At 42.1% G+C, this 72089-nt stretch overlaps 2 protein-coding genes and 2 long non-coding RNA genes across 9 annotated transcripts in view; 2 read left to right on the top strand and 2 right to left on the bottom strand.

The window, feature by feature from the left end:
- The window catches only part of nkx3.3 (NK3 homeobox 3), a 3541-nt gene extending 498 nt beyond the window's left edge, over positions 1-3043 (bottom strand). Inside the window, exons 1-2 of the mRNA XM_048551380.2 lie at positions 2357-3043; positions 1-681 (exon numbers count right to left, since the gene is read on the bottom strand). The exon at positions 1-681 is cut by the window's left edge and continues 498 nt beyond it. Coding sequence (XP_048407337.1) covers positions 215-681; positions 2357-2708 — 819 coding nt within the window. The 5' untranslated portion in view covers positions 2709-3043 and the 3' untranslated portion in view covers positions 1-214. The remainder of the gene's footprint in view (positions 682-2356) is intronic.
- Positions 3044-50694: 47651 nt separating this feature from the next.
- Positions 50695-63241, bottom strand: nkx2.3 (NK2 homeobox 3). 5 transcript variants are annotated; one of them, XM_048551490.2, is made up of 4 exons: positions 62930-63241; positions 59020-59141; positions 54305-54731; positions 50695-53081 (listed from the first exon to the last, which is right to left on the bottom strand). In XM_048551490.2, the coding sequence occupies exons 3-4, from the start codon at positions 54633-54635 to the stop codon at positions 52447-52449; spliced, it is 966 nt and encodes a 321-aa protein (XP_048407447.1). In that variant the 5' UTR covers positions 54636-54731; positions 59020-59141; positions 62930-63241; the 3' UTR covers positions 50695-52446. The 5 variants fall into 5 exon arrangements, with proteins under 5 accessions (XP_048407447.1, XP_048407446.1, XP_048407445.1 ...); XM_048551489.2 differs by lacking the exon at positions 62930-63241 and adding an exon at positions 60587-60732; XM_048551488.2 differs by lacking the exon at positions 59020-59141.
- LOC125462019 (uncharacterized) lies at positions 55101-60415 on the top strand. 2 transcript variants are annotated; one of them, XR_007249588.2, is made up of 3 exons: positions 55101-55237; positions 58298-58704; positions 59727-60415. It is a non-coding gene; the product is annotated as an uncharacterized LOC125462019 (long non-coding RNA). The 2 variants fall into 2 exon arrangements; XR_007249587.2 differs by lacking the exon at positions 55101-55237 and adding an exon at positions 55446-56214.
- Positions 63242-63368: 127 nt separating the features above from the next.
- Positions 63369-66848, top strand: LOC125462018 (uncharacterized). The gene is made up of 5 exons (XR_007249586.2): positions 63369-63516; positions 64529-64671; positions 65453-65575; positions 65987-66161; positions 66773-66848. It is a non-coding gene; the product is annotated as an uncharacterized LOC125462018 (long non-coding RNA).
- The last annotated feature ends 5241 nt before the right edge of the window (positions 66849-72089 follow it).

The following is a 72089-nucleotide window of genomic DNA, read 5'->3' as shown; positions in this document are numbered from 1 at the left end:
AATTATTCGCACAAAAGCACCCTTGGCATTATTTTTTTTGTCCCAAGTACTGAAGAAAACATCGAGTATCCTTTGGGCTTATGTCAGAGCGGTGTCTCTTGGTAGGTACCTGTTTGCAGACCAACTGCAAGGATTAATCTTGTGATCAGAGATAGAGATTTTTTTGTGTTGTTTTCAGTTCTCCGGCCATCCCGAGCACCCGCTGCTTGACTATTCAGTGAGTTCCTCCACACAGTGGGATGAGGTTCGGAGGCCAGGTTGGTAGGCAGTACATGTAGGGATAGTATTGATAAGCCTGGTATAACGAGAGTAAATGTGGACTCGCTAACTCGTCCGGGACGTATTGCCTTTGATTATCCCTCACCAAAACCCTCACGGCTACTTTTTTAGCCGCCGTGGGCGCCGAATTAACGACCAACTCCGCCGCCATCTGTCGCTTCTTGGTCTTGTACCTTCTGTTCTGGAACCAGATTTTGACCTGGGTTTCTGTGAGCTTGAGGGCGGCCGCCAGATCTGCCCTCTCCGGGCCTGAAAGATACCGCTGATGGTTAAATCTTCTCTCCAATTCAAAGACCTGAGCGTGGGAGAAGGCGGCGCGGGAGCGTTTTTTACCGGACCTGCTCGGCTGGTCCGCTTTGTCGTGTTTCTCCTCATCATCAGTAGCCGCTTGGCGGTCTGCATCTGGAATCAAAATTGCACAAGAGCGTGGTGAAAACATTGATCGGGGGAGGCATAGGAACCCGATCTAGTTAGGCTGGACTTTTAAAACAAACAAAAGAACTGCGAATGTTGGAAATCATAAACAAAAACAGGAATAGCTGGGAAAGCTCAGCAGGTCTGGCAACGCCTGTGGAGAGAAGTCGCTCTCTGTGACCCGTCCTTAAGTACTGAGGAATCACTGGAGGGTCACTGGACTCGAAACGCGGACTCTTGATTTCTCTCCACAGACGCTGCCGGGCCTGCTGAGCTTTTCCAGCAATATCTGTTTTTGATACAGTCTTGACCGGCTGCGCCCACTTGATTCGCATTTCTCTTCTGGCGACATTTTGACCAATTGCATCTCCGTCCTACAGAAAACCCAAATTATAAAACTACAAAACGCACATTTAAACGGATAAATACACTTTTCGAGAACAACACCTGTCCCACTCCACCTCATATAAATTCATTCAGGAATGGTAAATCAATGAGCAGAATTCTGAGAGTTTATCTTTTGCAAGCTACAGTTCGAATCGAGATAGGCAATTCCACCCTGGGTTAGGTATCTCCCCGAGGGAGCGGAATCCTGAAGTGGAGGCCGCTCGCTGTATTCTACAGTGTTGAACGATTTAAAGACAGTTTAATCTCCGGCTAATTCTCCGGGACGGTAAAGCGGTTCTGTACTCAGCCTCTCAGCGCCGCCACTACCGGATTTCAGTTCAGCCTTACCGCCCCGAACCCTCTTTCACAATCGGCGATTAACTCATATCGCATTCATCCCGCAAAAATAGGGATCCAGCCCGCCTATAACTCTACAAAAGTCTGGGGTTTGATTTTTAGTTTTACTTTTTAGTACAAGTTCTGTCTACTTCTGCTTTCGGAAGGTGCAGAAATGCGCGGTGCTGCAATATTGACAAGTATCACTTTGGGAAAATATGCCTTTTTTACACATTTAGACTCCTATTTACGGAATACTAAAATGACTTAAAGTTCACTGAATTACGTCTGACAGTCCCTGGCTTCATGTTTTAAGTGTAGAAAGGAGAAGTGTTGGGATTTAAGGTTCAGAAGCAGGAGCAAACCATTGATTTTGATGTAAAATCTCGGGAGGAAATTAGCAGTATTTTAAAACCTCAGTCATTTTTCGGTGATTGCTGGCACTTTGTGCAAAAACACATCTAAATTATCTTTCCAATAGTCGCATCTACTTCGTCAAGCGCGGGTCTCTAAGGATAGTGGTCACAAGATTGAATTTCATGGTCATTGCTGCAATTTTAAAATAATCAAGTTTTTAAAAGTGTAGATTGACTTGACAATTACCCGCGAGCGAGGGAACCAGGGGTTTTGTGTTGTGTCGTCCGTTTCATGAATTAACGCTCGCCAGGAGGAATTTAAAATACCGACAACGAGCTTTTTTTTAAAAAAGAAGCGAAAAAAAGTGCAATTAAGAAACGGCAAAGAGAATACACCCAACACATCCGAGACAGACTCGAAGAAATTGTGCCTATTTCACTGTAAGAACAGTTTAGTAATTGATTTCGATCAGCCGAGTGTCATTTCTGATACTGTGATTTCTGTCGCGCATTTTTCCGAATTTGATTCTAAACGCGGCGTTTCTGGGTGTTAGAACTGTCCCTCTTAAGGAGACACTGTTTACCTCTATCGAATTTCTCGGCTCCGTTCTCCCAGCTGTTCGCTTCTCCCGACTCCTCATTCAGCGACTCCGTGTCAAGATGTCCCCGTTCGTTACTCCTGGGCACCGGCTCTCCTTCGGTAGTTTGCAGCCGGTGCTGGTCCTGCACCGGGCCGCTGGTTAAAGTCTCTTTCCCCCGGTCCTGGTCGATTCTGAGAACGATCAGGGGAGCCGGTCTCTCCCCCTCGCCTTTACTCGGGGCGCAGGGCGGGTGGCCTTCGATTTTCAGCGTGCTCTGAGTCAGGCGAGCGTCAGATCCCCGGGTGAGAATGTCGTGGATGGTAAAAGGAGTCAAAGAGCCGCCTTGAACTGTCATTTTTATTTATTATTGCAGGGTGTGTGTGTGGTTGTTGTGTGAATGCAGACGAATTCAAGCCCCGTTTCTCCCCACTTTAGTGAGAACTCTTTCCAGGATTACAGCGCCCTCGTTGTCCTGCTTCTTTTGCCCAGCTCACCACGAGCAGCGAAGTTCCGCACATCCGCCTAGTTTTGTTTTCCTGATTCTGAAAGAAATATCTCGACCGCCTCAGTCTACCTCCTGGTGTCAGGCACTCAATGCGAGAGAGGGAAGGCAGGAATGGCCGAGTATGGTGTGCTTTAGGGGGAGATGGAGGTGTTGGTGGGTTCGTGGGGGGGGGGGGTGCGGTTTAATGCTAGAAATCACTGAAATCTTCGCTCTGCCAGGCGAGGGATTGCATTTTCTGCAACTTTATTTACATCGTTTATTGACAGACGGGGTTGGGTGATCGTGATTGGACCCTTAGTGGCACACCGCCCCGCCCCCCCACCTCACTAACTCCGCTGCGATTGGTCCATTGGTATAGATTGACAGGAGGTGGAGCACGGTCCCGTTTGAACACAATCCGCACATCCTTTCACCCGAAAGTCGAGACCCCATGCTGTGTAGTGCAAGCCCGATTATCATTGTGAATTTCTGCACCTCATTTATTCAGGGAAGGAAATCTGCCATCCTTACCCTACATGTGACTCCAAGCACACAGCAACGTGGTTGGCTCTTAAGTGTCCTCGGCAGTGAGCCCACCAAGCCGCTCACATTAAGAGTAACATAGAAACATAGACTATAGAGGCAGCAGTTGGTCGTTCGACCTATTCGCCATTCAATACCATCATGCCTGATTATCCAGCTTAGTACTCCAAATCCCACCCTCTTCCCATATCCCTTAAATTCCTTTAGCCAGAACAGACATATCTAAGAGAGAGAGATAATGGGAACTGCAGATGCTGGAGATTCCAAGATAATAAAATGTGAGGCTGGATGAACACAGCAGGCCAAGCAGCATCTCAGGAGCACAAAAGCTGACGTTTCGGGCCTAGACCCTTCATCAGAGACATATCTACCCCCTTCTTGAGAACAATGTCCCACTTTCTGTGGTAGTAATTTCCACTCTCACCACTCTCTGGGAGAAGAAATTTCTCCTCATCAGTCTTAATAGGTTCACACCTTGTTCTTATAATCCCTGGTTCTGGATTCCCCTACCATCGGGAATGTCCTCCTGCATCGAGCCTGGCTAGAACTGTCAGAATGTTATACGTGTCTATGAAATTCGCTCATCATTCTCCCGAACTCCAATGAACACAATCCTCGCCGACTAATACATCAGTATGGTAATTAGGGATCGACAGGAGACACTAAATAAAAACCGAAAGAACTGCGGATGCTGTAAATCAGAAACAAAAAACAGAAATTGCTGGAAAAGCTCAGCAGACCTGGTAGCATCTGTGCAGAGAAAACAGTTAATTTTTCGGGACCGGTGTCCTTTCCACAGAACCTCCGGACAGAAAGTAGAGTGAACTTTCAGAAGAAAGGTTGCTGGACTCCAAACATTAGTGCTTCACTAACACTGCCAAGGCCCGCTGAGTTTCTCCAGCAATTTCTGTTTATATTTGCAATTACTTCGGAACGACAGGTTGGAAATAGATTATATATATATAGCGGCATTAAAATAAACGTATTTTGGACTTTATTTCACTGCAGCTTCAATAAAGACTAGAATTTGGCTTTTTATGTTCACCCTTTTTTCACAGCTTCACTAGAATGTTGAAAACCGTCGGGGATTGTTAAGTGTTTCTTTTGGCTTGAGCGTTGAGCACCGAAACCAGCCGCAAACAGGAAAGTGAGTCTGAGACCACGCCTAGGCTAGCCCCGATCCAATCTAATGGCCTCATCCTCGGTCCTGCATTCCCAAAATCCGCTACTTACGCTAGGTAAATTCAGATGGCGAGCTCAGCAGACTGTTCAATGAGCTCATCATCTGATCGAACTTTACAGGATAGTCTGAGGCCTGGATAGTGTGAACATTGGAGAAGATGTTTCCATTAGTGGGAGAGACTAGGACCCAAAAACACAGCCTGGAGTGAAGGGATGGCCTTTTCAGAACGGAGATGAGGAGGAATTTCTTCAGCCAGAGGGTGGTTAATCTGTGAGCTCATTGCCACAAAAGGCTTTAGGCTACTGGATGCATTTAATATAGAGAGAGGTTCTTGTTTGGTAACGGGGGCAAGAGTTACAAGGAAAAGGCAGGAAAATGGAAGCGACAAACATATGGGCCATTATCAAATTGTGGAACAGACTCAATGGGCCGAATGGCCTAATGTTGCTTCTATATCTTATGCTCTTATGATTTTATAGACGAATATAGCAGCAAAACAGTATTTATAGAGTTACTATTTCTCAAATGACTTCACGTTATTGAGTAAAAACCAAAAGAACTGTGGATGCTGTAAATCAGGCGGAAAAAAACTTTGTTTTTGTCACATTATTGAGTGGTTATTCTTGATAATGTAAAGCTCAAAGTGTTGTCTCTGTTCTAAAACAAAATTAATGTTGCCAAATTTTTAAATTAAATGTAAGGCTGTGGGTAAGAATTGGTCAAATAAAAAAAACAAATGAACTGTGGATGCTGTAAATCAGGAACAAAAACAAAAGTTGCTGATAAAACTCAGCAGGTCTGGCAGCATCTGTGAAGACAAAAATCAGAGTTTATGCTTTGGGCCCGAAGATCCTTCCTCAGAACTCTGATTTTTTTTTCTTCACAGCTGCTGCCAGACCTGCTGAGCTTTTCCAGCAACTTCTGTTTTTCTTGGAAACAACTGGTCACTGTCCATAAGGCTCCTATCCACAGTTATTCAGCTGCCTGACAACCCAGGGTTTGGCAGGATGAGACCCACTAACCAAACTGAGTTTGCAACACATCATCTACACAGTGCGGAGATGGAGGAACACAGCAAGTCAGGCAGTATCAGAGGAGCGGGAAAGTCAACATTTCTGGTCAGGACCCTTCATCAGAACTTACAAACCAGAGGGACTCTGTCTTTAAGATAACAAAGTGTGGGGCTGGATGAACACAGCAGGCCAGGCAGCATCTCAGGAGCACAAAAGCTGACGTTTTGGGCCTAGACCCTTCATCAGAAAAGGACTCTGTCTTTACCTTTGTTGGGGGAAGGGTTTTGACAGCTGAAATGTGGGAAATGCAAGCGATGCAGTTAAGGGCATTTTTGATCACTGGAGGGCTATGCTGCAGTGCTTGAAATAGGAAGACACCTGGGATGTCTGGGAGTAGAACATTCCATCTTGGGAGGATATGCGGCAGAGGTGGAAGAATTGGGAGAATGGGATCATATTCTTGCAGGAGGGGTAGGTGAGAGGAGGTGTAGTTCAGGTAGCTATGGGAGTCGATGGCTTGAAATAGATGTTGGTGCTGAGGCAGTTACCAGAGGTGGAGACGAAGAGGTCCAGGAAGGGAAGGGAGGTATTGGAGATGTTCCAGGTGAATTTGAGGTTGGGGTGAAAGGTAAAGTTGATGAACTGTTCAAGCTCCTCTTGGGACCATGAGGCAGAGCTGAAACAGTCATCACTGTAATAGCGGAAGAGGTGGGGGATGGTACTTGTGTAGCAGCAGAAGGGGGACTGTTCCATGTATCCTATAAAGAGGCAGGCATAGCTTGGACCCATACAGGTTCCCATAGCCACGCCCTTAGTTTGTAGGAAGTGAGAGGAGTTAAACAACAAGTTATTCAGGGAAAGGACAAGTCTGTTAAGCGGATGAGGGTGTTGGTGAAGGGGGACTGGTTGGGCCTGCAGGAGATGAAGAAGCAGAGGGCTTTTAGGGCTTTTGCATGTGGGATACAAGTGTACAGGGATTGCACGTCCATAGTGAAGATGAGGTTTTGAGGGCCAGGGAATGCATCACGTAGCACGTGTATCAATGCATGCTTTCTCTAACGCAGAGTCTTGGTCAAACACTGTCACAGGTCAAAGCAACTAGGGGAAGAATAAGTTAGCTGGGCCAAAAGTTCTTGCAATGAGGCAATGCATGAAATGTGGTATCTTGGGGATGGATCCTAACTCGCTCCCATTAGGAAAGGCCATGTTTTTCTCAAGAAATCTCCAAGATTCTCCATAGGGTCTGCGCTATCCAAACCTTGCGGGGGATGAAACCTGCCTTTGTGCATTCTATCCAATCTCAGTGAAAGGCAGCAAGCTACATAAGACTTAAACCTCAACTGGATGTTTCAGTTTTCTGGTCTTTCAGAACATCAGTGCGAAGCTACTCTCATTTAAAACACTTGGAATTCCGCTAATCTTTGTATATGAAACATGCTGTATCAAATTATAAACTGTGTAATGTAGGAACCAGGAGCAGAAGTAGGCTATTTGGCCTTCAATCCTGCTCAAGCATCCAATAGGGATATGGCTGACCCCATCCCAATGTCATTTTCCTGTTTTTCCCCTTTGATGCCTTTAAAAATCTTTTTAAAAACTACCTCTCTTGAATGTATCCAGTGATTTAGCCCCCACAGCCTTCTGAGGTAGGGAATTCCACACGTTCATAGCCCTTAGAGCTAAGAAATCTTTTCTCATCTTAGTTCTCTGGTAAGCATGTCCATTCTTAGGTAGGGAGACCAAACTTGTAGGTGTGGTCTCACCAAGGCTCTATTTAACTACAGTAAGACACCCCTACTTCTAAACTCAAATTTTCTTGCAATGAAGGCCAGTGTAACATATGCCTTCCAATTGCTTGCTGTGGCTACCTGCCGACTTTTATTGACTGATGTACACCCAGGTCCCCCACCACTTCAATATCTCTCCTGTTCTGTTTTCACACTGAAATACATAACTTGAGATTTAGCTTGGTTGCATTGCATCTACTATGTATTTGCCCACTCACTCAACTTGTCTTAATCACCTTGAAACCTCCTTGCCTCCGTTATGGACCTGACCAAGCCCCTCAAAATATAGTAAGAAAATAGCTTAGACCCTAGCTTTTTCTTGTTTTAAAGGTAACTGTAAGGTGTTGCATTTCAGATGCATTTCAATCAGTCACTTTTAACAAAACTCAATTTGTTTTTACACTATGGTTAAATATAGACAAAATAAAAATTAAATAATTGGCTTAACTGTAACTCTATCAAAATGCTTAACAAAATTATATAGATTAATTATTCCCAATTAACTGTTCCAATATAATAACATGCCATCAACATACCCTTGGTAAAGGCAAATTCAGTAAATTAGATTGTCTCACAAGCAATTCTAGCAGCAGGAAGAGAACCCCAGGTTTTTGCTGTAACAGAGACAGGAATAAGAGCTTCTAGATACCACTTCAAGACCCCAGCAATTGCTGTAAGCTAAAACTAAAAGTCCTGGTTCTGTGGGAGCTTGACCCATGCATTCAGACTGCTTCTATTGTTCCAACTTTTAAAGAAAGGCCTCACAAGCTGTTTAATTTATTAGCTTTGAGCAGACTGCTCAATACCTCGTCTCAACCTTCATTAAAAAAAAGGACAAAATACACCTCTTAAAGCCTCGAACCAGGCGGTGGTATGCCTGAAGCATAGAGATACCTTTAGGCCTGGAACACCTTTCAGAGACCCTGCAGAAGGCCTGGAGCTATGTTTGAAGACCCCTTATGCAGAAGATGTGCTTTTCATTCTTTTCGTAACTCAAAATGGTGTTGGATTGTGATAACAAAACACTTTTCACTGTATCTTTCTAGATATATGTGACAATAAATAACTTATAAATAACATTGTCACACCTCCTCCACTCAGCTCACAATTCCACCCAGTTTTGTGCCATCAGCAACTTGGAAATGTCGTATTTAGTTCCCTCATCCAGGTCATTTAAATATATCGTGAATAGCAGGACCACAGCATTGATCCTTGTAGTACTCCACTAGTTACTCGCTGTGACTTAGAAAAAAGGTGGTGGAGGCTGGTATAATTACAACATTTATAAAGCATCTGGATGGGTCTATGAAAAGGAAGAGTTTAGAAGCATATGAGCCAAATACTGGCAAATGTGACTAGATTTATCTAGGATACTTGGTCGCATGGACAACTTGGACTGAAGGGTCTGTTTCCATGCTGTACATCTCTATTCCCAATCCTGTTTCCTGTATGTCAACTAATTCTCAGTTCATGTTAAGATATTACCACTATCCTTTGTTCTTTAATGTTGTCCACTAACCTCTTCTGATGGACTTGATCAAAAGCCTCCTGAAAATCCAAATGTATCACATTTACTGGTTCTCCCTTATCTATTTTACAAGTTATGTCTTCAAAAAACTCTGGTAGGTCTGTTAAGCATGATTTGCCTTTCATTAATCCATTAACCTCTACAATCTATCCAAACCCATACATTTGTCAGTTTGGCCATGTGCAGGTGAGGTGGTGATATAATGGTCAGTGTCCAGAACTTCAGGCTAACATTCTATGAATGGGTTCAAATCCCATTGGAGCACATGGTGAAACTTTGATTTCAATGAAATCTTGAATTAAAAGCCAGTCTATGAATGCCTTGTGGAGAAGGAAATCTGCCATCCTTACTGAGTCTGGCCTACATGTGATTCCAGGCTGACAGCAATGTGGCTATCTCTTAACCAGTGATTTTAACCACTAATTTCAAAGGTCATTAAGGATAAACAACAAATGCTGGCTTTACAGTAACATCATACAAGAATGAAGGAGGAAAGGGAATGAATAATGTTTGTTTGAATCTTTTCATTTCAAATGCTCTTAATGGAGCCTTGGTATTCTTTGGTTGTTTAAGAATAATGAGGCTTAAGTTAAAGCATTAGAAGAAAAGGACAGAAATGCATAAAGTATGTCATAGATAGCCAAAGTACATATTAACAGGGTTTTGTCAGATCTGTTGTTTAAGAGGAACTCACTTCAGGCAGTGTGGACAAGGTAACTTCCATATTTTGGGCACACAATTGTAACTGGAGGATACGATCAGGAAGAGAGGTCATGCAAGATGCAACACTGGAAAACGTACACAAGAAAGAGCAAAGATGACAGAGGAAGAGAGTATCAAAGCATTTGGTGGCACCTTAATGGGACAGTGGAGGGGAGAACTCAGTAGAGAAAAATAGTGTGGACAAAGCTGAAAGACAAGGCAGGGCTGTGCTATTCAATAAATGTCACAGATCTGACATTCTGAGATGGTCCCCATTGTGCCAGGACTTTTTATTCAATTTATCCAGTTTCTACATGTAGTGCAGGGAACAGACCATTCCATCTCGGACACAACGGAATGGAGATGGCTATTCTAGTAAGTGCACATGCTGGTAAACTTTGCCTCTGGTGAAATGAAGACAAAATCAGGTGAAGAATTGGTCCAAAGTTGAAGGACCTCCAGTATGTTGCAGATTTTTTGATCATTTTCCTTTTCTTGCTGAACAGAGACCTAGGAGTGCAGGTGCATAATTCGTTGGAAGTAGAGCCATAGGTACACAGGGTGATGAAGACGGCATTTGGCATGCTTGTCTTCATTGGCCAAAACACTGAGCATACAAGTTGGGATGTCATTTTGTGGCTGTACAGCTAACTGACGAGGCCACATTTAGAATTCTGCATACAATTCCAGTCGCCCTTCTATAGGAAAATTTAAGACTGTGTAGAAAAGATTTACAAGGATATTTCTGAAGCTGGGGGGTTGGAATTTAAGGGACAGGCGGAATAATCTGGGGCTTTTCTCCCTGGAGCATTGGAGGCTGAGGGATGACCTTACAGAGGTTTACAAAATCATGAGGCGCATGGATAGGTGCTGTATAAGTTTATGACTCTATGCCTTATCGTTTCCAACATTGATAATTTTCATTCACTTTCTCCTAAGGTTTCCCACAAACAAACAAGCAACTGAGCCAAAACTTTGCAAATTCCCTTCATAAAATGACTACCATTCACAACAAGTGGAAATAATGACAATTCAAAATGCTGAAATGAATACTTAATGTTTGCTGACCAACATTTAATGCATTGACGAGATAATCATAAAGGTAAAATTGCCCTTAAAATGTCAGCTTGACTCACTGCTCGTGCCTTAAAGTCCCAGGTCTTTAAATTAAAAAGAGACTTTGATACAGTACTTTGGAGGTGTAATCTTTCTGTTGAGATTATTGAGGAAAATGTTTTTTCATTAACATAAAACAAGAGTTAGGAAAGCTCTTCAGGTATTTTGGTTAATATTTATATCCCAGTCAAACCACAAAGATGATTAATGGGACTTTTATCTCATTACTATTAGCAGGGGTATGCTGCAAACAACTTGGCTGCTGTACTTGCCTTCATAGCAGCAGCGAAAGAAATTAATCAACTCTGATTATTTTGGCATACTCTGTGGATATGAAAATCACTCTCTTCACATGAATTAAATCTTTAAAATGAATTGGCGAACATGTCTATTAAACAAAATGTGAAGCAAAACTACAAAGCCAAACACTCAACTATATCACCTAAAAAAACAAAAGGCAGCAGAAACGTCGAAACCATCATGCTCCCCTCTAAATCACACACCATCCTGACTTGGAAATATGTTGCTTCCTCACTGTCACTGGATCAAAATCCTGGAACCACTTTCCTAACCATGTGCAGGTGTACCTGCTGGACTGCAGTGTCTTAGGCATAGAGTCATACAGCATGGAAACAGAGCCTTCACTCTAACTTGCCCACATCGACCAGACATCCTATTCTGACCTAGTCCCATAAGCCAGCATTTGGTCCATATCCCTCTAAACCCTTCCTGTTCATATACCCATCCAGATGGCTTTTAAATGTTGAAATTATATTTGCCTCCACTTCCTCTGGCAGCTCATTCCACACCAGCTCCAGCCTCTGTGTGAAAAGATTACCCTTCACATCCTTTTTAAATCTTTCCCCTCTCATCTTAAACCAATGTGGTCTAGTTTTAGACACACCCACTCTAGGAGAAAAGACCTTGGCAATTTGTCCTATCCATGCCCTTCATGATTTTAAAAACCTCTATAAAGTCACCGCGCAGTCTCCAATGCTCCAGGGAAGAAAGTCCCAGCCCATTCAGTTTCTCCCTATAACTTAAACCCTTCAACCCTGGCAACAATCTTGTATATGCTTCCTGCTACCTCTCAAATTTAATAACATCCATCTAGGCAGGGTGACCAGAATTACACACAGTATTTCAAAAGTGGCCGCAATTATGTCCTGTATAGCCACAACATGATGTCCCAAATCCTATACTCAGTGTTCCGACCAGCGAAGGTAAATGTGCCAATTACTTTCTTCACCCCTCTGTTTACCTGCGACTCCACTTTCAAGGAACTATGCACCTGCATCCTAGGTCTCCTTGATCAGCAATTTTCCTGGAGGCCCTACCATTAATTTTACAGGTCCTCTCCTGGTTTGCCTTGCCAAAGTGTAACACTTCATATTTATCTAAATTAAAGTCCATCTGCCACTCCTTAACCCATTGGCCCATCTGATCAAAGTCTCATTGTACTCTGTGAAAATATTCTTCACTGTCCATTACACTAACTGTTTTGGTGTTATCTGTAAACTTACTAGCCATACCTCCTATATTCACATCCAAATCATTTATATAAATGATGAAAAGCAGTGGACACAGCACCAATACTTATGGCACACCATTGGTCAGACTCTCCAGTCTGAAAAGCAATATTCAACCATCACCTTCTGTCTCCTTTCTTCCAGCCATTTTGTATCCAATTGGCTAGTTCCACCTGGATCCCATGTAATTGAGCCTTAGCAACCAATCCATCACGTGGAGACTTGTTGAACACTTTGCTGAAGTCTATATAGATGTTTGCCACACTGCCTTCATTAATCCCCTTCGTCATCTCTTCAAAAAGCTCAATCAAGTCAGTGAAACATGATTTCCCACGGACAAAACCATGTTGACTATTCCTAATCAATCCTTGCCTTTCCAGATGCATGTAAATTTTCTCCCTCAGAATCCCCTCCAGCAACTTACCCACCACTGATGTAAGGCTCACTGGTCTATACTTCCTGGTTTTTGCTTACAGCCTTCTTAAATAATGGCAGGACATTAGCCAATCTCCAGTCTTCAGACACGGCTGTTGATGAAATAAATATCTCAGCAAGAGGCCCAGCAATCCCTACCCACAAAGTTATGGGAAACACCTTATCAGGCCTCGGGATTTATCAACTTTTATGCATTTTAAGCACCTCCTCTTCTGTAACATGAACTTTTTAAAGACATGACTATTTATTTCCCCAGGTTCCCTAGCTTCCATGCCCTTCTGCACAGCAAATGCTGACACAAAATATTTATTTAGTATCTTGCCCATCTGTGGTTCAAGAAGACTGCTTACCATCAGTTTCTCAAGGACAGTTAAATACGGGCAATAAATGTTGGCCTAGTAAGTGATGCAAACATCCCATGAACAACTTTTTAAAAATATGTAAATACACTGAGACCTTTTCATCTGAATCAGATTTGGTCTCAAGCCCAACAAATAAATAGGAAACTCAACTAATCCTCACATTCTGCTAGCTTATTTAGGTTTTATTAACAAGTTTTTTCAACAATAACACACCACATTTTTAATTTTCAATTTTTCTTCCTGACAGTTACAGCGCTGTCTGTTGCGGTTTTTAACATGTCTCATTTGGTAAAGAGAGTCTGCAAACTTTGATTAAAATACCTGACAGAAACTGTAAAGCACTTGCTGATGCATGTCATCTTGACTCCTTAAGTATATACTGTCGTTACCAAATGAAACATATGTTTGACAAGAATTTGCAATCAACAACTATTTCAATGAGGCGAAATGAATGCTATCATATGCTTTTGAAATGTATATGATAAATTAAAGTGTACTCCTTTTCTGTATTTCAACTATAATAAAGTGTGTATCAAATTGATTCGCGTTACCTGGGTTTCTTCACAAAAGGTGTTGAATTTTCTTTAGTTGATTGCACAATGCCATTGCAGTTAAAAAGAAGTGAAATGAATGTGTTGGCACATATGTGACTTGGCTTTGTGTTGTATGCTGGCTTGCACTAAACACTTTTGCCTCAATGTGAGATGGTGTTACCTTTACATCAAAAATACTACACAGTGTATAACTGTACAGTGAAGTGACCGGATCAATGTGATGCCATGTCAGGAAGATTCAAAACTTAGTCACTAAATGGTTGGTATTGTATTGTGGCCTTAACAGAATAGACAGAGATAGTAAAATGCTGCAACATATTTGATGCAATTGTCAAATATATCAAAAGTTATGCCCACAGAATAATTGTCAGCAATATCAGACCTTTAAACTCATTTGGTAACTATAAGCTATACAATTTCATTCTTCGTTTATTGAGTGTAACCAAGGAACATGACTTCCCACAAGAATCAATAACATTACAAGTTTATTTAGCATTCAAAGACCTTTAAGCATCATTCTGTTCCTGTATGTAATCTATACAAATACACGAACAGGAAAAAAAAACCTTCTGGCATATTCAGCCCGTCAGATCTCTACCCCAGGATCCATATTCTATGAACTAGGAGGAACCTATTGATAGCAACAGATTTAAATTTTGCTGGCAGTGTGTCAATCTAGGAGCAGTGAGAAACCAATTATTATTTTTAGCAGCACTAAAAAAGAACTATCACAAAAGGAAAGAAATTGCATTGATATTGTGCCTGATGCGATCTCAACATCTTTCAAAGCTCTTTACAGTTAATAAGTACTTACATAGTATAGTCACTGTTTTAATGTAGGAAATGTGGCAGCTAACTTGTGTACAATATGGCCCCACAGGCAGCAGTTAAATAAATGACTATGTCCTATAAATTTAGATGTCAATTGAGACATAAATAATGACAAAGAAAGCTTGTCTACCCTGTCTCAAAGAGTGCTTTGAGATTCTTTACATCCATCCAAAAAGGGGGATTGTTTAACTGTCCATCAGAAGGATGGAAACTCCTACTGTACAATATAACCTCAGTACAGGATTGAAGTGCCAAACTAGATTATATTGCTTTGAAAAACAGAACCAAATTAACTAATGAAGCAAAATTAATCAGTTGGCAGCCACTTAGTGAGACACTGTAACAAAATTCAAGCCATCAAAGGAAACTTATGTGAGCAAATTTAGTTTTGTGGGGGAAATGGTGTATTCCAGACCCCAAGGTGACCACCAGCCGAGGAACATCTCAAGTATATGAGAAATCATGTGCTTCCTCTCCATGGACATCTAGGGACAGACATAACCATAGAATCAAAGCAGGCAGTCGGTAAGGGGGCGTTTGAATGCATAACTTTCTGACTCAGAACAAACAAGTTGTTTTTCATCAATTAGATGATTGCTGACTGCCTACTCCAAGAATAAAGCACGGCCAACTAATCAGTAATAATCACAGAAAATACTTGATCTACAATGAACACAAGAGTTTTATTCGATGCCTTTGATAATTTCAACAAGATGTCGATTCAGTTGCATTCACCAGATGGACGATGAAGGTGTACTCTTTTGATATAAACGTGGAATGTTTGCATGGTAAATAGGCCATGGGTCATGATCTCCTGAATGCTACACCTCCGCCACAAGGGCTCCAACATGCAGGATGTAAAGATGGTGGACACTCCAAATGACAACAGAAGGCAGTCACTGGGACTCCTGAACCACTGCTGTGGTGTTTAGGACTGCGTTTACCACCATGGCACAACCCATCATTTCACTTGATGTAAGGTGGCACCAAATTTCATCATTTCAGAACCAACATGCTTTAAATTTCATTTGAAGCATGTGATCACTTCTGCATGGTAGGAAATGTGCTAGCCAACATGTAGACAGCAATGTCTGGAAACAATAATGAGAAAAATGGCCAGAGAATCTTTATCCTTGAGGTCAGCACTTGGGGATAACTCCCTTAATGACCTTTTAAAAAGTAGCAAGGATTCTTTTAGATCGAGCTGAGAAGGTAAACAGGTCTTCAGCTATATACCTCAACTAGATGACAGTACCTCTGATAACGTAGTCTCTGACACCTTTATTCAAATAGGGAAGGAGACAAAAATATGTGACCATAGCCAGATGGCTTAATGTCTGGGAAATTATTAGAGTCTGTTATGAAAAATGTAGTGGTAAAGCATTTAAAAATACATAATATAATCAAGCAGTATCAGCAGGGCAAGGGAAAATTACGCTTGAAATATTTACTATAATTTTATGAAAAGGTAACAGGCAGGATAGGTAAAGGGGAAGCGCTGGATATAATGTAGTTGAATTCTCAGAAGGCATTTGATAAGGTACCACACTTTAGGTAACTTAGTAAGATAAGAGGCCATGGTATTAGAGATAGTATTTTAGGATAGATTTGGATCAAGATTTGGTTAACTAATAGATTGGCTAAGTAATAGAAATTAGTGGTTGGGGTAAGGGAGCATTTTTGAAAGCAGTGGGAAGGTAAGTGGCGAGAATGACACAGCGTGTTTAGAGGGATATCAGTGGGTTAACTTATTGAGCAAAAACTGGGCAGATCGAATATAATGTGGTAAATATGAGATTATGTATTTTGGCAGGAAGAATAGAAGAGGTGAATATTATTTAAATGGAGAAAGGCTGCAGAAAGCTACCACACAGAGGGCATTTGGAATCCTTGTGCATAAATCACAAAAAGCTGGCATATAAGTACAGAGGGTAATAGTAAAGACCTTTATTTCAAAGGATATAGGGAATAGGGAAAAATAGGAAAATGTTGCTAAAATTGTACAGGGCAACCATTAGGACCACACCTGGAGTACAGTGAACAGTTTTAGAATCCTTGTCTAAGGAAAGAGACCTTGTTATTGGATGTAGAAAAGATTCACTAAATTGATTCTAGGCATGGAGAGATTTTCTTATGAGGGGAGATTGGGCCTGTACTTACTGGAGTTTAAAAGAATGAGAAGCAACCTTATTGATATGACTCTTAGGGCACTTAACACGGAAAATGCAAAGAATCTGTTTCCCCTTATGTCCAATCACCACAGAAATGAGGAGGATTTTTTTCTCTCAGAAGGTGATGAATCTGTGGAATTCTTTACCACAGAGGGCTGTTGAGATCGATCATTAAGTATACTCAAGGATGAGACAGAGAATCAAGGATCATGGGGAAAAGGTGGGAAAGCGGAGCTAAGAATTAGCAGATCAGCAAAGATCTCACTGAATAATGGTGCGGAATCAATGAGCCGAATGGTCTACTTCTGCTTCTACATTTTATGCCATAGTTCTTGGGTCCAATGCGGAGTTAGCATGGAATATTTACTCAGGTCTCTGTGATCTGAACTCACTATATTCCAATGCAGAAGCAAAACTGTTACCCACTGATCCAGTTGACACCAGGTCAATCATATTGTCAAAAGAGAGAAAACAATGTGCTATTTCTATTAGGGGCACATTTATCAATTTTTTTCTCATCAAAAGCTTCCAATATTTACATTAGTCTTCTCTGTCTTATAGATGGACCTGCTGTGTAGTTGCAGCAATAGCATATGTTTAAATTATGCAGCACCTTTAATGTTCTCAGGTGTTTTACAACGGCATTTAAATACAATGGCAATTGCTGCAATACAGTAGCAATCTCTCAGGAACAAGCTCTGTCTGGAGTGGGACATTCCCTAATTGTTGCTGTGGAAGTAGAACGTCAAATACAAAAAAAATGTACATTACAGATTAAATCTCTGAACAAAGTTGCTCCTGGCTCAGAATGTCATGGACTTACAGTCCCATCCTAAATACTTGAGCACAATGGCAGTTTAGTGCAGTAAAAGGAGAGGGTTACATTGTCAGAGGCACTCATGCATAAAAAATGTGGTGTTGCAAAAGTAGATAGAATAGATCCCATGGCACTTTTCAAAAGGAGAGCTCTGGCCAGTACCCTGAACAATATTAATCCTTCAAACAGGGTCACAAAAAATAGATGATCTACTCACTATCATGGCTGTTTGTTTAACTTCACCCTGTGCAAGTGCTGGTATGTTAGTCACATTAGAACAGCGATGTCACAATTGGCAAAATATTGTGAAGGGCTTTGGAATGGCCTGAGATACAAGGCTTTATTTTCCTGCATGCTTGGAAATCAGATAGGCAGGTTCTGGAGTAGATAAGGAACCAAGCATCATATAAGAACATAAAAGAGTAGGAGTCAGACATTCAGGACCTTAGGCCTCTTCTGTCATTCAAATAAGATCATGGCTGAACTGTGGACTAATTCCATATACCTGCCTTGGCCCATATCTCTTAATAACTTTGCTTAGCAAAAGAATTATCAACCTTAGATCTAAAATTAGCAACTGATCCAGCACCCACAGCTATTTGAAGAGAGTTCCAAACTTCTACTCCCTTTGTGTGTGGAAGTGCTTCCTAATATCTCTTCTGAATCATCTGGCACTAATTTTTAGACTATACGCTCTAGTCCTAGAATTCCCAACCAATGGAAATAATTTATCTTTATCTACCCTCTCTTTTCCGGTTAATATCTTGAAGATTTCAATTAGTTCATCCCTTAACCTCTTAAATTCTAGAGAAAACATTGTATAATCTCTCTTTATAACTAACCCCTTATAACTATCCTTCCTATGGTGTGGTGATGATCTGCTCACAGTACTCCAAGGGGGCTCTCATTAAGGTTTTGTACAAAGTTTCTTATATATGTATAGTAATTTTCGATGTCTAATAAATAATTATCTTAAAAACATCTTGAAGGCGTTCACATATTTTGAAACTGTTGGGAAGAATCAATAGTCTCTTCAGTGAATAAAATGTGCAGATTACGTTCATTGCAGTTTCACAGAACCTGCATTTAACCCCTGTGCACTTCTGCCTGCCCTGATTTTAATTGGATAGACCCACATTAATAGTGTTAGAAACTGAATTCCTTTCACTTGCCTTTTTAAATAAATTGTAGTTCATGCATCTCATTATTCAAGCCCTTACATCTTACATTTAGGACTGAGATATGGGCCCTAACGAAGGAATACCTTTTGAAATTAGCCCAAGCCCAGTAGAGATGATTTTTTGTGTGTGGTGAGTGTATCTCCCAGGACTGCCTCTTGAAAGCTGGGTGGTCTCTCTCCATTTCACAACTTTTCTGACATGCTTCTCACCTCCTGCAAACAATTTATTGCCCGCCAGTCTAGACCCACCACCTCTACCAGAACTTGATTTAAGACAAGTTTATTTACTATAGCCGCAGTCCTACCGGTTTAACGGGCTAATCACTATGTGACAAATTTGAAACTCTACTGTGCTGAAAGTTTTATGAAGAAGCTTTTTCATAAACATATTTAGTTACAAGGTTTAAAAAAAGGAATCACCTGAATATACTTAAGCATCCCCACCTGAAAACAGACACTCCATTTACATTAGAAGCTGGCTTGTTACACTGTTAGGTTAGGTGACTGTTAATATCTGGAAATGTTGACATTTAAAAATAATTAGAAAGGTAATGTTGAGTACAGTGCATGAATTATTTGTTGCTGGGTATATGTGGATAGAAACAGTTCTTCAAAAAAGATCTCTCAGACAAGTTGGAAGATAGAAACCAACTTGGGTTTGTTCTTTGCTCTGAATATTATTGTGTCTAGAATTTTTTAAAAGAATGTTTTCACTCGAAATCAACACATTAGTAATAAACAGTCCTGACTGTACTGCAGAACCCCAGTTAACATGTTTACCTCATCGTAAGACCACAAGTTAGTTACTGAAGGCAGATTGCAGAAAAGTAGGCTATGGAAGGAACCATTAAAATATACACATACATAACCATTATGGAGTACATTTGCATGAGTAGAGACAGCTGAAAGAATACACACACAAGTTGCTTGCATTTGTAAATGATGTACCCATCACTGCGAGCATATTCACGCATATTGCATTTTAAATACAGAATATATGTCTCTCCCTGACTATGCGTTGTATGGTATTGTTACTGGGGTATCTCTAGATCTGTACACACATACAGATAGAGAACCCGGCCCCCCGCCACATACACACACATACGCACATGTACACACAAACTCAAACATACATACACGTAGACACAGACATACCCACAAGCGCACACATACACACAGAGACTCACTTGCGTACAAACAGACACGACCATACCTACAGGCACACACACACACACACACACACACAGACACCACGCTTGAGCGAGTATTCCGTACCTTAGTATTAGCCACCACACTGGAAGCGTCAGTAATCACATTGTGGTCATGGAAACAATTAAACTTTTACAACAACAACCTTCTGAGGAAGGGTCACCGGACCCGAAACGTTAGCTCTGTTTTCTCCTTCACAGATGCTGCCAGACCTGCTGAGCTTTTCCAGCAACTTTGTTTTTGTTCCTGATTTACAGCATCCGCAGTTCTTTTGGCTTTTAATTAAACTTTTAGATGCCCCTTAACTAAAATGGAAGGCCGCATTTCGAAAACTACTACTGTGCACCGTCAGGGCGCACCACAATTAACACACACAATTCACTGAGTCAAGGGTATTAAAATACGTATAAAAAGGGAATTCAGACATATGGAATACACTTCACTGGCAACGAAACCTCCGGCCACGAAAATGTTTCAACCATCGGGGCGTGGAGAGGGGGCTAGGGGTGGGGGGGGGGGTGGGGGGGGTGGGGGGGGGGTGTGTCCTGAAATAAAACCCTCTAAACTATTTCAAAACAAAAGCCGGCGCGGGATCACTCTGTAGCCTAAGTCCTAGGTTTACAACCGTTCATGAGCTGAGGAGCAGCCTATACCTTTACATCTGTCAGCGTTATCACTCAGTCTCTCAAACCTTCCAGCTACCTGTCTCTATTATATAGAGGGACGAAGGCTTTGCGCAGGTACAACGAAATTAGTCAAAGGAAGTGAAATCAGTTTAAAGTACTGTCGAGGATTCATTCGAGAGGTTTCTATGATAATTGTGCGATTTTTACATTTCTTCATCAAAGCAAGAAACGATTAATGAAGCTTTCGTTTTTCTTTTGAAATTTAACTCACCGCTCATTAATACGTTGCAAATGATAAAATCTCTTTTTTTTTTGCCATACTCACATCTCAGAAATGCTCCTGGAACGATATGTGATTCGGATGGTTGTTATCCTTCTTTTTCACTTGGCAAAGTTTGCAGTTGATTTCTTATCACACAGAAAAATCATATGAAAGCAAACTGCTCAAGAAGAATGGCATTTCGCTTTATCTATAGGACATTTTCGTTGTTAACATTAGAAATTAACAAGGAAATGTGGGTAACAGCGCCTCATGGTGCTCAAAACCGGTATAGCGCTTAAAACAAACCTGATCATTTCAAAGTAGCAAATACAGTTCACCTGTGCTGTGTAATGATGTAACTTCTCTTACTATGATCTCAAATCATGCCAGACAATTCTTCAGACTCCAAATTAGCACTTACTCCACAGATAGGAAGACAGGGGTCCCGCATGTGAAGCAAATCTTGTTGGGACTGTCAATGCAAACTCTACAGCCCTGAACAATTTAACCCATTCTGTGTTCTTTATTGAGGATTGTTTGTTTCCGAGGCAGTGAATGATGAATTCATGATCAAATGCAATCACCAATGTTGCTGTGGGTCTGGAGTCACATGTAGGCCAGACCAAGTAAGGATGGCGGTTCCCTTCCCTAAAGGGAATTAGTGAGCAGATGAGTTTTTCTGACAATCAGCAATGTCATGGTCATCATTAGTTTCCTAATTCCAGATATTTATTGCATTCAAATTACACCATCTATCGTGGTAGGATTCAAACCTGGCTCCCCAGAATGTTATCTGGGATTCTGGATTAACAATCCAGTGATAATAACACTCAGCCATCGTCTCACCTATATGTATAAATATACACTGTGGCTACAAGAGCAGGTCAGAGTCTAGAAAATTTGCATTGAGTGACTCACCTCCTGACTCCCTAAAGTATGTCCATCATCTACTAAGTACAAGTCAGGAGTGGGCTGGAATACTATTTACTTGATTGGATGAATCCACTCAAGAAATTTGTCACCATCCAATGCAAAGCGGCCCACTGATTAGCACCCATTTTAAAATCTTCAACATTCACTCCCACCACCAGCTACACGGTGTCAGCAGTGTGTATCGTCTCTGATATTCACGGCAGGAAATTACTAAGGCTCCTATCGCAGTACCTCCCAGATTCGCTGGTTCTACCACCTAGAAGGACAAGGGCAGCAGATTCATGAAAACACGACCTGCATTTTCCCCTCCAAGCCAACCACCATCCTGACTTCGAAATATATCGCTGTTCCTTCTCTGCTGCTGGGTCAAAATCCTGGAACTCCCTTCCTGACAGCACCATGGGTGTACGTACATTTAAATGGGTGATAGTGGTTGAAGAAGGCAGCTCGTCACCACTTTCTCCAGGGCACTTAGGGTAGGTGATGGCCTAGACTATTAATCTGGAGACCCAGGTAAAATTCTGGCTTTGAATACCGGGGTTCAAATTCTGCCACGGCAGATGGTGAAATTTGAATTCAATGACTGTCTGGAATTAAAGAATCTAATGACGACCACAAATCCATTGTCAGAAAAACCCATCTGGTTCACTAATGTCTTTTAGGGAAAGAAATCTGCCATTGTTGCTTGGTCTGGCCTACATGGGACTCCAGATCTACAGTAATGTGGCATGCTCTTAACTGCCCTCTGGGCAATTAGGGATGGACAATAAATGCTGCCCCACTTTGTGATGCCCACATCCTGTGAATGAATAAAAACAAAGTTAGGGTTGGTCTAGCCGACAACCCTCACATCCTGTCAATGAATTTTTAAAAATGCATCATGCAAAATGGGACCTGTCAGCCTAATTTAAAAATCTGACCAAATAAAAACAGGCACAGAGCATATACTATTTTCTACAGACAGATGATACCCTCAAATTATTTTCAGTGAATCTAGTACCAGTGCATGTCTCAAATCGATGGGACATTGAGGGAACATATCAACGGAAATTGGAACAGCAGTACAAGATGGTAAGCCTTATCCTGATTAGCTAATTGTTTTGGTGGCCTCCAGTAATTTTATAACTTGTTTCCATGATTTGAGCCTGCTTTGTTCTGCCCCTTCTCACTGGGTTTCCCATTGTTTCACTGTAAACAGCCGAAGAGTGTTGGTTACCTCCTGTACTAATTTTCATAGGTTGGGGGTGGTGAGAGAGAGAGATCATGTTTTTGACCTCTTGCAGGGCAAAGCTCATCCTCCTCCTGGACTTCTTTTTTATATTTACTCTCTGATTCAAATGGCTTGGATTTTTAAAAAATAAACAACCCTTCTCCCACACCAGATCAAAAACTGACCTGACTTCTGTCAGATTCTGCAGACAGTTTTAACATGAAGATCTGTGTGGGTTCTAAAATAAGAACACAGCTGAGAATCTGATTTTGGACAAATGTGTACCATCTAGGCTGCTGGGCTGATTTGACAATTCTTCAATTCAGCCCAGTAGCTTTTTGCATGGCAGAAGTGAATTGACTACCGCTACCAGGTTGTAAATCTCCTTGGAAAGTGCAGCTCTAACTTCCATCCTCTTTGAATTCTCCAGGGGGATTCACTTCCACACTTTGTATGGATCTGCAATTATATTTCTAAACCAAGCATGTTACAAATGCACAAGAATCTTGGCTGGTAACGTTATGGGCACTTCCAAGAGTGCAGGTGCTTCCATATCAGATTCTTTCTAATTGCCACAGGCGCATTCAGCATGAAGAGGCATGCTAAAAAAAAAAGTATTTGTGTTAGTCAGTGCGTCTTGCCTTTACATAACCATCAGTCAACTGAAATGTACATTTGTTCTTAAAGTGAAAGTGCACCACTTATATTTTCATTTTTGTGCTCTCTGCAGTGAATATTATCAGTGTTGAGGAGCAGGCCAAGCAGCATCTCAGGAGCACAAAAGCTGACATTTCAGGCCTAGACCCTTCATCAGAAAAAGGGGAGGGGGAGAGGGTTCTGAAATAAATAGGGAGAGAGGGGGAGGCAGATTGAAGATGGATGGAGGAGAAGATAGGTGGAGAGGAGACAGAAGTTAAAGAGGCGGGGATGGAAGCGTGGAGGCGAAGGCAGCGGAAAAATTGCTGGATGTCCAAACGTGACTGGTATTCGTTGATGTGTGGGTGAAGGGGGACAAAGGTGAGTCCACTGGGGATGATCTGGTTCCGTAGGCAGGTGCTGAGGAAGGTGATGTGGCTGTGGTACCTGGTTTGCTTCAGGACATGGTCGAGCAGTTTCAAGGCCGAAGAGATTACAAGAGAGTTGCAATGGGAGAGAGATCCCCTGAGGTTTGTCCGGAGGGTGGAGGGTAGCTTCTTCAGGTTAGGTATCCCTGGAAGAGGCTTCGCAGTGAGGTTAAAATTGTATCAGAGGAACATTTACTTGGGGTATAGTGAAGTACTGGCTGCATTACTGGGCTGATAAGACAGAGACTTGGGGTAATAATTTAGGAGACAATGAACTCACAGAACCACAAAGTAATTAATTCATTCATGGGAGGTGGGCATCACTGGCTCAGCTGGTATTTATTGCCCATCCCTGCACAGAGGGCAGTTGAGAGTCAACCACATTACTGTGTGGAGGCACTTGTAAGCCAGATCAGTAAGCATGGCAGTTTCCTTCCCTAAAGGACATGAGTGAACCAGATGTGTTTTTCCAACAATTGACCATGGATTCACAGGCATCTTACATAAGAACAAAAGAACTAGGAACAGGAGTAGGCCATTTGGCCTCTCGAGCCTGCCCCACCATTTAGTAAGATCATGGCTGATCTTTTTGAGACTCAGCTCCACTTACCCGCCCATACACCGTAACCCCTAATTCCTTTATTGTTCAAATATTTATCCAGCCTTGCTTTAAAAACATACAGCGAGTTAGCTTCAACCAGTTCACTGGGCAGGGAATTCCACAGGTACACAGCCCTTTTGGTGAAGAAATTCCTCCTGACCTCAGTCCTACATCTGCTTCCCTTTATTTGGAGGCCATGCCCTCTAGTCCTAGTTTCACCTGGCGGAAACAACCTCCCTGCCTCCACCTTATCTATTCCCCTCATAATCTTATATGTTTCTATAAGATCTCCCCTCATTCTTCTGAATTCCTATGAGTATAATCCCAGTCTACTCAGCCTCCCCTCATAATTCAAACCTCTCAACTCTGGCATCAACTGAGTGAATCTCCACTGCACCCCCTCCAGTGCTAGTATGTATCATCTTAAGTAAGGAGACCAAAACTGCACACAGTTCTCCAGGTGTGGCCTCACCAGGACCCTGTACAGCTCCCTGTTTTTAAACTCCATCCCTCGAGCAATGGCAGACAAAATTCCATTTGCCTTTTTAATTACCTGCTGCACCTGCGATCCAACCTTCAACGATTCATGCACAAGGACACCCAAGTCCCTCTGCACAGCAGCGTGCTGCAATTTTTTACCATTTAAAACATAGTCCATTTTGCTGTTATTCCGACCAAAATGGATCACCTCACACTTATCAACGTTGTACTCCATCTGCCAGACCTTTGCCCACTCACTTAGACTTTCTGTATCCCTCTGCAGACTTTCAGTGTCTTCTGCACATTTTGCTCTACCACTCAACTTGGAGTCATCTGCAAATTTTGCCACAACACACTTAGTCCCCAGCTCCAAATCATCTACGTAAATTGTAAACAATTGTGGTCCCAATGCTGATCCCTGAGGCACACCACTAGCCACTGTCCACCAACCAGAAGAATACTCTTTTACCCCTACTCTTTGCTTTCTACTGGTCAGCTAATTCTCTATCCATGCCAATACATTACCTGTAATGCCATGCAACTTTATCTTATGCAGCAGCTTTTGGTGTGCCACCTTGTCAAATGCCTTCTGGAAATCCAGATACACTACATCCACAGGTTCCCCATTGTTCACTATGCACTTAATGTCCTTAAAGAATTCCACCAAATTAATTAAACATGACCTACCCTTCATGAACCCATGCCGGATGTTCCCAATGGGAGAATTTATATCCAGACGTCTTAGATTAAACTCTTAATTCTAGATTTCTTACTATTGATTTCAAATCCCACCACCTGATATAGCAGGATTTGAACTCAGGCCCCTAGAACATTATCTGGGTCTCTAGTTTGACAGTCCAGCAATAATAGCACTAGGCCATCACCACCCAGAAGGAATACAGCCTAGGTTGAGGTCAGTAGACCCAGCCAGTCTGAGCTGGGACTTTCAAAGAGCCCACAAATCTAGTCCCACTCTCCTGCTGTTTCTCCATACCAGCATATTTTGCCATTGATTGTTAATGAATTTCTATCTACCAAGCAGTGCATGCCTTTTAGTGGAATAATGATTTACCAGGCTGGTTGTTGCGATGGCAAGATTAACGAATGTAGAGTGACTAGATCAGTCAAGACTATATTCATTGACATTGAGAAGATGAAGGGTTATCTCCTAAAAACTAATAAAATTCTGATAGGACTGGATAGGATAAACGCAGGAAGTGTGTTCCCCATGATTGGGACGTACAAAACAAAGGATCATAGTATAAGGATGTGGGCTATGCCATTTAAGACTAAGATGGGGAGAAATTTCTTCACTCAAAGAGTGGTGAGCATGTGGAATTCTCTGGCACTAAAGAGGTTGAGACAAAAACATTGAACTTTTCCAAGAAGGAGTTAAATATAGTTCTTAGGGTTAAAAGGGATTAAAGGGTATGGAGAGAAAGCAGGAGCAGAGTGCTCAGTTGGATAATCAGCCATGATTATATTGAATGGCAGAACCGGATCAATGGGAAGAATGGACTATTGTTTCTCCTCAGAGATCCGACCAAAATGCATTCCATTTTTCTGCTTTGTATTTCATTCAACATTCTACCATTGACCCTACTTTCTATGTGATTAACTACATATTGAGTAAAAAAAAAGTTGCCTTCTATTCGTCTCTGGATCTCATACTAATCACCCAAACTCTGTGGTGTCTGGTTATGGGCTCATTGGCCATTGGAAATAATTTCTGTTTATTTACTTCATCTGTCATGATTTTAAACAGCTGCTTCAAATATTGGTTTATCATACTCCATCCCAAAGAGAACTACCTCCAGGATTTTCCACAACAGTGTAATTCCTCTTCTTTGGAACCAATTGGATAAACAATTACTATACTGTCTGCAAACCATTCACATTCTTCCTTAAAGTTTTGTGCCAAACATTGGAGACAACATCCCAGCTGGGGCTGTATGCTTTTTATACACACTGACCAAAGATTCCTGGCTCTTGTACTTTATACCACTATTTATAAAGTCCTGGGTCCCATACGCTTAAGTCACTAAAATCAAGCCAAATATTATGGACACTGGAGTTCTGAAATAAGAACAGAACGTTCTGGAAAAATCCAACGAGTTGATCAGGATCTGTAGCAAAAGGAACAAAGTTAATGCTTTGAGACAAATAGCTCTCTTCCTCAGAACTGAAATGATTAATTAAACTTAAATCATTAACTGTTTCTCTCTACAGATTCGGTCGGACCTGCTGATTTTCTTCAGCACTTTCTGTTTTATTTTTTAATATTCCTTCTTCTCCATTTTGGCAATAAAAAAAACTAGTGTCAATAAAAGTGACCATAAGCAGGAACAAAAAACGTGAAAACTCAACAGGTCAGTTTTTAAAGAATTGAAAGCTGGCCTATGTTCAGTGAATAGATATATCTTTCTTGTCCCCTTCAGGCCTTTATGGCGTTTCTGGAAGAAAGAAACTCTCATTTAAATAACACCATGACCCATAGGGAAGGGTGGGGCCCACTATTCATGACAAGTGTGAAATACTGAATTTAATTATTAGGGTGTTTAATGTCTGACTGTGACCAATATATCAGATAGAAGAAACTCATACCAGGTTTCATCATTACCTAAGAAAACAGAAACTTTTTTTTATTTGAAACATATCCACTAACATGTGGCAAAATAGTTTATTAATTACTAATATGCAAACTAAAGCTATATTGCCTTTGCCCTTAAATCCAAAGATCTAACAAAAAATGACTAATTCATTCTCTGCAACAGAACAGTTCAAACTTGAATTTTCCAGTTCAAATTTCAATAAAATACATGTCGTCCTTACATTCCTGCACACTTGAAGAGATGAAACACCATTTGAAATGCATTTCATCAGAAGGTAAACATATCTACAAGAAAACATGCACAAAATTATATTCATTCACCCTCACTCATTCTTTATGCAGGTTTTGTGCAATTTCTTGCTATTATTTCTCCTTATTTCAACCTACCCCAGAATCATAACATTCTTGATTACGTCTCCGCAATTACATTATTCTTTCCAATAATATGAACAACTCTTACATTTTAAGGTTGAGTTCACTGTTGAAACAGTCTCATATTTTGTATTTTATGTTTTTCAACAAAAGCCAAGGGTTGATGGCTAGTTAATATAACTGTTTCTTCGTGGTTGTGAAGGACATGAACTGCAAAAATTTCAAAGCCAGTAACATTCCCCAAGTCACCTATTCCGCAGTAGAGTTTTTTATTCTGATACTGGTTCAAATTCTTAGAAAGACACCTCAGTGGTTTCATGTTTCCTGCTTAATTATCTTGCAATGATACTTCACCTATCTCCAGGTCATTAGTATCAGTTGCCATTTTAATAGTTTTAGTACAATCAGGGACAGACAACACTAGTTCATTTATTAGGGCTCGCTTCAGTTTCTCAAAAGTCAGATCAGCTCATACTTGTTAGCCATTCCTGCTGCCTATCTTGCCTTTGCAACTCTCTGGTCTTTAGCGTGCATTGTAATTGTTAAATATATTTGGTTTTTAAACTCTTCTAAGAGAATGATCCATCTGAGATCTTCACACGTGATTGTTATTCATTGCCTCTATCCTTAGAACCCCTACAGCATGAAAGCAGGTCATTTGGCCCGTCAAGTCCACACCAATCTTCTGAAGAGCAGCACTTCCACACCCATTACTCCACCCTGTAATCCTGAATTTCCCATGCCTAACCCACATAACCTGTACCTCCCTGGACACTATGGGCAATTTAACACAGCCAATCCACATCTTTGGACTGTGCAGAGGAAACCAGTGCACCTGGGGGGAATCCAAATAGACACAGGGAGAACGTGCAAACTCTACACAGACAGTCACCCAAGGTTGAATCAAACCTGGGTCCCTGGTACTGTGAGGCAGCAGTGCTAACCACTGAGCCATCCCATGGACTATCTACTGAACTTTGCTTCACTGTTACAAATTCAGTGTAAGTATGGCCATGCTATTTGGTTGAGTTTGAAACTTTTGCTGAAATATTTCAGGAACTAACTCACATGGACCCAGTCAAGCTGCTTGTAGAGCATCATAATCCAAAGAAACATCCTCCGACAGTGATCCATGAATCTCATGAGCGCTGCTTATCAATGCGCTTTGCATGGGCAGTGTCCAGTTTTCCTTCAGCCATTTAATTTATCTTGCTACTGTTTGAAATAACATAAAGAATGACTCAACGTCCTCTTCTGTTGTATTTGACAGGGCCTTTACAAATTGAAACACTTTCTTGCATGACTTCAGACTAAGATTTTCTGTATCAGAATATTTTCCTTCATCTGAGGATCTTTTTTAATTGTAGCCTTCTAAACCATTGTTATTTTGTCTTTCTCTGTCTCTTTCATTTTGCGATTCAACTCCCAGCTTCTTAATTCTCTTTCTTGGTCCTTTTCCTCTTGTTCTTTCTTTTCTTGATCTTCAGTCTTTTAAGTTCCATTTCCCTTTCAATCTTATCAATTTCCTTTGGCATCGCAAGTTGCTTTATTTTTTTCACAAGTTCAAGTTGGCTTGGCGCCAAATAAATTTTTGCTAACTTGTTTGACACACCATTTAATGTACTTGGTTCTGCTTGTATTTCCACCCATTCCAAATAGCATGCTGATATTTTAATTATTGCTGCCTTTTTAGCTTTTCCAGGAAATCCCACCTTTAACTCCTTTGTCAATTCAATGTTCCTGCCTTTTGTCAGGACTTGTAAATCATTTGCGAATCGATTAGATTCCCTACAGTGTGGAAACAGGCCCTTTGGCCCAACAAGTCCACACGCCCCCTTGGAGCATCCCACCCAGACCCGTCCCCCTATAACCCACACACCCCTGAACATTACGGGCAATTTAGCATGGCCAATCCACCTAGCCTTTGGACTGTGGGAGGAAACCAGAGCACCCAGAGGAACCCCATACAGACATGGGGAGAATGTGGAAACTCCACACAGAGGGTCACCCGAGGCTGGGATTGAACCTGGCTCCCTGGCGCTGTGAGGCTGCAGTGCTAACCACTGAGCCACTGTGCTGCCCTCAATGTCTCCTCAAAATGCTGGACAGTTTTCATTGCTTCCAATGGCATCTTATTTTACTGCATGAGAAGTCTGCTATCTGTCTTTTTATTCTTTACCAATTAAGCTTACTCCACATCTAATCTCAACATTGTCCATATTCAAAGAATCTGCACTGAGCAGCCAAACTTCTGTCATGACTGTGGCAAGACTGTGCTGAGAATCATGCTCCACTAGCTCAGGGGTAATCACAAATGTGAAATATGACCAGGTTGGCCACCAGGATGGTTATTGTGATCATTATCTAAGATAAAATAAATTTGCAGCAGGTATCATCAATTAACAAGAAAAAATATTATCACAAACTAACATTCAGCAGATGGATAATTAATTATGAAAATGCAAGGTTACACGATACGCACTTCATATTTAAGGAAGAACACAGTTATTGTAGAGTAATGGCACAAATAGGGTGGATAGGACAGATGAGATGAACAGTTTGGCAGGGGTATTGTAGCTGGAAACATAGGAAAAAGTGAACAAATTCTTTGAACCAAGATCCAAACCACAACAGAAAATTAGATGACCTTCTCATTTTTTTTATTTTTAGTGATGATATCATGATGTTGTTGAACACAGCAATCTTTGATTTGGCAGTTAGTCAGTTGGACCTAGGTCTTGGCTTGATTTAGAAGTTTTCCCCTTTGCAGAAAATTTCATGGTTAAATCTTTTCCAAGCATAGAAGAGAGAGAGAGGGAGAGAGAGAGAGAGAGAGAGAGAGAGAGAGAGAGAGAGAAAGAGAGAATCCTGCCTTGCTTACAGAGATTTTGCCATCTGGGGGATATGTTGCTTAGTCCTGCCAGGTCTGTGGCAATTTGGCACTTAACACCAATTTGAACGCAATTGCTCAGCAATTTCTTTTTTTCAACCCAATGATTCCCAGTGCCTGCTTATGTCACAACAGTATCAAATTCAGTATCTGAAAACAAATACATGCTCTCACATAACCAACAAATGGTTACAGAGTTGCACGTTTTCTTTGAGTTGCAGTATAAAAAAATTCATCCTTGTTTGGACATGATGGGCTGAAGGGTTCTATTCAAAGAAGGAATTTTTTGCTGCAGCTCTCCAAGACCTTATGATTCTATAGCTCTTCAACAAAACAATCTAAAATTCCATTTACCAGATACGTTTCAAATAAAATAAATGTGGAGTTTACAATAGGAACATAGGAACACTGGGCCAGGAATAGGCCATTCAGCCCTTCAAGCCAGCTCTGCCATTTTAGATCATGGCTGATCACCTACCTTAGTGGCATATGCACATGTTTTTCCTATATTCCTCAGTGACATTTGAACCAGATGTCTGCATTATCCTCATTTCAACATAAGCTGTAACCACCTTGCATGGTTCAGTAGGTTACAACAGTGACCTTAATTAAAAAGCAAGGCTTCTTGTAATGGTTGCCACAGGGATCTTCAGTGGAGAGAACAATTTCAACAGAAACCTATATAGCTAATGACATTAAGGGTTATGGAGATGGTGCGGGAAGGTGGCAGTGAGATAATCAGTCAGTAGGCTGAGACAAAAACAGAAATTGTTAGAGAATCTCAACAGATCTGACAGCATCTGCGGAAGAAAGGGACTGAATTGGCCATAAGTACTGGGAGTTATAATATCATGACATTAATTGTTGAGAGTAACATGTGGACACTGTATGATGAGTCTTGATATGAAGCAATAGCCTGGGCTTCTGTTTCAGACACAGGTTGATATTTATAGACTTTTTCATTCAATTGGTGTTTCAATTTAATAAATAGCTGACTTGTGTGAATGTTCAAGCGAGGGTGATTGTGCATGTCAGTTGTTTGCATGTTGAATGCATATGTGTGGAAACATGGTCGTGCATGTGTTTTAGCACATAGAACATTACAGCACAGAACAGCCTTCTGCCCTCAATGTTGCGCTGACCTGTGAACTAATCTAAGCCCTTCCCCCTACACTATCCCATCATTATCCATATGCTTATCCAAGGACTGTTTAAATGCCCCTAATGTGGCTGCGTTAACTACATTGGCAGGCAGGGCATTCCACGCCCTTACCACTCACTGAGTAAAGAACCTGTCTCTGACATCTGTCTTAAATCTATCACCCCTCAATTTGCAGCTATGCCCCCTCGTACAAGCTGACGTCATCACCCTAGGAAAAAGATTCTCACAGACCACCCTATCTAATCCTCTGATCATCTTGTATGCCTCTATTAAATCCCCTCTTCGCCTTCTTCTCTCCAATGAGAACAGACCCAAGTCCCTCAGCCTTTCCTCATAAGACCTTCGCTCCAGATCAGGCAACATCCTGTTATATCTCCTCTGCACCTTTTCCAATGGTTCCACATCCTTCCTGTAATGGGCCGACCAGAACTGTACGCAATATTCCAAGTGAGGCCGCACTAGCGTTTTTTTTTATTTGAATATTTTTGTGAGTCTGTATTGTGTAGAAGGAGAGAGTTTTGTGTGTGTGTGTGTGTGTGTGTGTGTGTGTGTGTGTGTGTGTGTGTGTGTGTGTGTGTGTGTGTTTGTGGAAGGTAGGGACACTACATTTATAATTGAGAATGACAAAGGTACAAGCAGGGACTTGAAGGAAGGATATCAAAAAAGGAGCATTTCAATTTAATAATGAAAATTTAGAGTGGGAACAGCAAATAACTGAGGCTGCTATAGTTACAAGATAAGCTTCATCGCTTTTCCCAATTCACACAGGGTGATGTAGCCCGATTCCAATTTCAAACCAAAGGGATTTCAACACATGGATCAAGGTCACCACAAGCTGGAATATTTACATATTTCTGTCCAGGAATTCGAGATAGCATTGTTCTCCTGTGGCAGACCCCCAGAGGGAGTGCAGAGGGGAAAAGAAATCTGATCCTGAACAGTAAATTGGGTCACTGTCCTCTGTCCTGGCAACAAGATATGTTCATATATATGATCATAATGTTGCTGTTCCTTTCTGATGCAGGAAGTTGGATCAATATAATCAGATTTGACATTGCATTGATAACTCAAGATGAAGTCACATTCTCCTAATATTCAATCAGTTGTGGAAGCATCGATCCGAAATCTATCTATCTATCTATCTATCTATCTATCTATTTATCTATCTATCTATCTATACCTATCTATCTATCTATCTTTCTATCTATCTATCTATCCATCCACAGAAGCTTGTTCACTCTTCTCTTTCATTATGCATTATTATAGACATTGTCATTGATCCAATTGTATGTTCTTGCTTCTTTAGGACAGGGAGAAATTTGACTTGCAATCCTCAGTCTGATACTTGCTTTAGATATTCTCTACAGTTAAGGATGTCCAGTAGGATAGCTGCTGGTACACTTCGGACTTGAACCTGGGATATGTCCGAATTGATCTAAGTACCAAAAACTACTAGATAAATAAACTTGAAAAAAGCTAAATTTTGCGTTGCACTCATTAGGACAATTAACAAGAAATGTTAAACACCTTGAGAGGAGAGAGTACTGATTGACTGGCAAGTAGACTCTATTTGGTAGAAATGTTTCTATAAAGAATGTTCCAGTTAATGATGGTTGACAGTTAACTGTCAAACTTTGTTTAGATTTTAAACAAGAAAGAGTGACTCTGATGGGTCAAGGTATCGGCCCTGACAACTAAACTGTAGTCAATTGTTTTGTTGAGTTGAACCAGATGCGGTGTCTGTACATGTGTTTTTTTCTCTCTCTCCGGGAAAAGAACTGGGCTCTGTGCATTAATATATACATTATTGCACATACATACATGCATACACAAGTGAACTATATTACAAGCCTGGCAGGCAACACTAAATCAGTCTGCAAAGAAATTATTCATACATTCAAGACTATGTAGCAAATATTGTCCAGCAATTGTGGAAACATGCCTAATATTGAGTACTGTGTGGTGAGCTTTGCAAGCACATGTTGCTTGGGTGCAGTGATTGTCTTTTTTTTTGAACAGCCAAAGAAATAAGCTATTTGATACAATCCATCAGTTTTTGGAATGCATGTTCTGCATACCTAGCATCACAATGCTACTGATTTAGTTATAAAGGGCTTCACATAGACAATTTAGTCAACTATTATTGGTACAAAGTAAGTATGTAAAGTATTTCATTATTAAGAATGCTACAGGGTAAATGTACACAATATCCACCTTAACAATGAACTGGCAAGATAAAATACGACTGCACAAACTCTCTTATTGATAATAAAGTAATATGCATCCCTACATTGCCTATTGCAGGAAAAAGACTCCTGTTTTTATCTTTGATTCAGACCTTCTTTTCGTCAACTGATCAAAGGTTCAAGCAAACCTATTAGCCCTGTAATCAAACTGCATTTCATTTTCCCACTCTTCCAACCCCCTGGACTTTTACTGACATTGAATGAAACATCAAGGCACAGTCTCCCTATTCAACTTGATCTTCATCAAGCTTTGAAAATTCTGGAGTTTCTAATCTTCCCAGGTTATACATTCCTAGGAACATAGGAGCAGCCCTTTGGATCTGGTCTGATGTATAATACAATCGTGACTAATCAAGTATGTCAATGCCTTTTGCTTTGCTACCCCCTAATGCTATACACCATTTTTAGATGAATGAGAGGTGATCTCATTGAAACATATAGGATTCTTAAGAGGCTTGACAGGGTAAATGCTACGAAGATTATTCTCCTCATCAGAGAGTCTAGAAACAGACAGCATAATGTTAGAATAAATGGGCATTGATTTAAGACTGAAATAAGGAGGAATTTCTTTTCTCAGATGGTTGAGAGTCTTTGGAACTCCTTGCCACAGAGAGCTATGGGGGCAGGGTGTTTGCACATATTTAAGGCTGAGATGGGTAGATTCTTGATCAGTGGGAGAGTCAAGGGTTGTGGGGAAAGGGCAGGAAAGTGGATGTGAGGAATGTCAGATCAGCCATGATGCTATTAAATGGCAGGGCAGGCTAGAGGGGCTGAATGGCCTACTCTTCTTCTTATTTTCCCTGGACTTGTTGGGATGCATTATAGGATGTTAAAGGAAGTGGCTACAGAGATAATGGACACACTGATAGTAATCTTCCAAAAATCCTTGGATTCTGGAAATTTCCTGAAGGAATGGAAAACTACAAATGTAAGACTCTTATTCAAAAAGAGAGGAAAACAAAAGGCCAGAGATAATGGGAACTGCAGATGCTGGAGAATCCGAGATAACAAAGTGTGGAGCTGAATGAACACAGCAGGCCAAGCAGCATCTCAGAAGCACAAAAGCTGACGTTACGGGCCTAGACTCTTCATCAAAGGGTCATCTCAAAAATAAAAGGCCAGCTCATTTAAAATCTATCATTGAGAAGATGTTAGAGTCTGGTACAAGGATTGTAATAGCATAGAATCCTTACAGTGTAGAAACAGGACCTTTGGCTGAACATGTCCATACTGAACCTCAGTGCATCCCACCCAGGCCCATCCCCCTAATCTACACATCCTGAACACTGTGGGCAATTTAGCTTAGCCAACCCACCTAACCTGCACATCTTTGGGAGGAAACAAGAGTGCCCAGAGGAAACCCACACAGACGATGCCCAAGGCCAGAATTGAACCTGGGCCCCTGCTGCTGTGAGGCAGCAGTGTGAACCACGGTGCCACCATGCTGCCCAACAAACAGAGCCTTTAGAAATACAAAATATGATCAAGCAGGAACAGTGTGATTTCACGAAGGGGAAATCTTAGCTGGCAGATTTATCAGAGCTCTTTGAGGAAGTAACAAGGATGAACGAGCAGATTCTCAAAAAGCATTTGAAGTGCCATGCAGAGGGTATTGGCCACGCAAGGATCTTTGGAACCCAGGTCCAGTGACTTGGAATTTTCTAGGATGGGCAGTCAGACTTGATAACATGTGATTGCTGATAGCAGTGATTCAATTGGATAACAGGCCAAAGAGCTGGGGACAGCATATTAGCAAATGCTAATGTAGATTCTAATCTCCTGGTATTGGCTACCTGACAGAATGCTGAGTGTTGAGCCAAAGGTGGGATTTTCAGGATGGCAACCTGGAGCAGATGGAGTACCACAGGGATCAGAGCTGGGTCCACAATTATTTAAAATATACTTTAATGACCTGGATGGGGAAATTAAATGTACTTTAGCCAAGTTTGTCAATGACATAAAAATGAGGTGCAAGGCAAGAGATGAGGATGTTGCAGAGATTCTGAAAAGGGACTTAGACAGGTTAAGTGAGTGGGTGAACGGAATAGAACATGGGAAAATGCAAGATTATGAACTTTGGCAGGAAGGATAGAAGAGTTGAACATTACTTCAATGGGAAAGACTGCAGAAAGCCGCAGAACAGAGGGATTTTAGTGTCGTTGTGTATGAACAACAAAACATTAGTTGCCTCAGGATAGTGTTCCCAACCACCTTCAGCTGCTTCATCAATGATATTCCAGCATAAGGTCAGACGTGGGGATGTTCGCCAATGATTGCACAATGTTCAGCACCAGTCGCGACTCCTCAGAAACGGAAGCAGTCCATGTCCCAATAGCAATGAGATCTGGTCAATATCTAGGCTTGGGCTGACAAGTGGCAAGTAATATTCACACAACACAAATGCCAGACTATGACTTTATCAATAAGAGACAATCTAAGCACTGTCCCTTGACATTCAATAGTGTTACCATCACTGAATCCCTCCTTATTAACATCCGGGCAGTTGCCATTGATCAGAAACTCAGCTGCACTTGCCATATAAATGCAATGGCTTCAAGAGCAGGCCACCATCTTGGAAATATATCATCATTCTTACTGCAGGTCAAAATTCTACAATTTTCTCCCTAAAAATTGGGAGAGGGCAAACTTTTAGGCAGGATCTAGGGAGTGTTAACTGGGAGAAGTTCTTTCAGGCAAGTCCACGTTTGATATGTGGGAATTATTTAAAGACCTGCTGATGAGAGTTCAGCACAGGCATGTTCCATTAAGGTGGAAAGACAAGGACGGCAAGGTAAGGGACCCTTGGAGAAGAGGGAGGTTGTGAATTTAGTCAAAGGGGGAAAGGAATCATCTGTAAGGTCTAGGAAGCTAAAATTTGACATCGCCCGTGAGGAATATAAAGAAAGTAGGAAAGAATGTGTTAAAATAAAAAAATACTTATTTTGTGGGATCTTGGCTCTGCTGGGTGTTCAGCATTTATTGCCCATCGCTGGTTGCCCTTGAGAAGACGGTGGTGAGCTGCCTTCTTTAACTGCTGCAGTCCATGTGCTGTGGGTTGACTCGCAATGCCATTAGGGAGGGAATTTCAGGATTTTGACCCAGCAACAGTGAAAGCACAATGATATATTTCCAAGTCAGGATGGTGAGAGGCTTGGAGGGGAGCCTGAAGGTGGTCGTGTTCTTATATATTTGATGCCCTTGTTCTGCTGAATGGACGTTGTCATGGGTTTGGAAGGGGCTGTCTGAGGATTTTCGGTAAATTTCTGCAGTGCATGCTGTAGATAGTACACACTGCTGCTACTAAGCATCAACAGTGCAGGGACTGGATGTTTGTGGATATCGTGTCAAACAAGCGGGCTGCTTTGTCCTGGATGGTGTCAAGTTTCTTGAGTGTTGTTGGGCTGCATTCATCCAAGCACATGGGGAGTATTCCATCACATGCCTGACTTGTGCCTTGTAGATGGTGGGCAGGCTTTGGGGAGTCAGGAGGTGAGTTATTCACTGCAGTATTCCTACCATCTGACCTGCTCTTACAGCCACTGTATTAATGTGGTGAGTCCAGTTGAGTTTCTGATCAGTTATAACCCTCAGGATGTTGATAACAGGGGATTCAGTGATGATAACACCAATGCATGTCAAGGGATGGTGGTTAGATTGTCTCTTATTGGTGATGGTCGTAGCCTGGTATTTGTGTGGCACAATTGTTATGTGCCACTTGTCAGCCCAAACCTTGTGGCATTTGGACACGGACTGCTTCAATGTCTGAGGAGTTGCAAATGGTTTTGGACATTGTGCAATCATCGGTGAACAGCCCCACTTCTGACCTTATGTAGAGGGAAGATCATTGATTAACCAGCTGAAGATGGTTGTGCCTGGGACAATACCCCAAGGAGCTTCTGCAGAGATGTCTTGAGACTGAAATGACTGGCCTCCAACAATCACAACCATCATCTTCTGTGTCAGGTTTGACTCTAACCACCGGACAGTTTGCCCGCGATACCTGTTGACTCCAATTTGCTAGGGCTCCTTGCTGCTACACTCTATTGAATGCAGCCTTGATGTCAAGGGCTGTCACTCTCCCCTCACCTCTGGAAATCAGCTGTTTTGTCCATGTTTGAACCAAGGCTGTAATGAGGTCAGGGGCTGAGTGGCCCTGGTGGAACCCAATTGAACGACACCGATCAGGTGCTGCTTGATAGCACCGTTACTGACACCTTCCATCACTTTACTGATGATCAACAGTAGGCGGGAATTGGTTGGGTTGGATGTGTCCTGCTTTTTATGTACAGGACATGCTTGGACAAGTTTCCACATTGTCGGGTGGATGCCAATGTTATAACTGTACTGGAACAGCTTGGCTAGGGGAGTGACAAGTTCTGGAGTGCAAGTCTTCAGTACTATTGCCAGAATGTTGTCAGGGCCCATAGCTTTTTCAGTATCAAGTGCTACTAACCATTTCCTCATATCACGTGGAGTGAATTGAATTGGCTGAAGACTGGTATCTGTAATGCTGGGGACCACGTGGGGAGACTGAGATGGATCATCCACTCGCACTGAGGCGGTGCTGCACTGTCGGAGCAGACTTTTTTTCCTGGTGAACGTCTAACCGAAGTTCAACTTGCCTTCCCAGGATCGAAGCTACACAGGGAAATGTATTGTCTACTCCTGCCCATCTCAAATATCCGATCGTTTTTATCCCTCAGAAATAACCATATCAGGTCATACTATCTCTATATCAGGTCATTATCGCGTTGGGATCTTGGGGTGCGCAAATTTGGCAGGGTTGCTTCCCACTCTAGGACACCGTGCTTCACGTAAAGCACCCGGGACGTCCTACCTTTGTGGCAGGCGATAAATAGACCGTAGATTCTCTCTGAGCTGTCGGCCCACGTCTGTGAATATGCAGACCAGGTGCTGATCGCAGGCAGGTCCCTTTACACGCTGTGGGGGTGGGGGTGGAGGTGACAGGCGAATGCAAGACTGGGCTGGAATTTGAAAGGCGGCCTCAGTTACTGCCGCAGCCCTTGGATTGTGGGTATTTTGGCCGGGGAGTCTGATTGCTTGAAACTCGGCTCCCTGTGACCTTAAAAACTTCAGAGGCACGGAGAAGGCTGTCACTGCTTTAAGAATGGCTGAGAGGCAATTTGAACCTGGCACATCCAATTTTGGAACTCTCATGTACACTTCTCTAGAATGTTTGAGTCATTTACGCCTGTTTCTTTTTTTCAACTGAGGTCTGGCTAAACAAAATAAAAGCTGGACGGGACATCTTGGCAGGATATGTGAAAAAAAAGTGAGTAAAGTATTTCTCAAGAGGCTGGTATTAGGACGGTATAGTTTAAGGGATTGTTACTGTAGTTAACAAAAGAATATTTGACAATTGCGAAACATTTCCAGGTTGGTAACACGTTGGACAGAACACCTTTTCTTAATTCTAGACAGATTAAGAAAATGAATTGGCATTTATGTAGAAAACTCCACATGAATGAGACATCTTTTGAAGTGTAAAGGTTATTGCAATGCTAGCCAACATTGGAGCTATTTTACAAATATGAGTTTTTTTTTAAATTGCCCATCAACCTCATCAGATAAATCATTGAGTCGCAGACCTGTTATGCTGTGGAAATAAACCATTCGGCCCATCGTTTTACCTGAGTGTCCCAATGAACAATTCATCTAGAGCCTTGTCTTTTTCGCTCTAACCCTGCACATTTCAGATAACTAAGCAAACAAAGACTGCGGATGCTGGAAATCAGAAGGTGCTGGAGAAATTCAGCAGGTCTGGCAGCATCTATGAAGAGAAAGCAGAGTTAACGTTTCGGGTCCAGAGGCCCTTTCTCTGAACTGCTGCTCAAGATGCTATTAGGGCCGCTGAGCTTTTCCAGCATTGCTTGCTTATGGTCCGTTTCAGATAACTGTCTAATTTCAGTTCCAATATTTCTCGATTGAGTCTGCCTCCATCTCACTATCGGAGCGTTAACCAAACAGAAGCTGCCTGCTCTGCTGAGCAGTTTTCTACACCATTTGCCTGTCTTAAATTTCAGATTTCCAGAATCCGCGATGTTTTCGCTTTTGTGTTGCTACTTTTGATGGTTTTGCCTGCGGTGTGGGAGGTGGAGTGAATGCTGGTCAGCCTACTGTACTTTGAAGATTCTTGTGGGATCTTTTCAAGTCCACCTGAGGAGATCGGGCCCCACTTTACTTTCTCCTCTGAAAGACAGAGCAACAAAAGGTGTGTCAACCTCCTGAGGCTCTTCCGTCTCTGAAATGGGAGTCAAACCCACAATCTTTTGACTCATCGTTGCGATTGCTGCAATTAAGCTTTATTAAAAGGCAAACTAGTTGAAGGTGTATTTGTAGTACGTGTGTTTTAATTTGGTATCCTTTACTAAGATAGAGTACTTTATTACATTCACCGGTAGCACACAGATGCGTTTATTGTTTACAACATACGTTAGGAAGGACCGCCATCTAGTGGCCTTATCAAGAACAGCAATTGAGTACATGTGAAGTAATCGTGATCTGGTGAATTGCTTGCAGTTTTAAGGCGAGATTTATCAATCAGATTTTCAGTTTTTCTTAAATTAAAACTAAATGAAATAATTACAAATTAAAGTTCATGTTTTTGTATGACCGGAAAAAAGAGGATCACATTTCCAAAATTAAACCAGTGCATTTGAACATTTGCAGATGATTCAGTTTGATGTAAAGCGTTTACCCCTCATTGGCTTCCAAGTGAATTCATCCCTCTGCTTCTTTGAAGTGCACGTTAACCAAACATCGAGCCTTCTTTCGTGATTTTGCAGGACAGAAAGTTCAGAGAAGGTTTACAAAGTGACAAATTCATAACCAAACCTTTTCAGTTTACAAAATTCCTTTGTTGGAAAGGCGCGTGGAGTACATTTTTTAAAAGATAGATCAAGTTTTGACGGAGGCTGGATTAAGCGTACTTTCAGCTGCCCTACACCTTTAGCCCAGGCTTGCATAACTGGAGATCATATTTAGTGTTGCACAACTAAACAAAAGCTACAAATAAAAAGTATTATCTAAGGTGGTGATGATGGAGCCAAATCCCGAAAAGACCGACAGACACCTTCCCATTTTCAGGTTAAAATGAAAAAGAAACGGTAAATTTTTTTTTGAAGTTCTAAATTCGACATGAAGTAATAGCCTTAAAATTCAAAATTTGAGAAATGTTGGGAGAAAGAGCAACAGAGACGGAGTGAAAGACGAATACTGAAAGGCAAGAGAGAGAGGCAGACTTGTAAACTTGAAAACTTAGTCAATGCACACAGAAATAGACAGGCGCACGGAGACGGTCAGATAGCTGGAGGAAAACAAATGCAAAGCTCCATACAGATGCAGATACCCAGATGAAGGGTCAGAGACAACAGCCCAGCGAGGCGGCGGAGCTGTGCAGGGATGTGGGAGGGTGACAACTGTACATCTTCAATGATTTGGCAAGAGAGGCCGCCAAGTCAAACAAAGAAATAAAAACCAAAAATAAACCCAGTAGGTTCTGGGAATCTGAAACAAAAACAGAAATTTTGCGGAGAGAGAGAGAAACTGGGTCAACATTTCGGGTTTCGGAGATAATGAGAACTGCAGATGCTGGAGAATCCGAGATAACAAAGTGTGGAGCTGGATGAACACAGCAGGCCAAGCAGCATCTCAGGAGCACAAAAGCTGACGTTTCGGGCCTAGACCCTTCATCAGAAAAGGGGGATGAAGGGTCTAGGCCCGAAACGTCAGCTTTTGTGCTTCTGAGATGCTGCTTGGCCTGTTGTGTTCATCCAGCTCCACACTTTGTTATCTAACATTCTGTGTTTAGTGACCATTCTTCAGAATAACTTATGAAACGTCGACTCTGCTTTCTCTCCACAGACCCGGGCAGACCTGCCGAGTTTCTCCATCTACTTCTGTTTGTGTTTAAGAAAGAGAAGGGATTGGAAATGAGTAGACAAAGACGGGCGACAGAATAAGAGAGAGGGAAACAGGCGAAGAGAGACGGGATAGAGGCGATGCAGAGGCTGATTAATCACAGAACGAGAGAGAACCGAACAACAGATCGGATGGGATCGCTGATGGTCCTTTCACCAGCCGCTGCAGCTTTTGGGCCCAGGTGAACAGGCGTGTCGTGTTTGCAGCCGGGAGCAGCGGGACTATGTAACCACTGTATTACAAACAGCAGCCAACCCTAGCAATGTGACTGAGGGTCAATGGCTCGCTCCCTCACCACAGGAACGCAGTTGGCTGCGTTGGAACCGGATCGCTCGCTAACCCGGTGTCCCCCGCACAGCGATGGGACAAGCAGGTTTCACCAGGGAGAGCCAATGGCCCCGCAACGTGTCGGCACATAGGGAAACAGAAACGGAGCCGATCTGATCAAACGTACTGTACTGAGAAAGTAACATGACCTTCTCCCCCCTCCCACCTCCCCCAACGCCACCCCACCCCCCCGACAACTCTCCCCCTCCCCACACTAAGCGGAGTGTGAGAACAGGGAGGGAAGGGAGGTGGGGGTTATAGTTTCATCCGGAGTGTGGGACACGTTGTGTCTGTGATAGTTTTTTTCTCTGCTTCTGAGAGCCACCGAGACAGTATGTTTTACAGCTGCTTTGTTTTCTGCGTGTGTGTGGGTGTGCTAGCGGGGTCAGTTTTATTACCATGGCAACTGACATTTTCCAGCCTCTCCTCTAACGCTGGAAAATTTCCATCTTGCGCTGTCATCGGCAGCAGCTCGCTTCCACTCCATAATTGCTTGCAGTCAGACTGTGCAGCCTAATTACTGATTACAGTTCAGTACCATCTCGATAACAAAGAAATGATTAGAAAGTGTTTGATAATTCACCGAGAGAGAAATGAAAACTATAATTTGACGGTGTGATTTTTGTGCGCAGCTGTGTTGCTACGGTGATGTACAAGCCTTGGGAGATGTTAAAATGTATACTGTATCGTCTTCAATACAATGGCATTAAAAGGTGAGCGGCTACACTCTGAAATGTGACCCAGAGTTAAGGCCTACTGTGATCCCTTCACAGACATGAGAGGCTGCCACAGAGCAAGACGTAACCTTTTCATATGGTTTACCCGCAACACAGGCACATCATTCCATACAAAGTGCACGGCATGATAGAGCAGGGCGAGGAATATAAAGGGACAGCTGCAGAGAAGGTGTACAAAAAGCAATTTGAAAATTAGATTCGAATTTGGGAGGTTCGTTCAGAAGCCTAGTAACGCGGGAAAAGCCAATCTTGAACCTGTTGAATTTCCACTCTCAGCATACACGCCTTCATGTGTACACATGGTTATACATGCAAGCATCCACAGACACATACATATAAACAAACACGCAAATATACACACAGGTAGACACAAACTTTCACATGTACATGCATATAGACACACCTTTAGACATATGCACATACATTCATACATACATTCTCACCCCCATGTATACATGTATATGTACAGACACATACATAAGTTTTACATACTTATGAGCACACATCGAAAAATATACATGCACGTGCGTGTACACGTATTTGTGCATGCTCACGCACACGCATTAAGACACATGCATATATGCACACACATATAAACACGAACACACTCACTCGTCCATATATATGTACACAAAACATGTGCACACGTCGCAAACATGCACTCGCCCATACACATGTATATTTGCACACGGCCAAAACACAAATTCATAGATGAAGGGTCTAGGCCCGAAACGTCAGCTTTTGTGCTCCTGAGATGCTGCTTGGCCTGCTGCGTTCATCCAGCCTCACATTTTATTATCTTGGAATTCTCCAGCATCTGCAGTTCCCATTATCTCTTTCATGGATACAGCCACGCGCATGCATAGCAGCATACGTAATCACGTACACACGGGGAGATCAATAGCAATGCGCTTAGGTCAGTATTTTGCACGTGTACGCGAGAGACAGAGAGGATAGGTATGGCAAGAAAAGTCTCGGTATCTCTGCTTTTTAAAATTGGCCAACATGAAGTAAGATTTGGGTTTTGTTTTCCTTTTATTCATTCACCAGATGAGGGCATCGCTGGCCAGGCAGCATTTATTGCCCATCCCTAATGTCCCAGAGGGCAGTTAAGAGTCACCCACATTGCTGTGGGACTGGAGTCACATGTAGGGTGGCATTTTCCTTTCCTAAAGGACACCACTGATCCAGATAGGGTTTCGCCATTCTGCCTGTTCATGGGTATCATTAGACTCTTAGTTCCAGATATTTTTTGAATTTAAATTCCATCACTTGCTGTGGCGGGATTCGAACCCGGGATTAGAACCAGAACATGATCTGAGTCTCTGGATTAACAGTCCACTAGGCCATCGCCTCCTCTATATGCTCTTATATTTTAGGCTCAGGGTAGAGGAAGTGTCTGTAAGTTGTCTATTTAATTGTTTTTCAGGTTTTACGAACGGAGCATTTTGTCTATATTTGTAACATGTTACCTGTTGGCGCTGCTTACACACGGACACACTGCTGGCCACTGTTGGAATGTCCTCGGTGAAGGTTAGGCATCAATGATGAATGATGCTGCTCTACTCTATTTAAATTTCTGTTCTTATCGCGACACCCGGACGAGATGGTGAAGCCGAGAGCAAGGTTGAAAAACGAAGAACAAAAGGAGAGAGAAAATCAGGAAGCAATGATTGAGTGACACAATATAACTGATATTTGCATTTGTCTGCTCTCTGGGACACTTTTCTGTTGGTTGTTAGCGATTGAGGCTGATGTGATGTGCAAAGAAATGCTGAACAATATTGCAGACGGAGATGGGAACAGCAATGCTAGTTAAGGTTGTATCAATATATGTGATTTGCTGAAGTATTTACATGCAACTTCCATTACTTTTAAAATATATATATATTCAAGAGAGACTCATTGTTCTGAGCCCACGATGAATTAGCTTTAATAAAAGTGCACTATTTTACGACGGCCAGCAATCCGTTCAAATTGCGATCAAATTGTATGTCATTATGAAACATTAAGTGCTAGAACCGATGCCATATTTGAGTTCGATCAAATCACTGACAAGACACTGTTCAGCCATATTCTCTTCTCGTTCGAATGCCCGGGATATGGGCTCTCAAAGAATTCCAACAGTGCTGTGCATCCCCGCGAGAAGTGGGGTTCAGGAGGTGTTTGTACGCGACAGTGCATTCTGCCTCTCCCGCTTCAGTGTAGGGGTCTCTGTGCCGCCCTCACAGGTACTGGGTTGTGAAATTGGCCAATATTTCACATTAGTCCACCCCCTCGCTCGTCTCGACAAGTATTTCCCCTTTTGCTCTCTGTCCCTAATTATACATAAACACTGAGTCGCCTAGTGGCCCAAGGAGGCTATTCAGCCCATCGGGGCTGTACCGTCTGTTTGATTGAGCTAGCCAATTAGTCCCGCCAATTTTCTTTTACCCCATGGCTTAGGCAATATGTTTTTTTCAACAAGAGCTCCTCCAGTTCTCTTTAGAAAGTTAATATCGAATCGGCTCCCTCCAGAGTGCATTCCAGACCACAACAGTCCACTGTGCAAAATAAAATGCCCATCTCTCCCTCTCACTCTTTGGCCAATTATCCTCAAGCTAAGCGCTTTGGTTGTCGACAAACCTGCCAGCGGAATTGGTTGCTACATCCGACCCTATTAGTATTCAGCACTCCTCTAAACTACTCCTTCACTCCTTAACCCTTTCGTCTAAGTGGTTATGGGCTTTGCTCATAGCACAAAGTGAGAGTCTGAAATCATTAACCAATAAGGCAGATTCGAGCTCAATAATGAACAGTAATGTTTGCGTACGGTTGCTCCAGTTAACCACAATTTTCCCACTTTGACATACACAACAGAATTTGATCAAAACTTGCTTTCCAGTCTTAATATGAATTGTGGCATCATTTAATTGGAGTTGCTCTGCTTCCCCCCCCCCCCACCTTAACTAACTCCCAAGACAGTATTCCTATCGCAGAGATCAATGATTGCCCTGCACCGATCCCTGTTGGAGACTAAGTGTGTGTGTGGCGTGGTGGGGTGAGGGTGGGGGAATTGTCGGGGCGGGGGAAGGTGGGATTGCTACACAGACGATACCTTGAAGCAGTGGGAATGCAGGGCTCGCTCTGCGTGTGGCTAATTAAACATGCAATTAATAAGTTAATTAAGCAGATCTCAAAGAGAGAGAAAAAAATACAGACACAGAAATATATGACACAGTAGACATTCCGCCGTAGCATTACACTGATCTGCCTACATTTAATAATATTTTACTACATAGAATACAATACCACCATTCTGGTCCCTTCACAAAATAATGGATGTGCCTCGTAGATCTTGCTAGCCTTGGGTATTCAAGCTGTCGATGCTTCTTGTTTTGCAACAAGAGGTGAAAGATTGTATTGCACACGGTGTTAGTTCAACCTGAGCTGATATGAATCTGAAACCCCTATTACAAACACTCACCAGCTCTATTGCTTAAGTGGATCCGCGAACATCGCCATTCTGTCGCCGCTTCTATTTGCTTTGATTCATCGGCGAGTCTTTCTCCCTCCCCCCTCGTGCCACTTATCCTGGTCACCGGTAGTGCAGCAGCCGGGAAAGTGGCGTTGTCCGCTGCATACACACCGTTGAAAACCCTTCTTTTTGTTTACTGCTAATTATCTGTCCATTAGATTCGCTCGCCCACAATCACAGCAATACAGCCGCCTTATCTCTGAAGGATTATCGGTTGAAGTGCCCCCTGTAAACAAAGCCGACTGCAAACACATTAACAACAGGACTGGGCCCGAATTACAGAAATTCGGGACGGCTTTTCAAAATGGGCCGCAAGACCAAACTAAGCCGCTCTGGGTTGCTATTATGCTCATGTTGAGCATGTGTGACGATGACAATCGCTGACTGTTTGAAGAGGACACAGTTCCTTAGTCGTTATCTGTAGCCACAACACGAACAAACCCAGGTAAGTCATAAAAGGTAATTCCTCAGAGACATATTCCCAGATTCCACTAGAAATGGGATTGTTAAGATATTGCTTCCCAGAGGAATAAATAAACTTGGAATATCTTGCAAGGATTTAGCTCAACGGCTCTGCCAGCAGCTGAAGGTGCCTTTCGACCTAGTCATAAAACACAGTTTAAAGCGAGGAGCAATGTTGAAATGTCCGTGACAAGTAGATCAAGGATCCAGAATGTGGACGCGGCACCCACAAAAATCATCATTTTTACTGTCCGCGGAATACATTCAGCGCTTCCATTGGAAATGTCCCCCATTTCACTTCAAGCGTATCCCCGACAGGGGAGTAGGAGCGAGAATTTTGACTGCGAGGGGGCTTTCTCCGCAGAGTCTGGAATATATTAAACGTCATCAGTTCCTCCCCACAGACCCAGACCCCAAACTCTATTCGCCCGCATTGTGCTCCATCACCAGCACCCCCACCCCCATTACCAGTCCGTCCTACTTAACCTGCAATAGGCACGACCAAACTACGCCACAAGGTTCTTCTTTTCTCTCCATCTTCGGTCCGCCTCCCCCTCTCTCCCTATTTATTCCAGTTCCCTCTCCCCATCCCCCTCTCTGATGAAGGGTCTAGGCCCGAAACAGCTTTTGTGCTCCTGAGATGCTGCTTGGCCTGCTGTGTTCATCCAGCTTCACACCTTGTTATCTCGGATTCTCCAGCATCTGCAGTTCCCGTTATCACTCCACACGGTTCTTTCTTCACCACTGCACGCTACAGAAATTCATTTTACGTCCCATGTTACAGAGAAAGCAAAGTGCGCTGTTGAAGCAGCGTCACTGACTCTGCGTCTCATTGCACATTTCCGCAGTGTTGATAACTAATCGTACGCTCACTCACTGATCCGGGGCAAATGCAACCGAGTTTGGAGTAAAGAAAATAGTCCGACCCAATTTCGATCTCGTCCCTATTTTCCCCTTTTTTTAATCACTCGTGTGATGTGGCCGCCGCTGGCTGGCCAGCACTCATTGTCCGCCCCTCCTTGCCCCTGGAGAAGGTGCGTTCTTGAACCGCTGCAGTCCATATGCCGTAGGTAGGTCCATGATAAGAAACATGATGTTTTAGGGAGACTAAAGTGTTTAAATTCTCATCTTATTCCAATCGCCAATATCAGCGCTGGGCTGTCAGATTACCCTGGTTTTTGATGGACACTACGTATCAACGGTATTTGTTGCGTGTACGAACTATATAATTTCACTTGCCATAAGATATATTTGTCATCGTGGGGGGGGGGTGCAGTGAAGATTCACCTGATTAATTCCTGGGGTTGCAGATTTGTCCATGGAAGAGAGTTTGGGCCGACTGGGCATGTATTCGCTGGAGCTTGGAAGAACAAGAGATCGCACAGAAACATATAACAGTCTGACAAAGCTGACAGAACTCACTTGTGGGACTGTCTCAGGATACGGGGTAGGCCATTTTTGGACCGGGATGTGGAATAATTTATTCAGTCTGAGGGCCATGTACCTGTGGAACTCTGTACCACAGAAAGCCCTGGAGACCACATCACTGAATATGTTCAAGCAAGAGCTAGATAGCTTTCTAGAGGGCAGAGGAGTCAAGGGGATAGGGAGGGAGCAGGAAAAAAAGCATTGAACTGCAGGGTCAGCCATCATCGCATTGAATGGTCGACGGGCTGAATGGCCTGTTCCTTCACATATTTCGAAGCTTCTGTGTATATGTGAATGTTTGTTTGCGTGTGAATATGCATTACTTTTGTGTGTGTACGTGTGCCTATAATGATCACGGGTATACGAATGGGTGGCCTTGTAAACTCCCATCTTGAAGTGAATGCGTGACAGTAATGGAGAACATTATTGTATTTCGGCATCTGTGTATTACAGTGTATACAATATTGCTGGTTGTGTACGATCGCCGATTGTATACGGCACTGTGAACGAGGATTCCGCTAAGCAGGGGACTGACATACACGAATTCTGCCCATTTTATAACCCCAGGGGAAAATAAATCGTCTCTGCGCATTTAAACTTATTGTGTTCTTTTAAAGACTAATTTTATTAGGAAAATGAGCTTTTAAATCAAATATATAAAACCGAGGTCATTTCCTGACATAATTTTGCGAATGCTATCTTCAGTCTAAAAAAAGTTTATCTTGACGAGATTTGCAAGTGCCAGCAACTTTACGGCGTTGGAAAGCCCTGGATAATTGTGATTTAAGAGCCGTGTCTGTGGGGCATTACAAGCGGTTTACGAGGATATGACATTCCCCACTTTCTCACTATCGCCTTCAATTTTATTTCATGAACAGCACGCGATAGATCCTGAGACAACAGGGATTCTCTCCCCTCCCTCAGGGGTTGGATTCAGTAAAGCAGGCATTGTATAATGGTTTGAATAAAAGTAAAGACTGTGCTATATTTATGCACAGTGTCAATTTATCATACTCTGTAAACATTACGCACCTATTGAAGTGGTTGGGTCCCTCCTATTTCTTTGCTTCTCTGTAATGTAACTGCGCTTAAAAAAAAACTTACAGCCATGTGAAATATGCCAGCACAGGTTGCTAAACTTGCAAGAATAATAAGCCTCTTTCGGCCAGGCTGCCTCCTGCTGAATCTTATGTTCACTGGCCCTTCAGACTGCAAGTTCTCCCCCCCCCCCCCCCCCACCACCCCACACCCCTCCATAATCAAGCGCCTTTCACCGCGAACAAAAAAAACGTTAAGATGGAGAGGCGGGATTGGGGCGAGAAAAAGCAAACAGAATTTGGGCATCGTTCTATTAATCAGCCTATTAAATGGGGGCATATTTACAAATGTCAATCTCGGAACTTTAGGGTTTTGTCTCTACGTGCGAAACCTCCGACACCCCACCTTTTGTTCCCGAAACTTATGAAAGCCATTGTAGGTACCTCGGAGCCTAACTCGGACATTCTTTCAATGTACTTAGTGCTTCTAATCACACCTCTCAAAAGGTTTTTTCTATATAATAACTTTCTCTTTCACGGCGCTTGGCACATGAACAATTCACGTCGAGCGTGGCAGGCGCTGGCCTTTCCACCTCTCTGTACGAGGCAATTGAGCAAAGGACACGGTCTCACAAAGGCAGCTTTTTGGGCGGTTTAACACAGCGTTTGAATAAACATTTCATTACTGTGTTTCATATCCTGATAGAATTAAGCTTCGTGCGCTGATTTCTCTCTCTCTTTCTGAAACAAAACTATTCTTTTTATTACTCCAGAAGTTGCTTCTCACCTTCAAGTCAAAACTGTCACTTAACACGGCTGCGATATGTTTGATGCTATCGCTACTTTGTTCAGAAATTTCAGGCAACGGCTTTTGGCCTGGTTAAACGCGTTTTATTCCCAACCTGGCGTCTCATTACACGAGCGCTCCAAAACGAATAAAATTCAACATATCCGAACAGCATGGCCTCTTAATAACTCGCAAGGCCATACTGTGAGTCGGAATTAGTTATCGGTTACTTTTTTTCTCCACTCCCCAGCATCGTAGATACAAATGGTTCAAGTAGAGTTACGCTTTAATCAAAACGTATTTTCTTTAAGGACTGACAGCATTTTGCTAATATCTAAACAATCACTTAAGTGGAATTACGCTAACACAGGCGTCCATCGAAAATAATAGCTTCAAAACAAGTACACCAGGGACTCAGATATGTACATATTGCACCTCAACATTTATTCATTTTTTGTGATAACTCCGCTTAGTGTATTCCAGCGTTTCTTTTTCGAATAGCAGAGTATTATACAAGCTGGGGACGGGGTAGAGGGAATCCTTCACGAACAATAAGCTTTGCTATATACATAACTTTATACACGCCACTGAAATGTTAACACTCGCAGCTATGGTACAAATTAAAGTGAAAGGTTTTCTGAGAATTGCTCGGTATGTACATGAGACATTTTTTGGCCAAAGTTCTGTTTATGTTTATTTATTTTCTGATCCACCTGAAAAGGAGTTCTAACTCACAGCTCGTGGATCCTTTGCTTTAGCAATGCTGCTAAATGTTTAAATTATGCGCAGACTTCATAAGGAAGGTGTTTGAGGCGAATCCCTGATTCTTCAAGTGTGACTTCAAAAACGGAATTCCGCTGTGAAAGGGTCGGTTCGAACTAATACTAATATTGGGGAAGGGTAGTTTGGCAGTTATGTCAATAATACCGCTACCCCAACCCACTGCAGTTTGAAAATTTAAACCTAGTGTACAACATGTACAAATTATAGGCTTTTCTTTAAAAAAAAAGACTGGTTTCAGCAAACGTGACCCATGAAGGTTCATTTAAAAAAATACTCTGTTTTCTGTTGTACTTTACCTGCTTTACAAATTGACTTAACTGGCATAGCAGCATCTCTTAGCTGCCGACTGAGGTGGTCTATTTCAATCAAACTGCTTCAGTTCATAAAGAGGAGCTCGGGAGGGGCAGAAATTGCTGGCCTTTTAAACACGAGCCCCGTCTCCCAGAATGAGTCAACACAACGTTTGTAGCAGGCCGAAAATGCAAAATACTGCGGATGCTGTCAATCGGCTATGGAATACAGATTAAGTTAAGCAACAGGCCTGGTGGGAGAGAGAGGAAGAAAGAGAGAGAGAGAGAGAAAATGAGTTTTACCAGGCGCTGCCTGACCCGCTAGTATCTCTGGTGCTTTTCGGAGTTTATGTTATATTATTCGTAGTCTTTTCTCCAAATATCTCCTCTTTTAGAATTATGAGGATTCCTGAAGCATATCCAACACTGTTTTCGTATTTTGTTTTTTCAAAAATAACTCCCAAACCTACAGACGAGATGTGAAGGTGTCTCTTTTCTCCTTTATCTCTCTCTGCTGCTCTTCCTAATACCCCTTTTGGGGTATTTACTTTTGTGCTGCCGAACAACGCAATTGTGAACAGTAGAGTCCGGAGGATGGTCTGTGCTCCATCCCTGTCGGTCTTGAAGGTAAATCGAACGAGAAAGGGTGAAATCACAAGGGTTAGGAGAGAATATACAAAACAGAGTGTAATATTTGGCAGAGACATTCCAAAGGAATCTGAAATGAATTGGGATTGTCCAAGCGGGATTCCTGAAAGGGAACCATAATAGTAATCTTTTTGTTCCTTCAAAATAACCTTTCTTTGATTTCTGAATTGACCTAAGGTAAAAAAAAATTCAGGGCCAGTGAAAACAGCCAACAGTTCTGGTCTCACATGGCACCTTACCAGGCTCGGATGCCCTGCAGAGTCCCTTGGCATGCGGGCACAGAGGATCCTTGGTGAGACTGCGTCTGTACCGTGCCGTTCACGTTACTGAGGTCCACGTTCATGAAGGCATTGGACGCCGTGGAAGGCGGCAGCGACGGGATGCTGGTGTAGGTGCAGCTATAGTTGGCGTTGTAGGCCGGGGCGCCGCCGTAGCTGCCGTACGAGCTGGGGTAGCCGTTGTAGGCGTAAGCGTTGGCGCCGACGCTGTAAGGGCTGCTGTAACTCTGGGATCCTGCTATGCACGGTTTGCCGTCCCGGACCAACACGGGGACCGCCACTCGTCTGGGAGGCGGCGGGTGATGGTGGCCCGCGATCTCCAATGATTTGTCTTGACGTTGCCGCTTGCACTTGTAGCGCCTGTTCTGGAACCAGATCTTGACCTGAGTGGAGGTCAGTTTGAGAGTGCTGGCCAGGTGCTCCCTCTCGGGGGCAGACAGGTATCTCTGCTGCTTGAACCTTCTCTCCAGTTCAAACACCTGGGCCTGGGAGAAAAGCACACGGGGTTTCCTTCTCTGCTTCTGTTTCGGCCGTTCACCATCCTCTGTCTTATTGTCCTCGCTCTCTGGGCACTTCTTAATGGAGTAGTTTTCTGCAGAAATAAGACCGAGCCATTAATGACACGGTTTGCAACAAGAAATGCAATTTCCAGCAATAACCAGATGCACACGACTCTGACCAATTCAATGAATCCCGGGGCATTGGTGTGAATATTTCTTTCGAGTCGATATTAAACCGGGCAGATTGAAGAGGCAATTGTAACAATTTTTGTGAGCGAGGGAATTCAGCCTCATGCAGCTCAATTCTTAGATTAAATTATATTGAATTTAAATTAAAGGCGAAAATATCACGCCTTTTGTCGAGCTGTTTAATTCCACAATCATGAGGCGCCAACTTCATTTACCGAAAAATTAAATAAAAGCACTATGTATGTGTGAATTCACAGTAATTTTTTTTATCGTTTGTGCCAGTTAATATCTGTTTTCAAGATCTATCTGGCCTAAATGACGGTCACCACTTGTCACCTTTTTTTAAAAAAAAGTGTCCGATTAAAGTGCTTCATTCTTCCAGATTTTTGAATGATCTCGGCAAAGTTTGTTTCAACTGAACCTGTTTGAAATGTATGAAAATACGGAAGCACAGACCAATGTACGCTATGATTTAAATACTTCTCTATCCATTTTGATAAGTAACGCTTTTGCTAATGATGGCAGTACTCACCCTGTCCACAGGCCTAAAATAGGATACATAGTTGTGGAGTTCTTTCGAACTGTTCAAACGTACTAAAACAAAACTAAGAAGACACTGCAGACTGCAAAACAACTGAAACATGGGAATTACATTAAAGGAAGTGTGAACAATTTACAGCAGGATAAATGACTCAGAGACCCCGGCACAGTTCCTAGAAATAGACTAAGTATATTTGGGTTTCTGAATTGAAATGTGGTTCCCGTGGTCTTGGTGTCAGAACCGATTATTGTAGAGCATTAAATAAAATCCATTCTTCCGGCCACCTGGAAAACTCATTTTATCTCCGGGTCACTCGAAAATTAATTTTAAAGGTATTTTTCAATGCTGTAGTGTCCCTTTCACATAATATAAATTACGCCCGGGTATAATGTTGAGCACCTGATTCGTGAAATCAGTATGAAAGATTGTCCAGCATTTTTGTGTTTGTTTACATATATACATATTTATATACGCCTTCGCAAAACATTTTTAGAAGTTAACATAAATACATTTCAATGCTGCAGATTTTGCAATATTTGACCTCCGGTTCATCTCTTTCTAGAATTTAGACGATTAGTTACTTACTCGTGCTCTCGTCTCGTAGGATCTCCTCGTCCAATTTGGTTTCACACGGGCTCCTCAGTCCTGCGTGAACGTAAAGCTCGGGGGAAAGGCTCGGATCCCCCTGACTGTCTTGTACTGACAGAGAGTTCAAAAAGGGAATTTTCTCTTCCCCGTCCGAAAAACTGGAGGCTTCCCCCGCGGCGTGCATGCACGAAGGCGGCGGCGGCGGCTGGAACTGAGACGATAAATCCTGTTGTAAATGGTGGGCCACTTGCTGGCGCGTTTGCTGCTCCAGATTCAGAATATCTTTGACCGAGAATGGCGTCGACGTGACCGGGCTTGGAAGCATCATCGGGCAAGAAGCGTGGGGGATTAATTATAAACCCGCCAGTTTAATCTCTCTTTTGCCAAGAAAAAAGGAAAATCCAGCAGCCTTTTCTTCGCCCACCTAAATTGCAACCGAAAATAAAAAGATTTCAAGCTCCCTTTAATTGCACAATTTTTTCCCTCCCTCTCTTGTAAAACTGACATGCAACTAAAGTGGATTAGGTGGGATTTCTTTTTGCTGCAGCCAATAGCTTCCAAACTGCAGAGACTTCGAGTGCAGTTTTGTTGCTGTTCGGCCACCCCTGGGGGATGCGGGTGACGTCACAGCAGTGCCCGGGGGGCGTGCCCAACACGCGTCATTGGCTCCCAGGAGCCGGAGATTCCATGGAGGCCGGTTGGGTGGGCGGGACAGGTAAGGAGCAATCTCCCATTGGTTGGCCGTGTGTCACGTGCGGCCGCCGGGGCGCGGACACGAGCCCCAGGCCGGGGGAGAAGAGCGCGTTCCCGCCAGAAGCTGAAGCTGACTGATGTCTTTCTTGTTCGGGCGCTATGCAGAAAATTAGGGCAGAAATCAATTCCAAATTAAGTATTTTTATACTCTTTGCTTTCATACGATTGATTTGAGAGGTGAACTAATGCATAAAGCAATTCATAATGAAATTTTTAGTCTTTGCTTTGATACGATTCGGCGAAAGGTGATTTAATGCAGAAAGCAATTCCAAATTATGTATTTTTTAAACCTTGCGATGGTATGATTGAAACAAAGGCTAAATTAATGCAGAAAGAAATTCTCTTTTTTAGGTTTTGAGTCGTTACGATTGATGGGATAGGTGAATTAATGCATAAGAGAACTCCAAATGATATTGTTTTTCAATCTTTGTTTCAGTACGATTGCAGAAAGCATTCCAAATTTTTAAAAGTATTTGCTTTGATGCCATTGGTGTAAGTGGTGCATTAATCTAGAAGGCAATTCCAAATTGTACTAACATAAAGAACTGTAGATGCTAAAGATCCGAACTAATAAATATAAATTGCTGGGCAAAATTAGCATGTCTGGCTGCATCTGTGACGAGAAAGCAGAGTTAACATTTTGAGTCCAGTGGCCCTTCAGAACTTTTAGTCTTTGCTTTGATGCGATTAGCGTGAGGGGTGAATTCAAGCAAAACGAATTGCAGTTTGTTTTAGTCTTTGCTTTGATATGATCGATGTGATGTAGATAGATCCGAGATAGGCAATTTTTGTTAACCGGATACGTGTTAAAAGCCGGTATCTCGAGTTAGGCCACAGATCAGCCATGATCTCATTGAAGAGCAGAACAGGATCGAGGGGCTGAATGGCCTACTCTTGTTCCTATGTTCCTGCTGGAGTTTTGTTTTTAGCTCTTACATTGATTTGATCGGTGTTTACTGCATTTCTTTTTAAAGAAAAGGAAATATAAATCATTAAACAATCTTGAGCACATCTAGCTTTCACATAACATCAACAATTGCTGGAGGAACTCTGCAGGCCTGGCAGCATCTGTGGACAGAGAGACACAGTTAACTTTTGGCGGTCCAGTGACTCTTCTTCGTAATGCAGAAACTGCGTTATGGTTTACTCAAGGGGTAAAGAAATGCAGAATGAAATTCAAAATTGTATATTTTTTAGTCTTCGAATATGATTGACGTTATGTGATGGCAGATGGGGATTCTTTTTTAAGGAAAGGGAATATAAAATTTTAAACAAAACCAACCCATATACTTTCGCACATCCAGTTTCAACATGCATGTGTTCTCACATTCGGCGATGGTCACAGTAGCATTTTTAAAATCCTTTAACTTATTTTCATTCCGACAGTTACCTAAAGTGTACTAATTGCATACACACCAGCTAAATATTACAAACCAGTATTTGAGTATACCGCAAAATAATTATTGTCGATAAATAAAGTAAGATAATCACATAATCGTGCATGTGATTATTATTTATATAGAAAAGATCGAAGATGTAAACAGTCAATCAGTTTGGTTTTTCTAACATTTATTCTCTTGAAGTGAATTTAACAGTGAAGAAACTATCTTTGTTATATTATGTAAATATGTGCATATCTGGAGATAACTGGAACCGCAAAGACACATATTTCTTCATTCCGCCAATTAAGAGATTACGGTTTCTTTAATGATAATACATCTTCAGAATGTATTATAATAAAAACTATCATTATGAAACATAATAATCAATTCCATAAAGTAAGTGCTTACAGATTATAATATAACAGTATATAAACCCCCATTTTGCTCCGAATCTGCCCATACTAACATTGTACTGTATCAGAAACTATGCAATAGAAAGTGACAGAGGGAATGTTATTTTCCCTATTGTCTGTCAGTCTACTTTTTTTTGTACATTTAACAATCCGTATTCGAATCGAGAAATAAGAAGTATATGAATTGATCATTTCTGTAACCACACTTATGCCTATACGCCTTGTTTTGATCCTTAGGCCTGGAGTGAGTTAAATAGTTCATAACTTTATGGTATACGAGTGGACAGCGACTCAAGGAACAGAGATATGATCGATAGTGATACAATGGATGGCGATACATTGGACATTGATACAAGGGACATTAACACAAGGAACCTGTACATAAAATTTTATGCGCAGTTAAATCGTCCCTCAAAAATAAGGGAATTAGCAAAATGCTTCACAAAATTAAAAAGAGACATGTGCAAATATAATAACAAAAGAATTTGCTAAATTAACTTGGGAAAATTAGCCCCTTTCCAATTTATTTTTCCGCCTCTCGGTACTTCCACCTGATCGCCTTACCAGAGATAAGGATTTCGCTCTGCCGTTTAATTTACTGAAATGTAGGATGTACAGAGTGGTCGAATCTATATAGCTGTACAGGACACATAACACTTTCTACATGCTATAACATGACACGCATGTTGGAAATTGCAACTCTGTTACGGGGTTCCATTCAAGCCAATAATATTGGGGGTTGCGGGTTTGGGGAGGAGCTGCTGAAATCGGGGGATCGCGGCCAGATGTCCTTCATTGTCCCACCTGTGGGTTATAGGCACTTTCAATCTTCAGTTCTCGGGGGTTTTAACACTGACAAAAGTGGTTTTACTGAAATTGGTAAAGATTAACAAAAAAAGGGGGGAACTTTGTCATTGGTTAAGTACAGTTACAGCGCAATCACAGATCAATAAAAGTCCCGTTTTTCAAAGACAACGGAAGTGTCACTTAAAGCACCCATTACATAACACGCTCTGTCCACTTCATTCATAACAGCCACCGTCGAGCTTCGTATAACTGTTTATATTCTACTGCCCTTGAAATCTCGAGATTAGCGTTATCTCAGCTGCAACCGCTAGTTTTGAACAGTGGCGTAGCTTAAATATAAGAAATATCAATCACCAAATAATTTTGCCACGGCCTGGTTACAATTGCTTTGATCTCCCTCCTATTATATTTAACTTCCATCTATAATGACGCAATAAACGGCATGAATATCTAAACTAAAACAAAACAGAGGCTGAATTTATTCTGGGAGGTGGAACACGCTGGTCTATTGAACTTAGCAATTTACAAGTGTTGCATTGCCGTACCTCACCTAAACTCCGAAACAACTCATCTGTATTTTTCTCTCTTTCCCTGGTTTACGTTCTTGGTTTCCGCATCTCACTTTACTTTTCAAGAGCGCTGAAATCAGACGTAGATCACTGCAGATATTGGCTGGCGAGTGGAGTACTCATTACCCTGGAATCTGATCGGCACCCTTTTCGATGTGAAAACGAACGCGCTGGGTGTCACGACCGAGATAAGTGATTTCATTAAACTAGCGCTCAGTGAAATTAATTCGAGTCGAGGGGTTTCTCTTCAGGCGAATTAACACAACATAACTACTTACTTCTCGGTTGAAACCGGCAATACCGTGTTAAATCTGCTGGGAAAATATGAGAATGAATGCATTCGTGTTGCTAGCGAATCTTAACAATCTTGCGGATCTCAGACAGCAAAATTGCAATCTTTTGCCATCGGGAGGAAGGTGATATTATAGAGGTGAACATTTTAAGGAACACAAAATCGGAAAACTTGAATAACGGTATGATTGAATCAATAATTTACCCATTACGTTCCATTTCACCAATAATTATATCCACATCATGAGTTCTTTTTGGGACAACTCCGTTATTTCTTATCTCCGCATTGTCGGCTTTGCTTTAGTTGTTTTCACTTGTGATTTGTTGTTAAACTTGAGATGCGAACTGTATCGTCTGCTTCGCGCCGACTGCAAACTCGCCAGGTGCGGGGAGTGAAATAAAAAGCCGGGTTTGCTGGATAAACTCAGCAGGCCCGACAGCATTTGCGGAGAGAGAGAGAAATAAAGTTAACGTTTCAAAAGCGAGAGTGAACTGACTTGCCGTCACGTCGGATCCGTGCCTCCTCAGCTCCAGCGCTTAAACAGAACCAAGAACTTGCAGCCTCATATTTTGGGCAAACTCCCAGCGAAACAAGATCGAACTGGCCTCGCGGTTCCTCCTAATTGAATGTCGATAACGCATGAGTGAAAATTTATTCACTTAATTTACCTCCTAAAGCTTTGCCGCCTTTTGGTTAATACGCAGCAAAGTGATATTATACTGATGAGTTTGAAATTAAAGAAGATGGGATATCTGGCTGTGATCATCGCTGCATTTTAAGGCATATATTTTTAAGAAGTGATGAAAATTTATTTCACTCGCCGTACAATTTTGCATCTAATGTCTTGCCACATAACAAAGCATGTGGCAAGACATTAGAACAGAATTTATGCTATTACATGGCCCTTCGGTTATTTACTTGGAAACGAGAGAATGGAAAGCAATCATTTGAACGTACTTGAACCTAGTTCAACTCTCATATCAAACAAGAGATATGATTTAATCATGACTTTCTGACGAGGGATGGCTGCACAGTTTCCTATTAATTTCAGGGGAAAATTACATTTCACCAACCCATATGCCTTTCTCAGATCTCCCTGTAAATTGGCAGGTAATTAAATCATTGAAATGATTGTTGGTACTTTCGCTGTCAGACTTGCAAGTTATAACACATTTAAAATGTAACTTTTGTAATTTTATACAGGACTCACGTCCCGATGCTCGATGCCTGACTAGCATCCACTATTTTGGCAATAAATGCGCATTTTGATTCCGTTGGAAGCTGCTCGCGAGCCACAAGAAAAAAAATCAGATTTTCTTCAGGATTTAAACAGAGAATGGAATAGGGAGAGTCATCCTTACATATGAAGAAGCCAGCGACCATTCAGCCCATCGCTATGTGTTGTTTCAACGATCCTTTATTATTTCCTCAATGAAATCTTCAGTTCATCCGCATTTATCTATACAATAGGGAAACGCTACCACTGCAACGCCCAACTATATTTTTACAACACCGCGTTTTTGGTTGTACCAGCTCGCCTGACGATTACTTCCATTTCCGAAGCATTTTAAATGTAAAGCGTTGGGCATTTCCAGCATTTATTTGAAAATAATATGGTAATTTGCTGACATGTTTAACCACGCATTTCAGGTTTGAACACACTTGATATTTTCATCTATTCGTTCGCACTGATGCAAATAAAACCTGCCCAATGTAAGTAGCAATCCATGTGTAGCAATTTTTACGTGATAACTTGTACCGTTTTGTCTCTGTTTCTCCGTTTAAATTAACACTTAATTGGGTGTCTCTCAATAGCGATGTCAAATTCTAATGCAGAAAAATTCTGAAATAAAAATTATCCAATATATGAGTTCGAAATTTGAGTTTATTAAAAATTATGATTATTGTCTGTGCCATTTATATAATTAAAAACACCTTTCCTCGGTACAAATTATTACCATTTCTTAGTTCACCAAACTGGAGGGCAAACTGCTAAGAAGCGTATCAATATTGTACAATCTCTATTGTCTGTACAAAGTCTATCATCTCTGGTTTATTAATACCTTATCAAGTGAAAGGCACCCATCTCTCCCAATTAAAATTCCGACAGCAAACAGCGCCGGCGGTGTCGGCCGATAGGATCTGACACTATCGGGGCGCTGACTTTCCGCTCTGCAGCAACTGTCGAATGGTCGGAGATTACCGAGACCCTCCAGATAATTTAGAGGGACGGGAGTTAAAGAGGGAGCAGTTAAGCGACCTTTAGACATCCCTTTCAAAATAAAAGATAGCGAGGGCTGCAGATAAAGCGATCGTCAAATGCGCCCAGGCATCCTGCTAAATTTATACTCCCTCTTAATAGTCTAGTGGAGAAATAGCCTTCAGAGAAACGGCAAATTTGGTGTGTTTACTAGAACCATGGTAATGGAGCTTCCGGAGGCCTAATTTAATTCTCCTGCGCTCTTGCACAAATTCTCCAGCTTCCGGCAGACAATAATATTGCGCTCTCTGTTTCTGGTGGATTTAAATGCTACCAAGGTATACATTTGTCCACGCGAAGATTCAAGAGCAGGGAATGAGCTGATGGGCTCAGTCTGAAACTTTTCCAACTGGGGTTTGACTCCAAGTCTTTAAGCACAGAGACTCTGTACTTCTATTTGAGCGCCTCGGGTTTGTTAGCAGCTCATGATTAACGGGCATCGCCTGAAATTAGTGCCTGGCTTTTGAGGTGGAAAATTAACAAACGTTCCTATTAACCGCAGTGTCGTTGAGGCTTAAAACCCAACACAGCGCTGGATCCATTGTTAATTAAAAGAAAGTATGATTGATACTTTGTGTTGACCAAAGCAATAAGGATCAGAAGAGTATGGAGCCTACACACCGATCAACCACGATTAAATTTAAGCGCTAAATAGTTTCCTTCTTTTCCTGTCTTTCCATTGCCAGACTCCCTGGTAGGATGCTAAGCGAGGAAGGATGTAGGAAATGCAACCATTTGTAAAGTAAAACGTCGACTAAAACCGGCAGGACGTCCTAAATATCATCTCTGCAATCGGCACCCAGGTGCGTTAGGAACCGCGGGACAGTAAATAAATAGACTGATCCAAGCTTGCGGTGTTAAAGGGGTCTCTCTCTCTCTCTCTCTGAAAGCTCGTGGAAGGCCATCCCTTTCAATAACTTGCCAGCCCTATTCCCCTTAAACTCATCTGTCCAAACAACATGACTGAAGATGTTTAAAATACTGGTTGTTTATACTACGGATACTTGAGCATCCGGGGCCTTTAATAGACTTTACTTCTCTCTCCCTGACTCACTCTCCTCATCCCCAACCTCCTCTCCCCCCCGCCCCCACCACCCTTTTTCAGGCTGTATAAACAAGTGCTCGCCCTGCCTCGTAATCGCCAGCGAATCATAAATCACAGGGCGGCTTTCGCTGAGAAAATGACTGCATTTCTCGTTGTCACGCGAATATAGCTGGCTGTCAAAGTCTAAACCGCGAGGGAAAGACTCTTATTCCGTTTTCATAAACTTCCGAATTCAACCCTTGGGTCTTTTGTTTGGATTTGTAGCAAGTCAAGGCATTTAGGTCTCTCCCTGTTCGCCTGCAGCCTCGGCCTCTACCTCCAACCCTCACAACCTCTTCCCCAAATCTAGGTGACGATTGTCACTCCGTCTCTTTTTTTTTGGAAGAAAAAATATCATTAACAATCATCTCTGCGTGTTTATAAAATGGCAAGCTCACCAAGAAACCTTCGCTATCTTTTTGTTTCTCTGGGCCTACCCCCATAAGCCCATCTTAAGGGCGTTAGGTACACACATGGAGAAAGAATCCCGTTTTTAAGATTATATTCATTGTGTGTACTTAAAGGAAGGCACTCGTTTCGTCGGGTCAGATTAAAACTAAAAAGTAGTCAGAATTGCATTGTAGGATGATCTTACACAAGTAAAGTCACTTTCAAATGTGTAACATTTCTAAAGAAAACTATACAATTGTAAGTGGTTTATAAGTCCAAATTGCTTTCCTGCAATTCACTCACGTCCTGGTTATTTCTGCATCCTGTCTGTTTGTTTTGGCCAGTAATACACAGGCCTTTCAGAAGCAACCTGTCGGAATACTAGCTCAGTAACCCAAATCTGATTGATATGCACCCTTAACCTTTTTGCCTAATGCCCACTCAGTATCAGAGCTATGCACACAGTAGCCTTATAGTAAAGGCGAGTGTATTCAGATGAATTAACTGCATTTTGTCTTAACCTATTTCCAGCCATTCAATCTTGTTACATAAAGTGTTCGTTCCGATTGCTACTTCCCAACTTTACACTATACTGTTTTATGTTATACAATCCGGTCGCTAAGCAATAAACATGCTTAAAAAATGTGAATAAAGCGATTTGACTCAAGATACCGTTCATTGCGGTTCAGTTTGATTTCTCTCCCAATACTGAGGCTTGTGACAGATCATTTCTTCAACAGGACAGCGCAGATTCCTTGTGTTTCCAGGCATCCCTGAGGCATTTACATGTATGCATGTTTTACCTGGCTCAGAGAGGGGAGCAACGAAGCAAAGAGAAACGCTACACCTGTCACACAGCGCGGCGCCACTGCGAAATGCTTGGATGCTACTGAGACTCCGGCAGAAGACAGCTTGATAATCCCCATCCGCTCGCCATCAACAATATCTTGTTTAGATTAAAGCTTCCACTCACTTCCCAGCACTCCCACTCCAGACTGTTAGTGCAGGCACCCAGCTTTTGTCTTTAAATGGAGAAATCGAGACTCAAGCCATTTTTTTTTTCCATGATGCAATACCTCGCTGGCAGACCACAACTTAATACATCCTAAAATAAACAAGGTTCGGAAACAAAAGAAATCTCCCACCACCAACACCAACACCACCCCCCCCCCCAACCCCCACAGCGGCTACCACCAATAAGACCATGTTCCGATTTAGAATGGTGGGGAGTAGAATGATACACATAAATGCATCAGCAGGTAAGGAAACATTTAACACGTCTGTCGGTTAAGACGAGTACACGGATAATCTATTATTCATTAAGAAAGAGTGTCGGAACGTTAACTCTCTCTGCTGTGGTGTCGTGCTTATTTTTAAAACACTTCACCAGATTCTCTACTTTCACACAAGAACAAAGTTCTTTTTTCCCCGAAAGCTTATGATCGTAAACCAAGGTAAAATGACAAGAGGATGAAAATGGTTGACCGCCGAATTTTCGCTGGATCCCGTGCCTATTCCGAATGCATGAGTACAGCGTTCCACAATATGTCTCTGACAGATAATGCCTTTTTAAAAACAATAACAAAAGACTCATATTGAATTTGAAGAAGCTTGCGTAAGTTCAAACAGTACCACGGGATCATAGTTACGACAATGTCTTGTATTTGAATGAAAATGTTTACTAGAAGGTGAAGCAGATTGCTTGCGATAAACAATTTGCGCTTTTTATGTGTGGAGCGTAGCAGGACAGCAGCGCTGCGCTTAATGCCTGCATTGGTTTAAACCATCGGATACTAGCTGTTTAAAAAAAGCGCCTGGAAGGCGCAGGTCGCGATGGACTAAATATTAGACATATGGGATTCAATCTATGGTTTTTAAAATATGTACCAAAAGTACCCGATAGCATGGAACTTGTATGATCACCATACATCGCACCGAAGGGATGGCCTGAAGAGACACTATTTGTTCACAGGACGATTATTATCAATGGACTCACGTCCATTAATCATTTATTTTATTCACTCGCTATTCCGAGAACCAAAAATAAAACCCTGTGGGATATAAAGTTACAAACAAACTCTACGAGGATCTGTACGAGCTACATAATCAGAGACATCATGAGCAAGTTATGTTCATGACACTGAACAAATAGGCCATTCAGAAACAGCTAGTTTCTAACAAAGGAAATGTCTTTTCTAAAAATAAGTTAAACAGAAAAAAAATTGATTATGTTTCACTGACTACAACATGTCTCACGCAATCTCCCTACAGACCACACTGCAGGCTAGCAGAAAGGAGAAATAATTTATTCAAGCATTTGGATGTTCCCGAACCAGCCCACAATTTCTCTGTTCAGCTCCAGGACTTCGAGAGAAGCAATGTTTTAAAACGAATAAATTGAGCTTTTAAAAGAGGTAATTACTTGCTGTCATTCCGGATCAGCACATCTGGACTCAGATACATATTTAGAAAGGGTGCAAACGGAGAGGAGGTGTCTTTGGAACTCACTAATGAATATTAATAAACATCCGTGACTGTTATTTCGATACGGCATAGTGTTGTAGATCAGGTTGCAACAGTATCATTCAGGTACTGTTGAGCCGTGAACAAGGTTAACATAAATATGTCGTTTGAAAACAAAACAAACGTATTATCTTGAACTGTGAGTATTCGCGCTGATATAATAGTTAGTCCAGAAAATTTATGATGGGACTTCGCGTGTTTAGTCCGTCAGAAAGAATTAACTAAAGTTCAGTTTACGATTCAGAGGAATCGCATTCTACATTTGTGCCTTTATTAACTTTTTAATCTTTCAATTAAATATTTTAATTCTCTTTTTTTTCTCAGCATTCTGGTTCTTTTCGTTATTATCCTGAAGAACATTCTTGGATTTCGAAGCCTTTGGTTAGAGTCATTTAGAAACTAGTGAGGGCGTTTAAAAGTTCAAGGAGCCAACAGCTAAAATTTAGCCTCTCAGAGACAAAATAGAATTTTCAATTTCGAAATCTTAACAAACAGAGCGTTTGAATTTGCCTGTGCGGCGTACTTACGCGACAGAGTGGGGACAGAACTGTCAATTTTCAGCGCACATCTTACGATGTTTCTTTACACAATCCTACTCTCTTTAAAATCAAATGCCCTGAGTTACTCCACTTTTTTTTCGAAATAAAAATCTCTTTATTCTATTTCAATCAGAGCGGACCAATAAATTGTAGGAAAAAAAACTCACGAAGGAACTCAAATGATTTTTAAAAAGCGATGCTATGAAAACGGAGAGCAAACGGATGTCCAGTTTGTTAACGATGTTTATAGACCAAGGTAAAGATCGCGACATGTATTCTGGTGCATGAAATATTACAAATGAGCAAATTGATATAATAACCTTGTTCTAATTTCGACGTGTGCTAATTTTCTGTTGCGTGTTCTGTTTGAGCCGAAACGAGGAATGACTATGATTGCATGGGTCGGGTAGAAAGTGATCTGAAGAAATGGGCAGTCAGGAACTAACCCGATCTCTCATGGTTTACTTCGCCTCTATCAAAGTGAACTCATGACAACAGCTTTGTAACAGCGTTCATCAAACTTTTTTTAAAAGTTTCATTAAGAACAGAAATATATACATGGATGTATATTTTAAAGAAAATACTTTGAAATAGTCAAATATTTGGTTACTACATGTGGCCTACGTTAACTTCCACCTGTAACTTTAGTATGGCTGTTTCTTTGAAGGGCCATTTATAGTCTTGTTTGAAAGCATCATAAAATGGGCGACTGTGCTGTCAATAATCGGAGCGGATATCCAGCCAATTGTGCTTGAAAGATGACAAGGCAACGTAACGGAAAGGAGACAGCAACTCGTAGAAGGGCCAATGCTACTTCCTCTGGTGCAACCACGGTGTGGTCGGTGATTCTTGATCCCTCAAACCTCAAACACGTTTTCGGGAAAGCTAGGCATGATGCAAAAGGGGACTTGCGCCTGCGAGTTTGCCCGGGAGAAACTAGAAACTCCTGGAGCCCGCGGGTTCAGTCTAGCTCCACTGCGGTCGAAGCCAATGCTCGTTCATTATGTTACACTCTCATCCACATTTCTTTCCCGAATTGCTGTGGACACTCGTTTCAAATAGTAACAGCACGTTTTCAATTTTTTTGGGGGGTGGGGTTGACATTGTCAGCGATATCTTAAAAAGACCTTTTTTTATTGAAAAGGCCTGTCATCTCGTTGGTATTAGCGTGCCGCTCTCTTCGGGGACGAGATCGTTAAGGTTCCCCAAGAACAAAGTCTTATTGGCTCCTTCCACTGTTAATTCTCGTCTGTTTCGAAGTAGCTGTGATTTTAGCGGTTCTGGAGAAAGGTCACTGGACTGATTTCTCACCACAGATGCTGCCAGACCTGCTGTGTTTTCCCAGTACTTTCTGATTTTGAGTCTTTGTTTTTATAACGACCTGGTTGGGACACATAAAGGAATGCAAGGTGGCAGGAACTAGGAAGTAATCTGAGTAACACACATTTTCCAGAGATCGGTGCAAAGAGTCGTTTGCTTCTGGATTCTGTACTCCGTTTGCTTCTGGAAGACCCTCGGAGAATGGGAGCAGATGACATTTTTGCCGCATGTTCATTGGGCAGTTGGGAGCTGCTCCAAACCAGCCTGTCAGAATCGTTTACATCTTACATTTTTAAAAAGAAAAAAATAAACTTACTTTCTTCCAAACTTTGCAAGGCATCCACAATTAAATATATGATGACAGCACGAGCCACATTTTGAGCTGTTTTGGAGACCGGTTACCACTCATTGATTGTGTGAAGGATTTGGTGGATTTTCGCTGTGATAAATCCCTGTATTAAGTGTGTTTATTATTTATATAAAGCACCTCATGGACTTAAGTTTGCATGGTCCTGGATACGATCTATATAAAACACCACCCAATTTTTATTTACAAGGTGACTTTTAAGAAATAAAAAGAGGTTTCAAGGTACCTCTCAAGAACAATAGCAAGCACAAAATTGACGCCCAGTTAAATCAAAAATATATGAGGGCAAATGGTCAAAATATTAGTTTGCAGGAGAGCCTTCATGGAAGAACACGGGGTAGAGCAGTGGAGAGATTTGCGGAAGGAATTCCAGAGCATAGCGCCCAGCCATCTGAAAGCATGGTCACCAGCTGCACAGCTATTACATCCGGCATGCTCAAGAGAGGGCTAAGGGTTGTGGAATGGTATTGTACCTAACTCTGAGCCAGGAGGCTGGGGTTCAAGTCCCACCTGTTCCAGAGTTATTTAATAACATGAACAAAAGCAGAAGTTGCTGGAAAAGCTCAGCAGGTCTGACAAACCTACCGAGTTTTTCCAGCAAGTTCTGTTTTTGTTTCTGATTTACAGCATCCGCAGTTCTTTCGATTTTTATTTAGTATGTAATAACAGGTTGACACGAAAATATCTCAAGAGGCCAGACTTACAGGAGTGCATATATCTCCAAGAGTTATAGCGCTGGAGACACTGTAGAAATAGGGAGGAAAGAGGTGGTGGGGGATGTGATTTTTAAAATCGGAGTTCCCTTAGATATTAGCCAATATATCAGTGAGCCTAGGGGTGACGGGTCAGTGGGACTCCAGACACAAGCCATGGACAATGCGTCTGCGGCGGTCTCAAGCTGTTAGAGAGTTGAACGCGAAAGGCTGACCAGGGAGGCATTGGAATGGTGAAGTTTGAACGCAACAAAGGCGTAAATGAATGTTTTCAGCAACAAAAGGGCTTGGGCAGCGGGAGGATCAGGTGATATTCCAGATGCCAATCCCAGGGATAAACATAACACCAAGATTGTGAACATTTTGGTTCCACCACAGAGGCCAAGGCGAAATCTCTGGAATGGGTCTTAGGGTCTGGGATCAGTTGCTTGTACAAGTATTTAATTGGAGGAAGTTTCTGCTCATCCAGCACCGAATGTTGGAGAAGCAGTCGAGCAACTCTAAGACAACGGAGGGTTGAAAGGGGCCTTGGTGAAGTCGAGGTGGGTACTCCAGAAAACATGCGACAACTGCTGCTTTGGGGTGAGGTCGCTTTGAAACAGTGTGTAGGCTGAGGATTCAGCCTTGAGGACGTGAGCTACTCTGAAGATATTTTCTAATCAACATGATCATAATACTTCTCTGGAGAAAATGAGACCTAAACATAAGTTTGCCAGCCCAGTGGTGGGGAGACTACCATTGCAACACAGGAGCCTACCACATTAACCATTATGGGATATGTTTTCTAATCAAGCTATTGGGTGACGTTATTACACGCGTCAGGAGCAGGTGAGACTTGAAGATCCGGGTTAAAATTGTTTCAGAGATAGGATGAACTGCAGATGCTGGAGAATCTGAGATAACAAGGTGTAGAGCTGGATGAACACAGCAGGCCAAGCAGCATCAGAGGAGGAGGAAAACTGACGTTTCGGGCCTTGACGCTTCTTCAGAAAATTTTCTGAAGGGTCCAGGTCCCAAACGTCAGCCTTCCTGCTCCTCTGATGCTGCTTGGCCTGCTGTGTTCATCCAGCTCAACACCTTGGTATCTCTGAAAATCCGGCGTAGAGGAGACACGACAAGTGCACCCCCAAAGCCCTACCACACTAATTATCATGGTATGCATTTGGAAGAGATTCAATGCAGGAGCCCGTCCAGCTCCAACTGAATGGACGAAGGAGAACCAGACAAATGCAGTTCCGTTGAGCTGGACTGTAGAGGTGAAGACTTGGAGGAGGATGGTGCGGCCAACAATGACAAAAGCTTGAGTTGATGACGGGGTTGAGAAGGCTGTCAAAGGATGGTAACTTTGTCAAAGTCTCATAATATGTTATTTGTACCTTTGGCAGTAACTGTTTCCACTCTGTAATGAGGACAAAAAAATCTAATCAGAAAGTTTCAACGTCATTTGGAAGAACTTAAAAGTAATGAGGTGAGACAGACATTTGCTTATTTCCGGAGGTCAGAAATTGGCGAAAGAAATGACGATGAGTTTATTTAGAAGCTTGTACACTCCTATAAATCCCAGACATTTATTGATTTTTGTCTTAAATCAGAAATCGCGCATATTGTTTCAGACCGAATGTGTTGCTGAGGGCTATTTTGTGGAACAGAAAGTGTTATAAAAACTGAACGAGCCAGATAGTAATAGTGGAAAGTGAAGCAAGAGTTAACATGGCAGCCTGATGACCTCTGACCAGAACTGCAGACTGTGGAAGCTGGGTTTGGATAAATTCTACTGATCCGTCCTGATCTGTGTACAATACGTGTCTTGATTGTTTGACGTTCAAATAATTTGACATTTTAGGAAGGGGAGGTCGAGGGTAAAGAACAAGGGTAGATGCAATGGATTAAAAAGGAAGGACTGGAAGTAGAAAATAAACGAATTAAAGTGTTTAGTGACGCAATGAAGGAATGAGCTAAATTAAAAGCTTAAATTCAAGAGGATCAAACTAATATTTAATCCGATTTGGATCTAAAATGGGAAGGTTGTTTATGTTCAGTTCCCTCCCTAATATCATTGTTGCAATAACCCAGAGCCAAAAAACTCTCTTGGAATAAATTAAATTTAATAGAATTCAAGTGCCTCAGGCTTTGAAGTAACACAGTAGTAGCACATGCCAGCGAGCAGACAAGGCAGTGTCTAGAGCTCAGTGAAACCCACAGACACACATTAAAGAGTCAAAACAATATGGAGCTGGGGGAGCACAGCAGGTCGGGCAGCGTCAGAGGAGTAGGAAAGTCGACGTTTCGGGTTTACACACTTCGTCAGGACTGGGGAAGGGGAAGGGAGCTCAGAAATAGATAGAGGGAGGGGAGGTGGGGCTTGGGGAAGGCAGGTGGGATGGTGATAGGTGAATGCAGGTAGGGGTGGTGGACATTACCCAGTGGAAGGATGGGGCGGAAAGATGAGAAAGAAGATGTACAGGCTGAGTCAGGCCAAGGAGGCGGGGATGAGATGAAGGGTTGGACATGGGGTGAGGCGGGGGGGGGGGGGGGGGTGGTGAGGAGATTTTGAAACTAGTGAATTCTATGTTGAGGCCATCGGGTTGTACGTTCCCGAGGCGGAATATGAGGTGTCCTTTCTCCAGTTTGCGTGTGGCGTCACTGTTACACATTTGAAGAGATGGTAGTCTTGTTGAAATGTAAATCTGGACAAACGGGACACATAGCTGACTGCTCCCGAAATGTAAGGAGATTAGTACCTGCCCAGTCCCTTTTGAAAAGACCAACGGGAAGCTGAATATTTAAAGCGAGGAGACGATTTTTAGCACTTGTCTGCGAGTAGCTAACAAAAGGATAAAAAATTAAAATCATTACCAATGTAAGAAAGAGAGCGAATATTCTCTCGATATGAGGCTCCAAAGTGATGGGATATCTCAGTAGCAACAACAGCGGAAGTAGAATCCAGAACAGAATTTGCAAGTTAAATTATTTGCAAAAAGGAAAGCTCAGAAGTGTACTGGGAAGGATGAAAGCATGGGACTAAGTCAGAAACTATCTGCTATTATGAGAGAAAGTAATTCCTATTTAACAAAAAAATCTGGAAATATCTTTTAAATTGCTACCATAATGTAATTTTCATCGCATCCCTTGTATGATACCGATATTCGTCAGATTTAATTATCATCAGGTTTAACTGCCGATCAATATCCGTATCCTTATCGCTGTGATAATTTGTAAACTCACACGTACACCCCTGACATTTGGCACTTCTTAAAGCAAACTTTTTGATAATTAGCATGTTAATACTGTTTGTTTCTATCCCTGGTTTTCTTGAGACCTCCTTTCATCGCTAAATGGATCGAAGGCTTAATGACTTGCAGCTGGCATTTAGATTTGAAACCGCTGCCAGGATGTGGTCAGATTGGCAACTGGAGATTGTTTGACGATCTCACTGATTCTCCCTTTGTGCTGAATGTTCTGTACAGTAACTGCAAAGTAGCGATCAAGATTTACCAGGCGATCGAATAAATATTCTTTGGCAATTTGTTTCAACCTTATGATATCCCAGATTAAACGTAAAATGAATATAAAAATAGGCTTCTTGTTGAATTTTACTGACCTGAAGACATTTTTTTTAGCAATCGCCAAGCAGCAAACTTTCGTTGTCAATTAAACTTAACTTTAGAATCACAGTCAGCACAGAAATATACCCCTATGGGCCATCATGTCCGCGATGAGGAGTCATCCCAATATGGCCTCGTTCCATTTACCAGAATTTGGCCCATATCCCCCTAAACCCTTCCTATTCACGTGCCCACTCAGGTGCCTTTTAAATGTTGTAATTGTACCAGCCTCCGCCGCTTCGTCTGGCAGCTCATTCCATACACAAACCATGCTCTGCAGAAGCAAGCTAGCCCTCCGGCCCTTTTTAAATGTTTCCCCTCTCACCTTACATCTATGTCCTATGGGTTTGAATTCTCCCATCTAGGAAAATGACTATAGCTGTTCACCTTATTCATGCCCCTCGTGATTTTATAAACCTCTATAGGATCACCCCTCAGTGTCTGACTCTCCAGGGAAGAAAGCTCAAGCCTACCCAACCTCTCCTTATAACTCAAACCCTCCAGAACTGGCAACATCCTTGCAAATTTTTTCTGCACACTCTCAAGTTTAACAACATCCTTACTATAGAAGGGCGACCAGAATTGTATGCATTATTCCAAAAGTAACCTCATTAATGTCCTGTACTGCTGTAACATGACATCCTAACTCCATACTGGATGCTATGACCAATAAAGGCAAATATGCCAAATGCCTTCTTCTCCACACTGTATACCTGTGACTCTACTTTCAAAGAACTATGCACCTGCACCCCTTTTTGTGCTTTT

Source organism: Stegostoma tigrinum, chromosome 20 (assembly GCF_030684315.1).
Source record: "Stegostoma tigrinum isolate sSteTig4 chromosome 20, sSteTig4.hap1, whole genome shotgun sequence".
NCBI classification, from domain to species: domain Eukaryota; kingdom Metazoa; phylum Chordata; class Chondrichthyes; order Orectolobiformes; family Stegostomatidae; genus Stegostoma; species Stegostoma tigrinum.
Note: the sequence above shows the minus strand (reverse complement) of the source record. Positions and strands in the feature narration are given on the sequence as shown.

What these genes read in the sequence shown, in the direction of transcription:
- nkx2.3 (XM_048551490.2), bottom strand. Translation starts at nt 54,635, where the DNA reads ATGATGCTTCCAAGCCCGGTCACGTCGACGCCATTCTCGGTCAAAGAT. An exon ending in CCTACGAGACGAGAGCACGA is followed by an intron (nt 53,082 to 54,304) that starts GTAAGTAACTAA and finishes TTATTTCTGCAG; the next exon opens with AAAACTACTCCATTAAGAAG.